Source organism: Gastrolobium bilobum, unplaced genomic scaffold, assembly GCF_033153095.1.
Source record: "Gastrolobium bilobum isolate Gb01-03AN ecotype WA unplaced genomic scaffold, APGP_CSIRO_Gbil_v1 utg2831, whole genome shotgun sequence".
NCBI classification, from domain to species: Eukaryota; Viridiplantae; Streptophyta; class Magnoliopsida; order Fabales; family Fabaceae; genus Gastrolobium; species Gastrolobium bilobum.
The window spans coordinates 463,759-535,847 of record NW_026899212.1 but is presented as its reverse complement, the minus strand read 5'-3'; the positions used below and the strand labels follow the sequence as shown (position 1 = coordinate 535,847).

At 31.3% G+C, this 72,089-nt stretch overlaps 5 protein-coding genes across 5 annotated transcripts; 2 read left to right on the top strand and 3 right to left on the bottom strand.

Annotated features, from left to right (window-relative positions):
* Positions 1–430: 430 nt before the first annotated feature.
* Positions 431–1,435, top strand: LOC133288337 (acidic endochitinase SE2-like). Its single transcript, XM_061486065.1, has one exon. It carries the CDS (start codon positions 431–433, stop codon positions 1,433–1,435), a length of 1,005 nt encoding a protein of 334 aa, XP_061342049.1.
* A 20,540-nt stretch (positions 1,436–21,975) lies between these two features.
* Positions 21,976–22,999, top strand: LOC133288333 (acidic endochitinase-like). The gene has a single exon (XM_061486063.1). It carries the CDS (start codon positions 21,976–21,978, stop codon positions 22,927–22,929), a length of 954 nt encoding a protein of 317 aa, XP_061342047.1. The 3' UTR covers positions 22,930–22,999.
* Positions 23,000–26,576: 3,577 nt separating this feature from the next.
* On the bottom strand, positions 26,577–27,688 carry LOC133288296 (acidic endochitinase-like). Its single transcript, XM_061486018.1, has one exon. It carries the CDS (start codon positions 27,661–27,663, stop codon positions 26,770–26,772), a length of 894 nt encoding a protein of 297 aa, XP_061342002.1. The 5' UTR covers positions 27,664–27,688; the 3' UTR covers positions 26,577–26,769.
* A 3,352-nt stretch (positions 27,689–31,040) lies between these two features.
* On the bottom strand, positions 31,041–34,581 carry LOC133288321 (uncharacterized). Its single transcript, XM_061486051.1, has 3 exons — positions 32,366–34,581; positions 32,063–32,254; positions 31,041–31,590 (listed from the first exon to the last, which is right to left on the bottom strand). Exons 1-3 carry the CDS (start codon positions 34,579–34,581, stop codon positions 31,041–31,043), a joined length of 2,958 nt encoding a protein of 985 aa, XP_061342035.1.
* Positions 34,582–35,622: 1,041 nt separating this feature from the next.
* On the bottom strand, positions 35,623–44,469 carry LOC133288307 (ABC transporter C family member 10-like). The gene is made up of 13 exons (XM_061486034.1): positions 44,200–44,469; positions 43,531–43,583; positions 40,878–42,952; positions 40,362–40,682; positions 39,516–39,602; positions 38,753–39,340; positions 38,499–38,663; positions 37,597–37,891; positions 37,276–37,490; positions 36,878–37,183; positions 36,707–36,770; positions 36,379–36,618; positions 35,623–36,049 (listed from the first exon to the last, which is right to left on the bottom strand). The coding sequence occupies exons 3-13, from the start codon at positions 42,921–42,923 to the stop codon at positions 35,937–35,939; spliced, it is 4,440 nt and encodes a 1,479-aa protein (XP_061342018.1). The 5' UTR covers positions 42,924–42,952; positions 43,531–43,583; positions 44,200–44,469; the 3' UTR covers positions 35,623–35,936.
* Between the last annotated feature and the right edge of the window lie 27,620 nt (positions 44,470–72,089).

The window sequence follows — 72,089 nt, the reverse complement described above, 5'->3', positions numbered from 1 at the left end:
AAAAGGTGGGACTCAACTCTTTATTTTTTTAGTACGACAGTACCTTTTTGTGTCTATCTTTATCTTTAAAGGACCTAAATTTGTGTTTTTTAAAATTACACGAACTTTTTATTTAGGGTTTTATAATTCTCATTCAACATGAGAATTTAAATTTTTTTACACACCCTTCGATTTTCGTGCTGACATGGGTCCTACATGTAATTTTTTTTAACATATGGGTCCCACATGTTTTTTGTCTCTACAACATAATATTTCAATTCTCATTCAACATGAAAATTATAAAACCATTTTATTTATTGGTTGCAAAAATGAAGGATAAGTACAAGTAATTAATCAGATGTGCAAAAATGCTTGCTCCCATTATAAATAGGTTGCTTCTCTTGCCCTTACTGTCATCAAGACAAAGAAAAACCCAACATACCTCACAAACATGGCTTCCGAAAGGCAAGCATTGATCCTTATTCTCTTGTCCCTCTTCACATTCTCCTTCATCATGTCTTCACAGGCATCCACCGGTGAAATTGCCATCTATTGGGGCCAAAACTATGGCGATGGCAACTTGACTGCCACATGTGACACTGGAAACTACGGGATTGTGATCCTCGCTTTCTTTACTACCTTCGGTTGTGGCAGAACCCCAGCGTGGAACTTCGATGGCCATTGTGGTCACTGGAGTCCTTGTACCAAACTAAAACACGAAATAGATCACTGCCAGGAAAAAGGTATCAAAGTGTTCCTTTCAATCGGAGGTGCAAGTGAAAACTACTCTCTTTGCTCACCCGAGGACGCAAAAGAAGTTGCCGAGTACCTCTATAATAAATTCCTCAGTGATTATATTGGGCGTGATGGTCCACTAGGACCTGTAACCTTGGACGGCATTGATTTTCACATTGAAGCTGGTTCAAATCTGTATTGGGATAACCTTGCAAGGGAACTTGATACTATCAGACAGAAAAAACATTTTTACTTGTCTGCAGCCCCAAAATGTCCTATACCAGATCACTACCTTGACACAGCTATCAAAACTGGCCTTTTTGATTATATATTTGTTCAGTTCTACAATAGTTTTCCTTGTCAATATTCTGACAGCAATCCTGCATTCCTTTTTGAGTCATGGGACGATTGGACCTCGTTAGTTCTACCCAATAATTCGGTATTCATGGGACTACCAGCGGCGCCTGATGCAGCTCCAAATGGGGGCTATATACCACCACAAGAAGTGTTGATTCCTTATGTACTCCCCTACATAAAGAAGGCTTCCAACTATGGAGGAATTATGCTTTGGAACAGATCTGCTGATGTTCAATCTCATTACAGCGATATAATAAAGCCGTATGTTCCAAAAGATGTGTTGCAATTTGTGACAGGAGTTTCGAAAGGAATATATGAGTGTGTGTCTGCAGCTCTGCCCCGTTTCCTACCAAAACCATATTAGAATATGGGCTTGGGCGTGGGCGTGCAGACTATATGCTTTGCAGCCTATGTGTATGTATGGAATAAACGACTGGTTAATTACCTTGTGGTATATATCCAGTCAAGCTTTGTTTCCTAGGTGTTATATATATGTATATATGTAACCAATCAAAGCATGTTTGATCTCATGTACTGGATTTCGCTTTGAATAAATTGTTCTCTTTCTCTCTACATATATAAGGGTTACTTAGTTTAGTAGATAGAATGCCATGATATATTTAAGGTTTTATATATAATTAACTCTTTTTTATCAATGCCGGGGCCAAAAATTTAATAAAGAGGGATGGAAATTATAAGTGTGTTTTCTTGTATCATGACGTTCACAATTAAAGATTTGGGAGCGATGATTATCTGTATGAAAAATTAAAAATTAAAATAGTAATAATTGAGCAGATTAAGAAAAGCACTATGCCTCTCTCATATTGATAGTATTTTATTAAGGTACAATATTATATGAAGAAATAATTATGAATCCTGAAGAAAATAAATTTGTTTCTAAAATTCAAACATTCTAAATAATAAAATATTTCTAGTATAATTGCCGTATTGCACTGCAATGAAAGTTTGGGAAAATAGAGAAAGCGAGGGAGAATTACTAGCTATTTAAACTGGAAAAAAAAGAAGGCGTTCTCTTAACTTAACGAGATCCCGGTTCAGAAATTCCCTTGAGAGAAAGAAAGGTTGAGTGAACAAAGATAGAGAGTGAGACTGTAGCAAAAGACGATCCAGAGAAGCCAAGACCATCGAATAAAAATGAGAGGAGCATCACCCAATGGGCGTGAATTTGATTGTCCTCCAAGGATGTTATTCCAGAGGTAGTTTGCAAGTTGTGAGGCTTCATCAGCTGAGTTAAGAGAGTAACTTCCAGCACCACCTCCAAGTGAGAGGAGCACTTTGATGCCTTTGCCTTGGCAACCCTTTATGTCACTACTTAATCCTGTGCACCCATTGGTGCTTGGATCACAATGGCCAGCAAGGTTTAGTTGTGGGTTTTGGTCATTCCCAAAAGTGGACAAGAAACCTATGTTCACAAATTGGTAGTTGCCAGTGTTGCAAGCATCTGCCAAGGACCCTTCATTGGTATATATATATATATATATATATATATATATATATATATATATAAACTTGATATTTCATCTGTGTGTCTATCTCATTCATTGGTAGCCTTCAAATAGGCGAACATACAATAAATGGTAACAACGTAACAGACTAAAACAAATAAATACTCTATCTAAACAGTCCTACGGTTACAAAGAATTCAAACAATATACGTTACAAATAATCTCCAACATATATATATATAGGGGTGTTCGCGGTCTGAATTGGATCGGTTTTGGAAGCAAAACTCATCCGATCAACCCTTTCGTTTTGATCATGTAATCATTCATTTGGTTTAGATTTTTTTTCAAATCCGATTCGATCCAATCCAATTTTTTTCGGTTTGGATTGGATCGGTTTTTGGTTTTTTGAATATCTTAAAATTAGTTTCATGACTATTGTGCAAATAACATCTTTCGTACATATTGGCTTTGTAAAAAAAAATTGAAATACAAAAATATCAGTAAACAATACTATAGTTGATGAGACGTGACTAAGTTTTTTCTTGGGTTTAGTTGATGAGTTAATGGGTCTTGATTTTAGAAATTTTTGGGCTATGATTGGGGAAAAAACAAATAGGTAGAGGATAATTAATATATTTGATCGGTTTGGATTGGATCGGTTTTCATTAACCCATTTGAAAACTGATCCAATCCAATTAAAATTTGCGTTTTTTTTTCGGTTTTCAATTTTTCGGTTTTCGGTTTATTCGGTTATCGGTTATCAGTTTTTCGGTTCGATTTTCGCGGTTTGAATCGGTTTGGATCGGTTGATGAACACCCCTATATATATATATTATATTACGGGTGGTACGTAGTTATAAATTCTTACAAAAAAATAATAATTATATAGTACTACGGGTAATATATAGTTATAATATTAAAGTATTTTTTACATACCCCCATATAGCTATGTATTTCCCGTAATATGTAACACCCCGTATATATCCGGTAATGTTATCATACTATCGTATTATGCTGCGCTTAATTAAAAATGCAGAATATCTTTTTCTTTTCAATTATAAAGTCATTATCATTACCAGCTTGCTTATTAATCAATTAATAAAACATCGCTTGTATGCAATTGCAATAAAACAGCTAACTGAATTATCTCATTAATTAAAATAACATAATGTATGTCTCTAGTCACGGGGCTACAACACGTAGGTCGGACCAACTAGCAGTTTATACAACTCAGACTAAAAGTACTAACAACATAGTGGCATGGATAACTCCCATGCTCACCCAAATAAGGCAACAAAGCCCAATAGAAAGTCTCAACACAAATCATAAAGAGCAGAAAACATAAACAACATCCAATCCAGTCATGTCAGCAATACAACATAGATATCATAATCAGCCAAGCTCTAGCCTCCTGCCGCCAGAGGCATCAGTCCTCATACTACCTGAACCTGAAATAAGCGTTCTCCAAACGTGAGGTGAGATCTCTAAACAAGAAATCTAAGTAAGGCAAGGGGTCCTCAAGGATCTTCCACCCCAAGCTCACTTACATGTGCAATATAAGTTCAAAAGCAGTTTATCATCATCAGTTCTAAAATAGTGCAATGCAGCAGATAATCATGTCATGTGTGTCAATACTATTCTACTGGCGAGAGAAATGCATGATTTATATACGTCTAATACCCACACATAGTGCAAGACGCCACTTGCATCCACCCCGGATCACCGTCTTGTATGACGCTACATACTCAGGCTTACCGTCAAGATGGAGCAACACATGAATATTAAAAGCCATTACACATAAAGCTCAACAACATTTCAAATATCAAAAGCATGTAACACAGCATGCATATAACCATACCCCCATGGGACATGGTGGAACCACAACATGGATAAATCGAAGACACGAAAACTTACCTTGCAAGCTAATACCCAAAGCCAAGAGTCCACAGCTCAAGTCCAACACACGGCAGATCACAATCTGATATGGACCAATAATATATCAATAAACATGCACCGCAAGCATACAATATTAAGACAACGCATTTCCATTGCGTTTTACGTCTTAAGGCTTCACACAAGCCATAAGCCCTTAGTCATATGATTCTGACTTACATTAGTTAATTACAGAAGTTCAACTTCCTCAAACTAGGGTCCACAAACTCATAGATCACCCCAAACAAGGAACTCAGCCCCAAAAATCCTCCCCAAACAGTACCTTAACTCAGTAAAACTGAACCTCACCCCCACAAGACACTCACTCAAGTGTTTACAAGGTGAAAGAGGAGAAGAAGCAAGTGAAAAGGTGACAACTTGGCCTCCAAATGGTGAAGAGAAGGCAAGGAAGCACCAAGTCAGCAAAGTGGCTCAATATTTAGAGGGAGACTCATGTGGAGGCAGCAATTAAAGACCTAGGATCATGTGCACTAAGCTTATATAGTCACTTAACCAATTAACACACAGTATTAAATTTAATTGCTACGCTTAACATTTTAATCTCAAACTCAGGATTCTTAACCTACTCAATTTTACAAGAATTATCATATTTTTCTTATATTTTTCGGAGTACCTTTTCGGTAGGCGCTTTTCATAGCCAGTACCAGTTTTTGGCACCAGTTCTCATTATTTTAACTTGAAACTCGTTTTACAAGTCCTACATGTTATTCTAGTAATTATCATGCACTTATAATAATTTTCTGGGATACTTTTTCGGTACGCATTTATACCGATTAGCAGAATCGGTATCTGCACTTTTTGTCAGAAAAGCGACTTTCAGCATTATTACTCAATTACTATAATTATAAGAGCCTCATAATAATTATTAGGGTTAATTATGAAATTATATCATTAAACTCATAATTAACTGATTAATTTCCTTAATTAACGGTGCAGATTCTTACATAATACATAATACATATTTTATTTTTTATTTTTTATTTTGCAGAAATTCCCGCAACATAAGAAAAAAGGGACACCCATATATAATATGCACTAAAATTCGAACCTATAATTTCATATAAATTAACTAAATCCCTCACTACTAATAGATTTAATTTTTTTTTATAGATACAAATCAATAATAAGTTTAATTTTTTTAGCACCGAATAGAACTTGGTTTATTGCAACGCCATATGATGTGCTATTGGAAATTTCTTTTTTACAAAATAAAAATAAAAATAAAGCGCCGAATCAATATTCTCACAGTGAATCTTTGATCTCATGATCTCTTATAAGTTCTAGTTAAACACTATTATGAGTTATTAACTAACACCTTATTTCCACTTTTTCTTTGAATGATTCACATGAGTCATTAAAGTCTACAGAAGATTTATGAGAATAAACTCTATCCAACTATCATTATTGGTGTCATTAAATATAATTAATCGCATCATATTACTATCTTACATTATTAATATCTTGAACTTTCAGTAAACTACTATATATCTCCCGGAAAGATAAGCCCTTTTATCTTTACGAAAATATATATGCCTGAATTAAAAAAAAAATTACGTTTTCATAAGATGAATATAAAAGATTATCGCTAAAAAAATGTATAGTTTAAGAGTTATATTAGTACTGAAAAAAAAAAGTTCAACTCATTGGAGAGTTTAGGGGGATTTTATTTTGTTGTCTAGCAAAGTGGGATGAGATTTAAAGGAGACCATGTTTGGTAGGGGTTTGGAAAAAATTTGCCTAGAAAATTTATTTGTACGAGAATATATTTTGTATGTAAAATTGAAGTAAAAATACCACATGACAATATCACTCAGAGGGTGATATTTTGATTTTGTCAGTAAAAATGTTAATTTGCCCACAATTTTTCTGGTAATATTTTATTTTATCAAACAATTTTTTTTAATTTTTTCAAAAAATTTATTTTGCCACTATATTTGCAATAATTATGATTCCTAAGTAAAAAAAAATAAAAAAACCTCTAACAAATGCTCCTTAGTACGTACATATTTCATTTTCCTAGTTTTATACAGTGGAGTGGAAAAGGAAATGTTCCATAGTGATTCAGTTTATGTCATAGGAAAGACTCCTTCAAAATCCGTGTTGTTAAACGTCGATTTTGGCGTGCTCTTCTTTAATGGTTACACATATAAAAATGGACAACAAAAGTAGAACATAAGAGAAAGGAAGATATCGAAAACCTCCAAAATGTTGAAAATCGTGTGAAGAGGTGACAAATGATTTTTTTAATGTGATCCAGGAGCAAACAATACATTTGATGGTCCTTTGCTAAAAAAAAAATCTTTTATTTATATTTTTTTTGTCTAAATTTTCTCCCAATTTTTTTTCTCTTTGAAAAAGGAGCACAAATTCCCGAGCATAATATAAATGAGCTCAATGACAAACGTGTTCACTGTAATATAAAAATTAATAATCTGGGACACTCGAATCAGCGGATGACAAGCACCGAAACTGATCTCCTGCCAAATGCCAGTTTAAAAGGTCTCTGACTGCACAGGGTAAGATTAATTATGAGCTCATTTTTTTTTTTGGTACATATTATGAGCTCATCTTTAGTACACCATTAGTATGTTTTATTTTCATTGAAAATTAAATACTTATCTTTAATACATTGTTTTTCTCTCTTTTTAAGTCATTAGTCAGTATAGGTGTTTAATTTTTATTAGAAAGATATATAGAAAATTGGGTAAGATAATAGTATTGTAAATTTTTTTGATTAATTATAGAGTATCCAACTTTTTATGCCATCAATTACAATTATGTACTGAGAATAATATATAATTGTTGTAATAAATTTATTTATTTTTCTTTTCAGATATTGTCAGTTGATGTGATAAAGAGAGAGAAAATAATTTTCTATTATAATTATATATTATCCTTAATATATAATTAAAATTGATTGCTACAAAAAAAAAAATTCTACAGTGAAAATAGAAGTACATTTTCCTTAATTAAAAGAATAAACTTTTAATCTAGTAGTTTCATTTATTCATTCTATACCATAAAAACCGCTGAATAAGACATGCCAGTGCTTTATTTTATTTACTTTCTCCTCCCCTCAACTAAGGCAAGAAGCACAAGAACTTTGAATTTAGATAAATATTTTACTGTAAATTTTGAATTTATTTGATTGTATTCTAGTTTTTTAGTTCTAAAAACTATTTGTAAAATAGTTATAGAAACAAGAGTTTTATGTGTTTTTTTTATTTTGAAAGTTAAAAGTTAAAATACAACACAAATAACTCAAATATGTTCTCAAAATTCGATTCTAAAAACAAAAAAATAGTTACAATTTTTTATTTTTTTTTACAAAACAGGTTTTATCAAATAATTTTTTTTGTTTTTGTTCCAAAAACTAAATAAAGTAAAGTTTTTTTTTTTTTTTTTTTTAATAAGAGAGTAGCCAAGGTTTTTTTGTTCTAAACCTTTGTGGTATATATCTAGTCAAGCTTTGATCTCCTAGGTGTTATGTGAATGTAGCAAATCAACGCGAATCAAAGCATGTTTCATCTCATGTACTGGATTTCGCTTTGAACAAAGGTTCTCTATTGATACCTGTACAAGGGTTCCATTGCTTGGTAGATCGAATGCCACGATATATGCAAGGTTCTATATAACTTCTTAGTTCTTTGTGATGGATGACAATAACCCCTAGCAATTCAAACTATGTCCTTACATGCATCCTCTAGAGTGGACGCTATCAAAGGCTACAAAGCAAAAAGTAGTTAAAACACTACCTATTAAACCCCAACTAGTGAGTATAGTAGTGAGGTATAAGCAGTCTTATCCTTGTACATTTGTAAAGATAATGTCTTACATATTCCAATATGTGACATGTGAACTTTGAGTCTCGAAAATTAATATGAATTAACTAAAAAGTGGAAAAATTAGTATGTGTCACTTATCAATGTTTCATTATGTGTTTAATGATACAAGAATGACATGTTTAATTTGACAGACAGATATGTTTCACATGTATTACTGCAGATTCGTTCGTTGAGTTGAGCTGGAGAACTGGGCTGCAACTAATAGATGTCCAGTGTTATAGCTCCAACAACTTCAAGATAACAAGAGAAGTTAGAAGAAAGGCATGACTTCTTCACAAAAGGACTTGAAAAGGTTAACATTATTTGTTTGCCAAGCAATGATGCCCTTTTCTCTTGGATGAATATGATAAGTGTACTAAAAGAACAAACATTTGAAGACTAGATGATGCTGTGGCGTGTGATTATCAATAAGGTGAAGCTCAATGTGTCGCCAGGCTCAGCATTCGAGTGCTCGGTGTCAGGTTGGTATAGGGTTTGCTTTACTAACATGGATGATGAAAATGTAGAAATTGCACTCAAAAGAATCCGAGTATTTGTTGGCAAAGGTGTCTAGGAATTTCAAAGTCCTCTACTATTATTACATATATGAAAGTGTTCCATAGCACTCAATATGTAGGAACAAAACCTACTTAACGTGTAAATGATTCCAAAGATATATATATAGCAGAAGACTACACAGAGAAGCCCAGACCATTCCTGCATGAGTTTTTCTGATTAGATTCAGTGGGCACTTGTAAAATCCCCATCCCCTTATGTTTTTCATGGATGTGCTGATAACCACTTTTTCCTCAATGTATGGTTGAATCTATTGATCTGTAATTGCACTTTGTGTTTTTTCTGTTAAAATATATATTACGAAAGTTTCGGTGATGGAATCGTGTGGGTATAATCAAATCTGGGGGTTGTTTCTTTATTTGATGATTTTAATCTCTTCCTGAATTTATTTTTATTTTTTTGGTTTTGCGAATTGGCAAGATGGGAATGACTAGACTATTCTGTTGCATTTGTGTCTTTATCTTGATATGTTGGGATGTTTTATAATGAATTTGGCATACCCTGCGATCATCCAGCAAACCTGCTCTTTCGTGATCTGTTGTGAGTTTTTCGCTACTTTTGAGTTCATTTGTATTTGGCTTACATGCTGTCGTTTGCTGTAGTTTATTTGGTTTCATATGGGTTTGATAAAATGCAGAGGGTGGAGGGTATATTTAGCACCAATTAAGTTTATTACTTCTTACCATCAAATCTTAACTGTTGATTTCTCTGTCAATCTGATGGTTTAATTTATTGAAAATTAATAATTAATTTATAAATATTATCTAATAAATTATAACCGTCAAATTGACGAAAATCAATGGTTAAGATTTGATGGTAAAAAATAATAAACTTAATTAATTAATGATAAATAGATCCCTCCCAATGCAGAGTTTATTTCACCAGAAATTTTCATGCATGTGCTGCCCATATGTGATGGACTATATTAGTGCTTTCCCTGTATGGCCAAGAGATGAGTATGTTTTGATCTATATCTTGATTTTGGGTCTTCCCAATGGTAGATTCTTGGGTTGGTTGTGAGAACATGGTCTTGGATCCGGTTTTGGACTGCACTCTGGATTTTGGTGCTGCTGACTTGATCCATAATTTTGGTAAATATACTTTGCTGGTTTGTTGCTTACTTGGGGTCTTTATTTGCAGATTTAGTACAGAAAATTTATGGGCTTTTGATATGGTCACTTGGAGTTTTGTCAATCTTTTCTTGACAAAGATATTTGGTGCCTGTGCTTATTTATGGGACATGGGCCTTGGGTGTTTATTTGCTTCTACATACCAACCAATTAGGGGGTTAATGATGTTTGTAAGCATTTGCTTGAAACTGGAAAGAGTTGGTGTACTGTTTATAAAGAGACATTGTTCTGAGGGGATAAAAATAAATATTTTATAGAGCCCATATGATACTTATTAGTAAGTTAACTTCAAACTAATTGAACACTGCCCTTAATAGCATTACCTCAAATTAAGCATGACTCCACCCTACTTGGAAGAACTCGATAGAAGGAAGAACATGAGAAGTTAGCACAACAGCAGAACAAAACCCAAGCCGCTGGTAGCCCCAAAAAGTATTTGGTTAGCTCACACTTAGGTTCACTGGTTTCATGCTCTAATGGGGTTGTTAAAAAACCTAATAGGATTGAAGGTGGAAAATTTATAAATTTACCACACCCAGAGCTCCTATAACGTAAGCTCAACAATCGAACTTTGGACCCTTAAATCTTAAATGTGTGATATCATATAAAAAATGAATTTAACTTAAAAAATTAGTCTATTAAATGAAGACAAATTTATTATTTTATATTATATTATTCTTTGAAAACCGCCATTGTTATTTCTTTTCAACCATTACTACCACCAACCTCACTCCCGTCACCGTTTAGATTAGATAGATAATTGATGCTGAACTTATTTTAAAAGATTAAGATGAATTTATACAAAAATTACCTTTTTATTTTAACATTTAAACTATTTTTTAAATTGCATCCAAATACGAAAATGCTTTACTTTAAAAAATAAAAAAATAAAAAAATAATGCATTATTTTATTTTATTTTTTAAGGTCCAACTAAACGCTATCATTGTCATTTGTACACGACTTTTGTTATGAATACTGTTTAGGAGCTTTGTCAGTGGAACACCCACGTTATTTACTCGCAAAATTGCAAAAGAAACTTATTGAAAACTTCCAAAATGTTGAAAGGGATTGCAGATGAAGCTAAACGTGGTCCAAGGATACCAAATCATCAAGCTGCCACTGTAAATCCTTGGCTCACAACCATGAAACTCTCCTGACAAAACACATGCTATAAAGAAAGGGTATATACCACCAGTGCTCAGTGGGAGAAAAGTAGAAAACCTTTGGTGAGGGTATATGCCACCAGTGAAAGAAAATCTTTGGTGGTATAGTATAATTTGTTTGTTAGCTCTTATAAATATAATTATTGAATTGTTATCTAACTTATTTATTAAAAAATAAAAGTCTGATTTAACCTGTTAACTTATTAAAAAAAATAAGATAACAAAAATTTATTCAAACAAAATATATCATCAACAACACTAATAATTTCATAAAAATTCATAAATTCAATATATATTCAAATAACATAATATAAAACAAAATCATTCAAAAAATCTATTTAACTAATAAAATGGGGTGAAATGTGTTGAGGAGATAAAGAATTATTATAAATAGTATAAAAAATATAAAATAAAAATAAAAGTTAGTATATTAGGTTATTCGGAGAGCCTCTGCGGTCAAACTTTTAAATTGAAGCCTGAGACATTTTTATTAAACAAGCTTTTATATAAGTTCAAGTCTAGTTCTAATAACCAATTTTAAACATGTGAGTGCAGACCTTTATGAGTCGGGCCAAAGGTCTCTCCGGTTCGTTTAGCACCCCTAATTGTAGTATATCCATATTAAAAGAGAAAAAAAATTGGGACATAAAATGAATTTACAAAAAAATATGGTTTAAAATTAAAAAGAAATTCTATTTTTAATAAAAGTCGGTACTCTCATAATTTGTGGGTAAAGTACTAACTCGATAAAGGCGTGAAAAGAAGAAATTCGAGTATGGGTTTAAGATATTTAATTGTGGATAAGATAAAATTATTTTATATCTACATCTAAATGTATAGAGTTCATATTTTTTCTTTCTCTCTCTTCTCCTTCTGTGACTTCACATGGGCGGATGGGTCTCAAATATTTTTATATATATGTAGGAGATAAAATTTATCTTCTATATCATGAGAAACATCAAACCCTTTAAATATACAAGTAAATAGCTCGTTGTTTGAAAAATAAAATAAAATCAATTTGTGCTGTATCAGATTCAAATATCCATTTATTCATTTGCCAGCAAATATTTTTGTCATATGAATATTTTACATTTAAGTAAATTATAAAATAATATTGAGAAAAATATTTAAGATAAAAATATTCAAAATTAATTCAAGAAAACCATAAATATTATAGATTATGAAAAAAAATCTAAATTCTTTAAAAAATGTATAATTAATTAAAATAAATAAAATATAAAAGTTTTAAAAATTAATGAAAACATATAATTTTAATTAAAATAAAATGAATTAATAAATTTAATCATTCTTGAAATATATTTTTATTTTAATACATAAAGTTGGATTTAGTATAACGAAACAAGCAAGAGATAATGTTTAAATTTGTAAACCTCGTAGAATGCTATTTTCTCAATCAATCAATTTTGATAACATTGGGGAAGGGTCCACTACGATAAGAATGAGTGAATGCCATAATGTCTACCAAAAAAAAAAAAGTGAATGACATAATGACATAATAACATAATGGAAGGGTTCACTAAGACAGGGACTAGGTAATAACTAATAAGACATGCTACTGTTTTATTTTAGAGTAAATATTTAAATTGGTCCTTGACAAAAAAGTTGAAATCTATTTTACTTCCTAACAAAAATAAATTAGTTGGATAGTTCTCAACAAAGACAAATAGATCTCACGTCAGTCCTTCTGTTAATCTCAAACATACGGCGTCATTGACAGAGCTGATGTGTCACGTTAATAGGCATGGTCACTGCCACGTTGGAGGTGGAACGACGTCGTCTGAAGCTCCATAATCCACGTTGCTCATAATCCTTTGAAGAAACCCAATTGAACGTTAAGTTGTCCTTCCCTCTCAATTTCTTTAAAGGAACGTCGTCGTATGGTTTAGGGTTCTTCTTAAACCAGAGAGAAGGGGATTGAATCGAAGATTGAACGTTTGAATTTGGGGATTGCTGATTTAGGGTTTATCCTTAATTTGGTGTTTTATTTGAAACTTAGTATTTAGGAGATGAATATTTCTTCTGGGAGGGGGAGCTCAAGCCCTTGTAGTTCATTTGAGTCCAGAAGTGAAAAAAGAAGAGCTGGTCCATTGTGTAAATGTGGGAGGCATAGTGTTGTTTACACCTCCAAAATCATTAGAAACCCAAATAGAGCATTTTTTGAGTGCCCCAATTTCAAGGTGAGGTATTTTTTCATGCATTAACTGTCTAATTTGAATGTGATTAACAGTTTGATTTAATTTGATGTTAGGAAAAGACTGGGACCAAATTAAAATGGATATCAAATTTTTTGCCTGGACCAATTTGAATATTTAGTCTTTATTTTATTTTTCCTTGTCTCTCGGCTCGGGTACGGCACCTAGGAACTTTGAATTTGGAATTGGGGTTAATTTCGATATTTTTTAAAAATATATATTATATTATTTTTTTATAAAAGTACAACTTTTATAAAATTATAACCTCTGTTATTTTCTATAAGAATAATTTTTATTAATTAATCAGTAATGTTAAACAAAATTTATAATTTAAAAAAAATCCCAAATAAACGCTTTATAGATATTTTTACCATTGCCCAAGCACGTGTCACCTGTATACATTATTGTACAAATAGAAACACCGACGAGACGGAATAAATTTTTGGTGCTACGCACCAAAGATTTAGTACATCTCACAAATGAGAGCATTATATATCGGCCAAAATTCTCTCTCCTCTGCTAAATTTTTTTTCTCTCCTCTGATGTGTAATACTTTTATTTGTGGGATGCACTGAATCTAAGTGCAACAGTAACACCGAAAATTTATTCGACGAGACGACTGAATTCATTACCTCAACGGCCAATTTGAATCCTCGCCCCTATAACTTTACTATTATCATTTATCCAATTATAGCCTTTTTAAAGGGTTTAGTTTACCATAATTAGGGCTGTAAATGGGCTAGGTTGGCCTACAGGGATCTACAGCTTAATCTATATTAGGTCAGATTTGACATATTATAAATATGTCAAATAGAATAGGCATGAGTTTTTAAAAAATCTTATTTAGAAAGCAGACTATTGACTTTTTTGTATATGTCGGACCTATATGCCGACCTATATCATATTATTTATTTTAAATAAAATAAATAAAATTATTATTTTAATAATTTTGAATAATAAAGTAATATTATTTTAGTTATTTTTTTAATTATTGAATAGTTAATAAACTTAAATAGGCTAATAAACTTATGTCATGACTTTTATTTTTTAAATATAGATCAGACCAGATTTGTAATTTGGAATCTACACGGGCTAACAAGTCAGGCCAGACATAAAGTCTTTTACATAGGTCTGACCTATTTAAGTCAAAGCCTAATTTAGTCTAATCTATTTATACTTCTAACCATAATGTCTGTAATTTAGTACGTGTTATGTACTTGATCCTTGAATTAAGTGATGAACATACGGACAATCGGAATTCTCTACTGTTAAAAAGTTAATAATATAATCATAATTACATAAAAGATGAATTAATTGTAATAAAAGAAGAGAGAAAATATATTAAAGTAGATAATTATAAAATCATAATAGTTTATTTATCTTTGTATGAGTGTAATTTTTTCACATAATCATATCATATTTGTTTTAAGAAGATCTATTTCCACGTACTCAACATCTACTTTCAAAGTGTACCTTCTTTGCAGTAAATAATTTGTCGTTAATAAGATAAAAAAAATCCATGCAAACTTAAAAAAAAATGCACCAAAATATTGTAAAATAACACGTAACTATAAAATAGGCAAAAAAAATTAAATATTATTTTTATAATAAATATTTACAAAATATAGTCATTTTAATTGTAAATACAAATATATAGCACTCAAACACGTCTCAAATAGGACATGACCGGTTGGAGTGAGACACTCTTCACAAACGCCGTGTTTTATGAGAGAGACACTTCCCACAAGGGGCGTGACGCACTAGGTGCTGACACATGGCAAAAAAAAAGTCAACAATTTGAATATAAAACTTTGAAAGTCCATCATTTTTTACTAATAAAGTAATATTATTTTAGTTATTTTTTTAATTATTGAATAGTTAATAAACTTAAATAGGCTAATAAACTTATGTCATGACTTTTATTTTTTAAATATAGATCAGACCAGATTTGTAATTTGGAATCTACACGGGCTAACAAGTCAGGCCAGACATAAAGTCTTTTACATAGGTCTGACCTATTTAAGTCAAAGCCTAATTTAGTCTAATCTATTTATACTTCTAACCATAATGTCTGTAATTTAGTACGTGTTATGTACTTGATCCTTGAATTAAGTGATGAACATACGGACAATCGGAATTCTCTACTGTTAAAAAGTTAATAATATAATCATAATTACATAAAAGATGAATTAATTGTAATAAAAGAAGAGAGAAAATATATTAAAGTAGATAATTATAAAATCATAATAGTTTATTTATCTTTGTATGAGTGTAATTTTTTCACATAATCATATCATATTTGTTTTAAGAAGATCTATTTCCACGTACTCAACATCTACTTTCAAAGTGTACCTTCTTTGCAGTAAATAATTTGTCGTTAATAAGATAAAAAAAATCCATGCAAACTTAAAAAAAAATGCACCAAAATATTGTAAAATAACACGTAACTATAAAATAGGCAAAAAAAATTAAATATTATTTTTATAATAAATATTTACAAAATATAGTCATTTTAATTGTAAATACAAATATATAGCACTCAAACACGTCTCAAATAGGACATGACCGGTTGGAGTGAGACACTCTTCACAAACGCCGTGTTTTATGAGAGAGACACTTCCCACAAGGGGCGTGACGCACTAGGTGCTGACACATGGCAAAAAAAAAGTCAACAATTTGAATATAAAACTTTGAAAGTCCATCATTTTTTACTCTAGTGTTTAAATTAGGTAAAAAAAAAATTTGATTTCACATAATTTTTTTGAGATCTACGCAATGACACCTCATTTGGCATATTTTGTCTTTCACAAAAAAATTCGAATTTACATTAATGATACTATAAGAACGTTTAAACCCAGATTAATAAAAAGAAAACCACTATCATGATTAGAAACATTCCTAATAAAGATCCTTATGATTATGGTATCATTGTTGCAAATTGAAATTATATTTATGGGAGACAAAACTTCAACTTAAATAACATCGTTCACACTCACAAATATAAAATATGCAAAATGGAGCACAAGGAAGCAATTTTTGAAGAAAAACAATTGACCAAGTCCCTTCTGGGACTTGCTAACACGCTTGTCTCAAAAAGTTGTGCGAAATAAAAAAAAACTCAATTTAGGCACCCGAGGCTAAAATTATCGCCTTCAGAAATTTTTTGGATAAAATATCAGGAATTTTGAATTTTTTTTACCAAATCCCCTTCAATGAGACTTCATTGCGTAGATCTCGAAAAATTGTGTAAAATTAATTCTTTTTACCTAATTCAGACACCTAAATTAAAAGTTATGAATTTCCAAAGTTTTAGGAGAGAGACATGCCCCACAAGGGGCGTGTCTAACTAGGTGTTGACACGCCCCAACAATTTGACTGTAAAACTTTGGAGGTCCATAACTTTTGACTTGGGTATCCGAATTAGGTAATTTTTTTATTCCACATAATTTTTCGAGATCTACGCAACGAAGTCTCATTGAAAGGGATTTGGTGAAAAGTTTTTCAAAATTTTGGATATTTTGTCGTAAAACTTCAGAAGGTCATAATTTTGGCCTCGGGTGCCTGAATTAGGTTTTTTTTTTATTCCGCATAACTTTTTGAGATGAATGTGTTGGCAAGTTCCGAAGGGGACTTGGTTAAAAAATATTTTCGAAAAATGCTTTTTTGTGCTCAGTTTTGTATATTCTATATCTGTGAGTGTGAATGATGTTGTTTAAGTTGAAGTTTCGTCTCCCATAAATATAATTTCAATTTGCAACAATTGTACCATACTCATAAGGATCTTTACTAGGAATGTTTATAATCATGATAGTGATTTTCTCTTTATTAATCTGGGTTTGAAAGTTTTTAAAGTATAATTGTTGTAAATTCAAAACTTTTTTTGTGAGAGAAAAAAAATGTCAAATGAGGTGTCATTGCGTAGATATCAAAAAGTTGCTTGGAATCAAATTTTTTTTACCTAATTCGAACACCCGACTCAAAAGTTATGGACTTCCAAAGTTTTACAGTCAAATTGTTGACTTTTTGTGCCACGTGTTAGCACCTGGTAAGTCACACTCTCTGTGGAGAGTGTCTCTTTCCAATCGGTCATGCCTTCTGTGAGGCGTGTTTGAGTGTTATAAATTTGTATTTACATTCAAAATGATTATATTTTCGTAAATATTTATTAAAAAAACAATACTTATTTTTTTCCCTACAAAATAACCAAAGATAAAGTAAATAATTTGTCTTTACCAAAAAAAATAAAATTGAAAAGAAATAATTAGAGAAAACACATATAAAAAAGAAAGGTAGAGGAATATCTTCTAATTTTGTATAATCATCTCTCAAGATCTGTATATCACCAACTCTCAACTATCATGTATGATAATAAGAGATAGGTTATTCTACTTACATTTTTTTTTACTTATCACTTTCCAACACCGTTAGATCATAATCTTAATTAATATTTATCTTTCTATCTCATCTTTAGGATCTAACGGTGTTAGAGAGTGGTAGGCAGAAAAAAAGTAGATAGAATAATCTATATTTTACAATAAAGTAAGTAACAAAATTAAATCCTCTTAATTATATATTATCAACCCATAAAAAATATAGAAGTTACACATTATTTGTGGATATTAATATAATTATATTGTTTATAATAAAAAATGTTTGTGGTCCTTAGGGATTACCAGTTATGACTAGGGGTGTAAATGAGCTGGGCTGGGCTTTGGCCTTCCTGGCCTAAGCCTACGTAAAAAAATATTCAGTCTATCTGGCATACTAAATGCTTTATTTATAGGCCAAGTCTGGCCTATTTTAAAAAATTAGAGAGCCTGATATGGCTTACAGGCCTTGTAGGCCCCCCTCGTGATATATTTTTAAAAAATTTGAAAAATATTTTTAACAATTTTTAAAATATTCACTTGACATCACAAGTCAATAACGTGTTCATAAATTACTGCTTATTTTTACATGAGATATAAATTTCACTAGTGAGCATTAAAATTTTTACAATAGTTAAAAAAATAACTAAAAAAATATACTGAACAAAGTTTCATTCATGCAAGCACTAGTACTTCTCATAAGAAATAAAAAATGACAAACAAGAGTCAACATAATACCCTAGCTCTATAATGTATATCAGAGAGGAATAGAGTCAAAGAAATGGAGAAAATAAAAAAATACAATTACTAGGTCAACCAAAGCTGAAATAAAGTCTACAAGAGAATATCCTTCATTGAAATATCTTTAAACTACTATCAAGATAAGGGTTGGTACTAATTGCCACCTAAAATAAATATATTATTTTATTTTATTTTTAAAAATTAAATAGGCTAGCCTACAAGGCTTTAGGTCAGGCTTGACAAAAGTAGCCTACGACCTATTTGTTAAAAAGCTTTCTTATAAGCCTAAGCATATTCAATTTTTAAACGGAGGACGGGCCAGGCCAGGCTCAATGTAGGCCGGGGTGTAGGCTAGGCCCAGCCAGCCTGACCCATTTACACCCTAGTTATGAAATTTAGCATGTAGTAATGTGTGGCTTCTGCTTAGGGGTGTAAATAGGCTAGGCTAGGCTAGGCTAGGCTTTTGGCTTAAATATGTCACGCCTGTGTAAAATATATTGGGTATGGATCTGGCCTATTAGCCTGTGCAGGCCCCAAATTATAAGTCTGGTCTGACCTATATTTAAAAAATAAAAGCTTTACCCAATGTCTGTTAGCCTGTTTAAGCCTATTAAACATTCAACAATTAAAAGAATAACTAAAATAATATTATTTTATTATTCAAAATTATTAAAGTAATAATTTTATTTATTATATTTTAAATAAATATTATGATATAGGCCAGCCTGTCGGCTTATGGGTCCGACATTATAAAAAATCTTATGACCTGTTTTCTAAATAGATTTTTTTTAAAAGTCTCGTCCTGTTCTATTTTACTATTTATAATAGATCAAGTCTGACCTAATATAAATTAAGTCATAAACACATATAGACCGACCTATCCCATTTACGCTCTTATTTTTGCTCCTCTCACTAAAAACGTGCCGTGGGTATATTTTTTAAAAATTCTGGCCACCGCTCTGCTGTGGGCCTGTGGCGTTCGACCTATTGTGCTTGAGCTTGATGAAAGCGTAATAACCCAAATACCATTTTTTTTTTTTTTTGAATATATGGGAAAGTAAAGAGCCTAACACCATTCTAGAAAAGATAAAATTGCTTGTTATAAAAAAAAAAATAAAAAAAAATTGCTTACGCGTTTTGGGATATTAATTTTTAATAAAAATACAATAATATATTATTGCACATAACTTATTTATAAAAAAAATAAAAAAGGAAGATGATATGTAATTAAAAATAATACACACATTCTTATTAAATCCAGAAGACGACAACCGCAAATTTTTAAATTTTTTTACCTAAATTATATCTTATATAAATCCATTAGAATCACTAGATCTTATCTTCTTTTTTTTTTTTTGGTAAGCAATCACTAGATCTTATCTTAATTCTTACAGCATCGAGCTATTGTGTGGAAATGCGGAGAAAGAAAGAGATCAAAAAATATTTATTTTATTTTATTTTTTTATCTATTCATTAAAAAAAACATTGTTTAAGGGTGCAGTGGTGCTGATGCCTCTTCCTGTGTGGACCCACGTACACTGCATTGCGACCGAGGCCCATGAAATGTAAGCTTCATGTTGTATTGCATGGTTTAATGTTTTGTTTTTTTTCAAAAAAAAAATTTATATCACATTCATATAAAAGTGATTGAGTCTACTTATAAAGAGATGAAAGACTTAAAAAAAAGAGATGGGAGAAAATATTAATGAAACTCACTCACTTTTATATAAATAGGACAGAAAAAATTTTGTTACGATAAAAATAAATATTTTTTCCTTATTATATTTGATAAAATTGGGTCATAAAAGTGTAAGGCTGCATAAAACCATCCTTCTTATAAATATATTACTTTATATTTATATGGTTTTTATTATTTATATAATTTAAAATACTACAAATTTAAACTCTAATTTTACAACCTAATCTAAATGAGCAAGTGTATCCTTAACTAGTTTGCGAGAAATTTTTAGAAAGTTAGGTAACGATGTATAAACCTTGTTAAAAATATGAGAGCATTCTATATTATCCGTACCCAAAGCTGTAGGTGGTCCAAGGATATCGTTCTGGCACTGAAAAAGTTGTTGACAAGCATGAAATTCTCCAGAGAACCCTGAAGGTCATGTCAGTAATAGTACTATACAAAGTAATAGAATAAACTTTGATTCCTTTATGAAAATTGAGTTATCAATAATTATATTTTTTTAAGATTTTTTAATAATTTACTTGAAGCATAGTTTGAATTGCTGATACAAACAAATACTTAAAAGCTCAGTTGTCAATTGAGTTATTCCTTACCCCAAGTTTTTATTTTTTTGAGTTGTTCTACAAATGAAAAAGATTCATGACTGATCACAAAAAAAGATACAACATTCATGCATACTCAAATAATGCGAAAATAAAGACTCTCTTTACCTAATCTAAACCCTAAATGTGAAAATAAAGTTTATCATTCTTCTTTTTGTATGTCATATAATAACTTTTATGCTGTCCATAATCGAAGTGGACATTCTAAATTATGATATAACATATTATTTATAAGATTTAAACTAAAAATACTGGCATGCCATATTTTACGGGGTTTAATTCGATAATTGATTTATCCTAATAATGTCGTTTATTTATTGCATAGTTATTTTTTTACATATATTTAATTTTTTAAAATTATATCACATAAAGATTAATTGTGTACTTTTTAGATTATTTTAAAATAAATATACTGTACCTCACACTAGTGCATGTGGTCCATATTTTGGGAGCGGGAAAAAATCGTTACGTAAAAATTTGTAGAGGACATTACTACTTAGGAGCTTTGTGACTTGTGAGTCGAAAAGCAACGTCCTTGACTCGCACAACTGCAATAGAACACGTGCTTAAGAGTTTGCGGTCCAAAGCCAAACATGGTCCAAGCATAACAAATTATTAGTCTGCCACGGGAAATCAGCGTCACGGACAAAACTCTTGTGGCTGAACACGTGCTTTATAAGGTCTATGCCAGCACTGGTTACCTTAATGCGACAAAAGCATTAAAAGAAGATTTTTTTTGGTCATATCTGAATATGAATGAAATTAAACGAGACAGCGTAGCATAAAATAAAAGAGAATAAAATTAATATAATTACTGTTTGAATATTTTAAGTAAGGGACATGTTATATTTACAAACTTCTTTGTTTACAAACTCTTACAAACTACCTTATGTTTTTCCGGAAGAACACTCGTTTCACTATGTTCTGTGTAATTTGTAAAAGAAATTCAGAAAAATTTGTAAACGGATCCTTCCTCTTTAAATAATAATGAAAAATATATCCATACCAATACGGATACTTATCCTCTCCAACTTTTATTTTTCAAATAAGTAAGTATAAGTACAAGTAATTATTCTGATGTGCAAAAATGATTTCTCCCTTTATAAATAGGTTGCTTCTCTTGCTCTCACACTCATCGAGCTGAACAAGAAAACATAAATCCATCCATGGCTTCCGAAAGGCAAGCATTGATCCTTATTCTCTTGTCCCTCTTGACATTCTTCTTCACCATCATGTCTTCAGAGGCATCCACTGGTGGTATCGCCATCTATTGGGGCCAAAACAATGGCGATGGCAACTTGACCACCACTTGTGACACTGGAAATTATGAGATTGTGAACCTCGCTTTCCTTACTACCTTTGGTTGTGACAGAACCCCAGCATGGAACTTCGCAGGCCATTGTGGCGACTGGAGTCTTTGTACCAAACTACAACCCGAAATAGAACACTGCCAGAATAAAGGTATCAAAGTGTTCCTTTCACTCGGAGGTGCAAGTGAAGACTACTCCCTCTGCTCAGCCGAAGATGCAAAGAATGTTGCCGAGTACCTCTATGAACACTTCCTCAGTGGAAAATTAGGTCCACTAGGAAGTGTCACCTTGGATGGAATTGATTTTGACATCGAAAGAACAGAGAATTATTGGGATGACCTTGCTAGGGAACTTGATACTCTCAGACAGCCCAAAAAATTCTACTTGTCTGCAGCCCCACAATGTCCTACTAACCCAATTTACTACCTTGGCAAAGCTATCAATACTGGCCTTTTCGATTATATATTTGTTCAGTTCTACAACAACGCTCAGTGTCAATATTCAGATGGCAATACTGCATTGCTTCTTGAGTCATGGGACGATTGGACCTCGTTAGTTCTACCCAATAATTCGGTATTCATGGGACTACCAGCAGCGCCTGATGCAGCTCCAAGTGGGGGTTATATAGAACCAGAAAAGCTAATTTCTGATGTACTTCCCTACATAAAGAAGGCTTCCAACTATGGAGGAATTATGCTTTGGGACAGATTCCATGATGTTCAATCTAACTACAGCGATAAGATAAAGCCGTATGTTCCAAAAGATGTGTTGCAATTTGTGACAGGAGTTTCGGACGCAATATATATATGAGTGTGTGTCTGCAACTCTGCGCCGCTTCCTACCAAAACCATATTAGAATATGGGCATGGCATAGGCGTGCAAACTATATGCTTTGCAGCCTATGTGTATGTATGGAATAAATGCTTGTTAATTTCCTTTGTGGTATATGTAATTACCGTGTGGGATCCAGTATATTAAATTAATTACGGTACTAAATGCAACTAGAATAATTAAGAAATCATTAATAAAATTGCTTACTTTGTCACTTATACTCGTGACTTAAACAATAATTGTCCTTTAGAAATGTGAGTTAACTTTTTCCCTTCTCAAATATGGCATCTAACTCTATCAAATACCATCACACTCCAAGTAGTTCATATATGCACTCAAACACTTCACATCTATAAGCCTTAAAACTTTAATAAACCATAAGTAAAAAGGTAACCACGTTGGGACTCTAAATCATAATAAGAGGGATTAAACTAACTCGCTTAGACTGTGATTGAGAGTTACTATTAAGAGGAAAAGGAAAAGAAAAGAAAGATTTTACTTATGCATTCTCTTTATTTTTCAGTTTAAAAAAATGGGGAAAGAAAATAGAGAATTTTGGTAAAACCCTCCAATATCTTTCTCACCGTTAAAATTAGAAAGGGGGATTTTTAACTCCCAAACAAGGGAAAATAAATACCTTTTATTTTTCTTTCCCTCCCTTCCCCTTAGATCTCTTTCTTTCTTTTCCCTTTCAAACTCCCAAACACATCATTAGGGTCCATAACCTTGAACAAGACAATGCTTGCTACCTAAACCATATTAGACTATCTGCTATGCAGTCTATGCATGTATGGAATAAGTCACTGGCAGAGCCATGTTGGTGCCGGCAAATACCTTGGCACTGACTAATTTAGCCACGTTTATTTAGCTACGCTTGAAACGTAGCAAATCATGTTTCAAGTTTTTAAAAATTAATCACGTTTTGGTCATAACTATATAGCAGTGGCACCAGCTGAATTTTTTGACACTAACTTAAATTTCTTTCTGGCTCCACCACTGAGTTACACGTTGCCTTTCTGGCTCCGCCATTTAGTTACATGTTACCTCTGTGGTACATATCTAGTCATCAAGCTTTGATTTCCTAGGTGTTATGTATATATAACCAACGCGAATCAAAGCATGTTTGATCTCATATTCTGGATTTCGCTTTGTGTAAAGCGTTCTCTCTCTCTACATATATAAGAGTTACTCAATTTAGTAGATCGAATGCCATGATATATTTAAGGTTTTATAAATAATTTTTTTTTAATCAAAGCCGGAGCCAAAAATTTAATAAAGAGGGAGGGAAATCATAAGTGTATTTTCTTGTATATATCATGATGTTCACAATTAAAGATTTGAGAGCGATGATTATCACTGTATGAAAAATTAAAAATTAAAATTAAAATAATTGAGCAAATTAAGAAAAGCACTATGCCTCTCTCATATTGATAGTATTTAAGGTACACTATTATATGAAGAAATTATTTTTAATCCTGAAGAAAATAAATTGGTTCCTAAAATTCAAATATTATAAATAATAAATATTCAGTATAATTCCCATATTGCACTGTAATAAAACTTTGGAAAATTATACGTCTGCGTAAGTGTTTTCTCATAAGATTCAGTGAGAACTTGTAAAATTCCCACCCCCTGAATCTAATTTTCATGGTTGTAACAACCACATTTTCCTTTAAGTACGGTTGAATATGTTTTGTAATTACAGTTTGTGTTTTTCTGTTCAAATATGGGTTATTTAGGTTTCGGTGCAGGAATCGTGTGGGTATAATTGTGTCTGTGACATGAGATAAAAAATTTTATGTAACTTGAGAAAAATATTTCTCAAAGTATATTTACCAAAATTATGGATAAAAAAAGTTATTATAACCTTGGCATTCAGCAAGAGACAGCAGTATTTACAAATGACGATCTAACCCCAACCACCTCAAATAACCACAAGTCACACTCAGATGGGCATTTTATCAAACACATACGAAACCAAATAAACAAATCAACCAGCAGCTATAAGCCACATAAGTATTAATTAAAAACAAGCCAAAAAATCATAAAAGATCACCCTTGATATACCAAATACATTATACATAGGAAAAAATGTTTGTCTTTTATAGGATAGTTAACGGCAAATAAAGAAACAACCCCCAGATTATGATTATACATCGCAATAGTATTTTTTTTTTCTTTTAATCGTGAGACCCACCCAATTATATCTCTACATGAGATAATACTATCTCATGTAACATGATAAAAACATTGCCGAGATACTTTCTACTTTGTTATTCAATTCGAGTCTTTAACAAGCAATTTTAATGCAGAAAATTTATGGTTTTTGGTATGGTCATTCGGAGTCCTGTCAATCTTTTCTTAAGAAAGATCTTGCGTATCTGTTCTTATGGGACATCCCTTGGGTGTTTAATTGCTACTGTTAATTCTATATGGTAGTGTAAATAATTAACTTAGTACTTCGTGGTCAGAATAAGTTATGTTTATTTTTTTACCAATTTTGGAGTTGTCATGTAAGTGCGATCGTTATGTTTAATTTTGTTTAGGCTTTTTTTAATTTGGTAAACCAATCTTTTCTTAAAAAAATATATACAAATGAAATGAAATAAAAAAAAAAAATACTAACAAAAAAATTATAGTATAAAAAGTAAAAGATTACAGTAAATTAATCTAATACACAGTTTAATCAAGGCACCTCTTATCATGTTGTTTTGAGGATCTTTATTTGCACATTATATATGTCTTGTGATCTTCTTTAGTCTTTTCGTTGGCAGATGGTTTCCTAATCCATAGCAATTTAAACTTACATCTCGCATGATTAGAAATAGGGAGATTTGGGTTAAATATGATTAACTATAGGTAATTGTGTTCATTGTTACTTAAAATAAAATATTTCTTGTTTTCCTTAAAATTAATTACCTTTTCAAGAGGGTAACGTGAATCAATGCTCAAAGTTTATGGAAACAAGAAAAGTCTTCACGAAAAGAAAAAAAGTCAAAAAAATAGATACGTGGCAACCGTAGGGACAACATAAGACTCAAAAGCATAGAATGAAGGTATATCTATCCTCTCTTTTGTTTTAATAACAGGATATTTTTTACATATAAAAAAAATTCGTATTTATCATTTTAGATGACATAAGTTATGTCATTTTAGGAGAGAGATAGACACAGAAAAATAGAAATTATGGGAGAGAGAAAGTGAGTGATTTTTTTTAATTTAAAATTTAAATTTTCTGTGTCTGTATATTTCTTAAAATGACATAACTTTCTGTCATTTAAAATGACACACTTTTCCCATAAAAAAAGGAAAAAATATGTATCATTTTAAAAGATGTAAAGTTGTGTCATTTTAAGAGAGAGAAAGAGATAGATAAAGGAAGAGAGAGAGAGTTGACAAAAAAAAATAAAGATTTGGGTCCTATTTCTTTGTGAGAGTGAAATGATATAAGTTGTGTCATTAAAAGGATAAACATTTTTCTCCAAAAAAAAAAAAACAATTTTTCCAGGTACTTATCATTATTTGTACAAGTGTATATATATCAGTATTATATGAGTATAATTAATTTGTTTTTCTTTCTTATAATATAAAATTATAACGATCTTTAAATAATATAAGAGAATACAAATCCGAATAAAAATGACATTTCATAAGGAGCTACATTTTCCTGAAAGTCTTATTATTTCAAGGTCATCTATTATTATTATTGTTACACGCATATAACTAAGTGATCACATAGCACTCAACATGTAGGTACAGAACCTACAGAACGTGCTACTTATTCCAAAGATACAGATCGATTATTCAACCTCGAACTAATTAAACACTGCCCTTAATAGCATTACTATATCCGTTTTGGACGTCATTGTATCTGTCCCAAATCATGACTCCACCGTACTTGGGTGAACCCTTGATAGCAGGAAGAACCTGCGAAGTTAGCACATCAGCAGGAATAAAACCACCGCTTGGAGCAGCAGCCTGAGACGCTGGTACCCCCAAAAATACTTGTTTAGCTTGGCTTGAGGTCCACTGGTTCCATGCACTAATGAGATTGTTAGTGTTTCCACTTGTGTATTGGCATTGAGCGTTGTTGTAGAACTGAACCCACACATAATCAAATAGGCCAGTTTTGATTGCTGAATCCAAGTGAGCATCAGGGAATGGACATTGTGGGGCTGCAGCTAAGTACACCTTCTTTTGTTGGCTGAAGCCATTGAGTGCACTGGCAAGTTCATCCCAATGTTGGTCTCCACCAGCTTCGATGTCAAAATCTATGCCATCCAAGACAGCATCACCCAATGGACGTGAATTTGATTGTCCTCCAAGGTAGTTATTCCAGAGGTAGTTTGCAAGTTGTGTGGCTTCATCAGCTGAGTTAAGAGAGTAGCTTCCAGCACCACCTCCAAGTGAGAGGAGCACTTTTATGCCTTTGCCTTGGCAACCCTTTATGTCACTACTTAATCCTGTGCACCCATTGCTGCTTGGATCACAATGGCCAGCAAGGTTTAGTTGTGGGTTTTGGCCATTTCCAAAAGTGGACAAGAAACCTATGTTCACAAATTGGTAGTTGCCAGTGTTGCAAGCATCTGCCAAGGACCCTTCGTTGGTGTTTTGACCCCAATAGACAGCAATACCAGCAGCTTGGGAGGACTTGAATAGGGAAATGAGCAACAGAGGCAATAATAAGAATGAAACTTGTTTGAGGGCTGCCATGTTTCTATGCCTCGAATCAGTTCTATTAGCTTCTTGGTTTGGTTCAGGGAATGTAGAGAGGGTACCATTTTATAGGTGTTGGAGGGCATGTACGTACAGAAGTTGGGGGAAGAAATTATGAGCACCGTGCCTTGTGGGTAAGAAATTGCTTGCAGTCAGCATTCCTCTTAGGGAGGAAAAGTAAGTAGCATGTCATTTCCCACATTCTCTAGTTTAAAGTCTTCTTGACTAATTAAAATAGCAATATCAAGTCAAGCTCGTAACGGACCGGCAAGATAAATATGTAGCATTTTAAAGGATATTCTCAATAGGGTAGAGGTGGGGCAGAGTTATTAAACCCAACCCGAAATGAATCCGATTGAGATACTGGTTCATTAGTTGAACAGGCGGGTCATTAACCGGACTGATTAATTTGGATATATATAAATACATATAAAATTATATACAAATATGAACACATAAATTTAATTATATTCTTCATATTTAAAATGAGTTAAATAAAATTCACTAAATAAGCAAATTGTTTCGCAATTTTTTCAAATTCATTTATGTTGAAATGACATATGTCACATTCTCTTAATTTATTGTTTCTCAAATTGTATTGGAAGCTGAAATTTGAGATCATTGTAGAAGACTATACTACTAGCAAACAAAATTACAAAAAAAATTAAAATGTGTTCTATATTTTTCTCTGACAAGATGAAATAATTTTGGTTTTTGACTTTTTTTTAATAAAAAATGCACGACCCAATCGAGTCACCGTTTATAACCAATTTTGGTTGGATTTTGATCGGATTGGACCGGATCTGATACTTGACTCGAACCAATTCAATGACCAATTCATCATGTTCTGAATCGACCCAGCCCAATCGGGCGGTTTCGTATCACTGATGTGGGGAATTAACGTTGCAAGCTGAAAATGGCAGGAGCCACCAATGTTGAAATATATGTCATAATTTTAGGCGTAATATGTGGGGGAACAGATTGAGTTGCCTAGTCATCCGTCGTGGATGGAAATTTGTATAGTCTCGGGCTTGTGCAGCCTGCTATAGTGATAGAGCACAAATTTTGGACGACTTTGAAGATTTGTAATTGTATTGGCCTTCTTTCTTCGAAATCAGCAGATAAGATCAATTCAACAAATTAACTTCATTTTTTTTTTGACATTACAGGGAATCGAACCGCACACCTAATACATACTAAACACACCCAACATCACTAGGTTATCCCTAGTGGTGCACAAACTTCATTTTTTTAACCGTATTCTACATTATTTTCTCTTGAATTATCTAGAATATTGTTCAGCGATTTAAGTTTTCTTTTCAGAACTAGTTTTTTTTAACCGTATTTAACATTATTTTCTCTTGAATTATCTAGAATGTTCAGCGATTTAAGTTTTCTTTTCAAAATGAGTTTGAAAATTAACTGGCTCTCAATTTAATGAGGCTTTCGTGTACTATTAATTTCATCATGTAGATCGTTGAAGATTTTTGTTAAAAATTTGTTCGCAGTCAATTACAATTTTGAGTTTTGATTAATTTGCACTCCACTGTTAAAAATAAAAATAAAAAGCATTTCACAAACAATTTTTTCATATACTATTATATAGAATACATTCTATACGAGTGGAGTTAATATATTATGTTACCAGGGGAAGGATATTGTGACAACTAAGTTGTGTTACTACCAAGTGACTACCAATCAATCTTACCGTGAGATCGATTATGTTGATCCAACGGTTATATTTATTTTCATCTTTGTATGGTCATGATTCCCCAAATTTAATATTTTATATTTATTTTCACCTTTGTATGGTTATGATTTTCAGATCGATTATGTTGATCCAACGGTTATATTTATTTTCATCTTTGTATGGTTATGATTCCCCAAATCTAATACTTTATATTTATTTTCACCTTTGTATGGTTATGATTACTTTATATTTAATACTTTATATAACCGTTGGATCAATATAATTGATCTAACAGTAAGATTGATTGGTAGTCACTTAGTAGTAACACAACTTGGTTGTCACAATATACTTCCCCTATTCCATGTCATTAATGTATAAATTTGTTTCTCTTCAAATTCATACTCTCAAAATGCATCTATATTATTAATTAGGGATAAAATATACTTACCACAAAAAATGTTTATCATCTTTACAACCAATCTAATCACCGTTAATATCCGTCAATCTAACGGTTATAATTTATTGAGAACTAATAATTAATTAATAAGTACAACCCAATAATTTCTAATAAAGTATAACCGTTAGATTGACGGAAATCAACGGTGTTTAAGTTGGTTGTAAGCGTAGTAAAATTTTTGGTGGTAAGTATATCATTCCCCTATTAGTTATCCTAATATTTTATATATTCTAATTTCAAAAATTTAAATTCAATTAAAATATTAGTTACAAATAATTTGATTTCATTCAAATGATAAAATGTGTCTTATCCAATATCTTTTATTTCATTTAACGTTAATTAGGTTGGTTGTAAATGTGATAAAAAAAAATTTATGGCAAGTATATCTTACCAATGATTGTATAATTTTCAAATTTTGATTGAAATTTCCTTATTCGTTTTTGATGATCATGTATAAAATGTTAGTTCCAAGTAAAAACAACTTTTTATATTAGCTAGTTTTTGACATAACAGATAGTAAGGTCATACTTAAAAACATTTCATATGTGTAGCTCAGTGTAGCTGGAAGGATACATGAGTTGGGCTACATTGTTTGACCTGACTTGAAACTGGCAAATTGTTTTATGTGGGTTTATAGTCTGGAAATACTTCACGTCTAAGTAGGCCGGATCCCTGGCCCATACAACAAGCCCCACACTATTCTACTCTCTAGCTATTTTGAGCTGTATGAGGGAATCCTCCTTTGGATATGCATCAACTGCTTATGTCTGATGTATTAGGAGTCTCTACTTCTAGTCCTGGGATTGTTAGGTTGATTCTGAAGAGTATCATGTATATCTCAGAGATACGGAGACAGGTTACTCCATACAAAATAAAATTTTAATAATATACTCCTATTTCCTTCAAAATGTTTTCATGCATGTAGCAGAATGCAGTAAAGCACAACTCTATCTCCAATGATTATTGTTATTAATTTTTGTTCTTATCAAATACATCGAATTGAACAAATGAACAAGTTACTCAGTTATATATCGCTATGTAGTGAATCAACTGATGGTGTTAGTATGCTAGTGTCGTGAACACTGGGAATGCAAATTTAACTCCGGAGCTCAGGCATGTTATCCACCATTTGTGGTTGAACACTGAAAGCACCCATCTTGAGCTAACTCTGCACTGCAAGGTTGCATATACAATTTCTGTGTGGAAGTCAGGTATAGTTTACTCACATCAATGATCATCCTGAAACAATGCCTTAGAAACTGAGCCACTTTTTTGACTCCCATCACTCCATCGGCTAGAACGCTTGTTTCCTGTCATAGTCATAGGTGTCTCACATACTGTGTCATCGTTTGCCCTTTGTCGCTCTTTCCTTTTTGGCAGCTTTCGGAAGGGATCTGTCTTGGATTTCATACCATTTTGTTTTGGAGCCCAAACTCTCTGCAAATCAGGCATCCAACTTGTAAAAGATGAAAATCTCCTTGCCCTCTCTCTCCTTTCCTTTGCTTCAACTAGCTTTTGATCATGATCCTCTTCTATAATCCTTTGGAATCTTCCACTGTCATTCGTCTGCAACTGAAAGGGTTCATTTTCTGCTGAAACAGGTTCATGACTGACATCGTTTTCACCCGTTTCATCTCTCTGTACTTTTTTGTTCAATGATTTGTTGCTGTCCTCACTGTTGAGTAAACTATTTGGGGCTTCATCCTCATCTGCAAACAGCAGCAGGTCCATTTTGTTGTAGATTTTATGAACCACGTCTTCAAGAGTGTGAGAATATCTGAATAGTCAGGGATTTCCCAATCATAAGTCTAAATGTTTTCTTTACTTTATACATTCATTAACTTAATTATATTGTTTCCATGGAAAAAGAAAAACACACGAAAAGAAACTCATAACAATATTTTCTGTGTTTAGTTTTAAATACTTCTGGTTTGGACAAATAAAAGTGGTGATAAGATGAAAGTTATTTTGCAATAACGCAGAACAAGTACACCTTGTCAGTTTCATACTGAAGTAATGTTTTAGGGAAACGCTACCCTTTCATTTTGTACTCCGTCTCTGGTACATAGTAGAAAGCATTCCGGCAACAAATATGCATATATATTGGCATAATTGCAGCAAATGAGAATAAACTCCAAGTAGAAGCTAGGAATTCCATAAAATTCCATAATTTGTATATATCATAACTTTTCAGAAGAATCATCAATCAACATCTAAAAAATCCCATTTCCGGTGTATAAATCTCGTACCTGTTTTTTATGATCTTTGCCACATAATTTTCAAGGTTCCAATCACCAAAGAAACCCCCTTCCATGTGGCACTGAATGTTCTCCAAAAGCAAGCATATTTGTTTGACAAACTTCTGTTTGCTGGAATCTTCAACTCCACTTCCAACCTCTGATTGTAAAATTTGCATCCGAAATAAAATCTGCAGTTCATATCTAATGCTCATTAAGGAAAAACATGGAACAAAAGTTCACAAATTTTACAACCGATTAGAATTATGAAACAAAAATTGCATCACATGCAGAAAATAATTCATCAAAGGATACTCTCTAACTACATGTTCTGTAATTAGTGTGGTAGGTCCTGGATCGGATGCCTGCGAGAATGAATTTCTGCTTTTATGCTTTGCAGCTAACTCCTTGGGCTCCCTTAATAGAAGTTTTATCAGTTCAGTTGCAAGCACGCTACCACAAGCATTATCACCTTTTAAAGGAGAATGACACTCAGAAATATTTTCCCTGTCAACCTTCTGACGTAGCCAGTATATAGATGAATTCACAAGACGCTCTGACAAAGCCCCCAGGTGTATGACTTCAGATGCAATTCCCTGGTGAATCTTGTTGGAAAGGTTACTGAAAAATGCTTCAGAAGTTTCTGACCTAAAATCTAGCACATCATTATCCTGTAATGTAGAAGCGTCAGCGTTAATTCCAGCTGAGGCAGGTGAGGAGATTGGCTGTTCACCGTTTTGAGGTAACTCAGTCAATTTATCTTTAACCTCTTCTGCAATTATCTGATTTGGCTTTGGTTTTTCTGATAAAGTTGGATTACAGCAGGCAGATTGCTTCATCTGTTTCATCCAGCATTTCAAAAACTTCAACTTTTTTGACTTGTTACATTCCATGACATAATAAACGTCATGCAAATCTATCTCAAATTGATCATGTACTAAATTACAAAAGGAGCTCCATGTGAGGTTTTGAAGTGTATTCAGATCCATCATTTTCTTTTTCTGATGCCCTTCAATCCCTATAGCACTCTTCTTAGCCTGAGAGTCCAACAAATCCTTGTTCTTCTTAACTTTGCGCTCAGATTTGCAAATCTCAGCATCCACTGTTTTAACATATTGAACCATATTTGCTCCCCCAGAATCACAAGCCATTTGTGGATCCCCTAATATAGATAAAAGGGCAGAAGAAACGGTAAAAGGCCTTAGAATACCCATACAAGAACGACCATTGCCATTGGTAACAGATACCAAAGCCCAGCAACCTTCTTTATAGAGAAAACTTAAGAGGATCTCCCAAATGGGTACCGATTTTCTCTGCCACTGGCAACCAAAATCAGTTGCAACAATTTCAAGAACCCTATCTGCAAAAGACTCATTCGAACTTCCCTTGTGCTTTTTCGTAGATTCTCTGAAAACCTCACGCACGAGAACAGAATGAGAGAAGCAGTCCCTTAAGTTAACAAAAGCATCACTCTTCCGCACAACCTTAAGTTCCAATTTCGTGATTCCATCCAAGCACAGTTTCCACAAATTTTCCTTTCTTTCACAACCTCCAGCTTGCAAATTCGTCAACTCCGGATTAAGCCGTACATCCTCACATCTACCTAAAATTTTCAAATCAACCAACTCAAGATCACAACAGTTGAGCTCAATGGGATTCCCATTTACATCCAAGATCTGAAGACTCAATTGCACTTGAACTTTCCTAGAAGAACAATGATTTACCCGAACAGATTCCCAAGAAATCCCAATCTTGGGATAAATCAAGCCAAAAGGGACAAGAACTGAACCAAGCACAATTGAATCAACAGAGCAAAAACCCCAACCCAATTTCCCAGCACCAGTCTCAAACAACCCACGAATGTTTCTAACCTCATCATTCTCAAATCCAAAACTATCACTAACACTAACCCAACTGAAATGAATACCCCTGGAATCAAACAAACGACTCACACTCCCAAAGAACCCAGAAAGCCTCTCACAAAAAGAAATCACATTTCGCAACGACTCATCACCAGCGTTGACGTCAAGAAACGCAGATAAACCCTGGAAAGATTCAAACATGGGCGAGAACAAAAGGACCAAATTGTGGGGAACAACAACCGAATTATAAGTGTCGGCGGGTACCGGATCGGGGTCCCAGGCGTAGTCGTGGAGGAGCTGGCGCATGGAGGCGGCGAGGTGGGAAGCTTTGGGGTGGTGCGACGGTGGAGGAGTGGGGAATTGAGGGAGGGAAGAGAGGGTGTGGGAGAGAAGGTGGAGAGTGGAGGAGGAGTGGTCGAAGGAGAGAGAGAGGGATGGTTTAGGGAGGAAAGGGTGGAGCTTGGAGGAGGAGAGAAGAGGAGAGAGAGAAGAGAAGAAGAGTTTGAAGGCGAAGAGAGAGGAAGAGAGGGGAGGGAAAGAGAGAAGGGTTTTGGCGGAGGAGAGTACGGTGGTTGTGTAATGGTTATGGTTGTGGTTGTGGAGGAGTGGGTCCAGATCTATCAGGAGAACGATGCGGTGGGTGCGGGAGTACTGTGTTATTGGATCCATTTCGTGGCGGCTGAGAATGGCTGCCGGCACGGCGGAGAGAGAGAGAAAGAGATAGAGCGTTTCAAAAGAAGGGAATGAGAAAAGAGAAACGGCGGCGTTTCGGAAAGTGATTTGGAGAGAGATGTGTGCGTCGGCGGGAAATAGAAAATTGGCTCCAAAGGTTCAAAATATCATTTTTTTTTTTTAAAGAGTATTACAACATTGTTGTAGTAGTAAATAGTAATTGATGCTATTTATTTTGAATTTTGAGAGAATTGATAGTTTGATACTATTTTAATGTTAGCAAAATAGATTTCATGAATGAATGATTTATATGCAGGGAAATAATTATCTCATATTGAAAACAGAGACAAAATAGTGGGGTTCACAAATCTTTATTTTTATTTTGAAAAAGTAGTGGATTCCACAATCTTATCTTTGTTCCATAAGATAATTATCTCATGCAACATGAGATTAATAGATCCCTTATATATTAAGCTATATTGATGGGTTTATGAAGAAGATAAGTTCTTGTAATAAATTTATTTATTATCTTCTGTTTGTATTTTATTGAAGGTTAGAATTTCTTTGATACTAAAGCCATATGTTTCTTATACTAAAAAAAAAGCCATATGTTTATTGGGTTAATTTTTTAAAGAAAAACTTAGTGGTGAAATCGAACATAGTTATTAACTATTGTGATTTGGTGATGCAGATTGCAGACTCTAGACTGATCTGGATGGCATTATCAAATCAGATATGCAAAACAACCAATTGAATCTGAAAAAAAATCATAGGTATTTACTGTTCGGAAGCTTGTTGACACACTGACATGGACAAGTTTTGAAAACGAAATCTTACTTATACTTCTTCAGCGAGTTTACGTATAAAAATATTCATATCAAAACAAATAAAATTTTTGGACTGGAGCATTTGCAATTACAACATGAAAATGAAATTGTGTGCTAGGGAAACCCAATATTATGTCGTTTCGCTGGGATCATTCAATAAATAGTTACCAAGCATATCAAATTCGAGTTGTTTGGGTCCTTTTGTGGGGTTAATAGAGCAGAAAACAACGACTGCCACATTATATAATGCAAAATGTCACTTCAAAATGTTGTGCAATTACAAACCCTCATTGGTAAATAATGCAGCTTTCCGGTGCGAAACAGATCATACGTCATCCTAGAAATGGTACATTTCCCTTTGCACTATTTTTTTTATGTCCCTCTAATTCCTTTCCCACTTCTCAGGCATTTAGACTATTTCCAAACATAATACATTATACATCCTACTTCTAATTACACTTTCTTGGCTACTTGCCAATCCCACAGAAAGAAACAGAAGGGCTACATCATAAAACATTTTCAGCTTCACTGAGATTCTGCAGACTGAAAATGAGACCAGTATTCCTTGACAAGCCGCCCAAACAGCGATCCTTCTTTCTTCATCAAGTTCATTGGCTCATCATACTCTACCAGTTTTCCTGAAAAATACAATCACACATTTTATTTTCTAAGAAGAAAATAACTAAAGGACCAAATGCCTTCTCCGCAACATGTGACACATGTTAAAATGTGTGATCAAAGTACCTCATATTTTACGTGTTCATAATTTTGTATGATCAAAAGCCAAAAATGCTAAATGACTAAACATACTAACAAGACCCTGTGCTCAAGAGACACAGATGAACAACCTTATTTGTCCTCTTGCCTTGTTAACTGATTAGCAAATGACTGTTTGGTTTGCGGATCAGTTTGTAAAAACGTGTTCAATGAGAATGATGAGGCAGAGGGTAGTTAATATGCAACTTACCATCACTGATGGCAAGAACCTTAGTGCAATCCATTACAGTTGGTATCCTGTGAGCTACAGTGATTACAGTACAATCTTCAAACTCAGTCCTAATTGTCTTCTGCAGAATCAAATCAGTTGCATTATCAATTGATGCAGTTGCTTCATCAAGCACCAATACCCGACTTCTTCTCAAAAGAGCACGCCCCAAACAGAATAACTGTCGTTGTCCCATGCTCCAGTTTTCCCCAGCTTCAACAACTGTATAACAGTTTTGTTACTACTCCATAGTTAATTAGACTAGAATATATCCCTGCAAAGTTGTAATAGCAAGACTTGAAAAGTGTACCTGAGGAGTCTAAACCCTCTTCTTTCTCTTGCACAGCTTCTTGCAACTGACACTTCCCAAGAACCTTCATATCACATAAGCTAAAATTAGTCCATATTTGCTATGGAGAGTAGAGATAAGCAAACAAGAAAGACTCAACAACATGCTGAAAAATAACGTAGGAGTTATTACCTCCCATATCTCTTGATCAGAGTGTTGAGATAATGGGTCCAAATTGAATCTTACTGTGCCATTAAAAAGAGTAGGATCCTGAGGTATAATACCAAAACGGGACCTCAAATCATGAAGTCCAATGGAACAAATGTCAATGCCATCAACAATGATTTTTCCACCAGTTGGCTCCACCAAACGGAATAAAGCACCAATAAGAGTGGACTTTCCACTGCCTGTCCTGCCAACAATACCAATTTTGTGACCTCCTTCAAATGTGCATGTGATCCCACGTAGTACTAGTGGTGCATCAGGCCTGTATCGTATCTGTTTTGATATCAAAAAGAAAATTATTTATTTCAATTCAACTCCCACTTATTAGGACATTATGCAACAAGTTTTAAAATAGTAACAAGTACCTTCAAATCATTTATTTCTACTTTACCAGCAACCGGCCAATTCACAGGAGGACGATTTCCTTCTATTACTTCTGGGGCCTCACTTGGTATATGCATATATTGATTCAGTCTCTCCACTGATATTATATAGTTTGCTATATTGCATTGATTTTGAATTGAAAATACTAAGGAAGCGTTAAGTGAAAGGCCATAGGAGAGAGCCATGCCAATAAATCCTGGAATAACATCACATGTTTAAATTAAAATACTTGCATAAGTCAGAGCATATATTAAAAGACACCAAAAGTGGCATTTCAAAGGCAATAATAACAGAAGTTTCACCAGAGCTGAAAGTCCCAGGTGGAAGTACAACCATGCAAAGTGCTGCAGATGCAAGAACAACTGCACTGACTGTTTCTAACCGTTGAATCAACCACTCATTTGCTGCAAAATTATGGAAGAAAGGAGTAGCATTGACATCAATTAGATTAAGATTCTTCGCAAAAAAACGATCTTCCTCCTCAAAAGCCCTTATTGTCACAGCTCCAGCAACAGATTCAACAAGATGGTTAGCTACAAATGACTTTGTTGTGCCATTCATCCGCATCAGTTCTTTTGCAGAGGCAAAGTAATATTTCTATATAAAAGAAATACTCAGATTAGTACGTTTACTCTCTAACAAGCATATTTTAAATCTATGAAAAATGATTACAAAGTTACCAAAAGAAAAATGACAAGAGCTTCCGTGTTAAATAATGAATTAGTGCCCCTGCCCCAACACTCTACCTTTAAAGGTGATGATGATACCTTGCTACTAACATGCAATTCATAATAAAAAATAAAGCGATAAACTCAAAATAAATTGGAATCAAACATAATTAAAATTTAAATATACATTTGGGTTAAACATTAAAAAAAAGAAAATATGTAGCATGCTTTCTGTTGATTCCATTACTTTAGGCAAATTACAACTTACAAGTATGAAAAACAACATATGTGCAAATACTGATTTTCTGTATTCCACTTTTATTTCTCTAGTGACCCGACTTTCAGAAACCATATTGTGAATTTTCTTTTTATGACTATTTTCTGGTGACAAAACCTCAAATACAGTTATCAAATCTACTTTATATCATGTATTCATCTGCTCTCAATCAATAACATTGCGTGGTTAAATATTATGACATTCTCAAATTAATTAAAAAACTGACACCAAATCATTACTGCAATAATTTGTTCATTACCTGCAAGCGAATTGCAAAAAAAATCATTGGTATGGAGACAAATAAGACTTGCCAAGTAACAACTGCTAAAACTGTAAGATTAGCATAACAATTCGTAGTAGCTCCCATAGCAAAAAGAAGGCCAAGTGGGACATCAAGATCAACAATGCTGAGATCTGAGGAGACCTAAACAAGGAAATAACAGTCAAAACATTAGTAATTTCAGTCATTGCATTTCACTGCACGGGAAAAAAAAAACAGTTTAATATGCTTACCCTACTAAGTATCCGTCCCAAGGGTGTGGAGTCATAAAATGACACGGGCGCACGAAAAAGGGAGTTTAGTAGTTGTGAAAATAAAGACTTTGATGATTGAAGGCCCAAAGCAACTATAAATAGACTTCTACTCAACAAGAATACTAATGAAGTAACTCCAATCAATAAGTAAACTAGAATCAACCGCAAAGTGGTGACTTGAGGATTGTCAACATTAACAGCCATCCATGAGTTTTGCAATATCTGGCCAATCACAAATATAAGGTGAGAAAGACAAGCCAAAGAGAAATATATATATCCTCTGTTCTGATTCAGATACTGTATGTAAGGCTTGAATCCTTGGTCTCCCTTTTCTCTCTCTTCTTGCTTAATTAATTGATCGCTTTTTGATGTTTCAAACTGCTTCTCCACAGGTGTTTTCCTAATCTCTCTAGCACCATTTGAATGTTTCTGTGAAGAAGTAACATCCATAAGCCGGTCAGAACCAGCAGTCTCTTTGTGAGCATTCACAAGGTCCTGAAATTCTTTATTTGAGTTCAACAGATGATGATAAGGAGCAGCTTGTAGAATTTCACCATCTGACATCAACTGTAGTAAAAAAATAAAAAATAAATAATAATTCTGTTCATTCATTATTTTCAATTAGCCAAAGATGACAAAAAAATAAAAAATATATAACATCATAACTTTGAACTCATTATAAGTTTACAACCACTGACAATGACATACATAACCAAAGCTTTAATAAGATGAATGAAATTACCAAAACAGAATCAAATGCTGGAAGGAAGTCAACTTGATGAGTCACCAGCAAGACTGTCTTCCCAACAAGTCCTTCCACAATGTATTCCTGTCCAGTTAAAAAGCCATCCATCAGTAAATAACCTTTTGCATCCCCTAACATTGAGGTGAAATTCAGGGGTGGATTTTTCATTAAACTCAACTTTTTATCAAGTTAAAAGCATTAATTTTTTAATTGATTTTGACGGCAGTGTAAAACTTTCTCAACTTCTCCTAAAGTTTTGTTTTTTATAGAAAGTTTGATTATAAAAGATAAACTTTAAAGAAATTGTTAAAAAATAGAGAGATAATGTGGGAAACAATAATTACTGTTAAATAATACAAAAAAGACTTGAGAAGAGTTAATTGAAAAACTGCAAAATTACATTGGGGTAATGTATATTTTAGCCTAAATATTTCGCCTCTATTTTTAAGGTGTTAACTATGATAGTGTTATACCTATGACACTAGTATGAGTAATCAAACATTTATTGGTTATTGCTTATGACAATAAATGTTGGGGAATATTTTTCTCCTTTAACAGTAGAGAAGAGTTGTCTCCTACTGAGACAAAAAAGTGGGACCAGCAATTTAAAAAAAAAAGTAAAAACAAAAACAAAAGCTTGGCACGAAAATCGATGTATGTGTAGGAATAAAATCTTGTCTCATGTGAAAGGAGAAAAGCATTTCCCATAAATGTTTAGTGTCTTTTATGTATGGTCAATAAATGATTGAAAATTAATGGTACCAGGCTGTCCCTTTACAGGGGGACAGCAAATTGACCTTTACGATACAAATGTAGTAGGTGAAGAAAGGAAGTTGTCATTACAGTAAACAAATTTGTGGCAGTTTGAGCATCAACAGCACTGAATGGATCATCCAAGAGATATATATCAGCATCCTGATACAGAGCACGAGCAAGTTGAATTCGCTGCTTCTGACCTCCACTCAGGTTGACCCCTCTTTCCCCTATTTCAGTGAGATCACCATGGGGAAACAACTCAAGGTCCTTCACTAGTGAAGACCTATGAAGCGTGTTTTGATATTTTTCATCATCCATGTCTGATCCAAACAATATATTTTCCCTTATTGTACCTGTCTGTATCCATGCTGTTTGAGAAACATAGGCAAACTTCCCATAAACTTCAATCTGTAATTCAGAAAAGAGAATCAGATACCATTTTAATATTATTACTCAAATGAATGACAAAAATGCATCTTTTGTTCTAAGTGATATTATAACACTGCTGGCAGAAAGTGGAAATGTCATCCCAGTTATAACCAATTAAAGTATCACAAAGTTTACGAGTGCTTATATAATTAAAAATAAAAAGATAAAACTTACAGTCCCCTGAGTATTAGGAACTTCTCTGAGAATTGCAGCTAAGAGAGTTGATTTGCCTGAGCCAACCTCTCCACAAATAGCCACCTTTTGACCAGGTCTAACCTCCAAATTTATGTTTCTCAGTGTTGGCTTTGATGCATTATCTTCCCATGAAAAGTCTGCAGAATTGATTAAAATTGAGCCCCTCATATTCTCACTAACACACCTCTTCCTGACATTTTCACTCTGCAGTTCAGGTGCCTCCAGGAATTTTATAATCCGGGCATATGCAACTTTTGCCTGAATGACCACCCCAATAACATCAGGGATGGTTCTAATTGGATCTTGAACAAGGCGTAAAGTTGCCACAAAAGTGAAAACATTGTTTGCATGCAAGGGAACATTAAGAAAGTAACAGGCCCCAAAGGAAGCAGCAGATACCAAAACAGGTGAGGACCAAAAGAGAAAGGAGTTGTATGCCTTGCGCAATTGCACTGCAGACAACCATTTGAGCTCCACATTCCTCAATCCTTCTATAACATTTTTAAAATTGTTTTCCCACGCATACAACTTCAACACCTTCATATTCACAAGAGCCTCAGAACTAGCCTTCAATCTCTCATCTTGTGCAACCATAAGTTTGCTCTGAAACTTGTGCTGTAACTTTGCAAGTGGAGTATTGCAAAGCACTGTGATAACTATCACCACCAAGGAGGCAATAGTAGCTAGCCCAACAGCATTGAAAAGTACTACTAATGAGATACATAGTTGGAAGCTAGTTGTCCAAGTCTGGTGAAACCAATAGGGAAATTCTCCAATTCTATAAGCATCCACAGTCACATAATTCATTATTTCACCACCAGAATGCATCAATCTAGCAGAATTGGATAACCTAAATTGCTTTTTATAAATTGCTGCAGTTAGCAGTGACCTAACTTTCACACCAATAAGTCTGGAGCGGAAGTACCATTGCCTCTGTGATAGGGATTCTACGATTTTTGTAAAGAAAAGTGATATGGCCAATGCAAAACCTTCATATTTGAAACTCTCATGACCCTCAGCAACCAATATAAAGGAATTAAGAAGCAGAGGTCCAGAGGACAGAGCAAGTACCTTGATCAATGCAAAGAATCCTGATATCAAAATTTCTCTCCAGTGGCATAAAATTATTGTCCTCAAAAGTGATGGTTGCGAGGTTGGATTCTTTTGTTTCTGCATGTTCAAATGGTCTAGAAACAGCAAATAACAACTTTCTGCTCGATCTTCCTCACGCAACATTGGGATATCTTTATCCTGAAGTGTTTTCTGCTTACCCCTTTTCATCAATGGATTCAACCACCAAAATGACATCCTGCTGAAGAATCCAGCTTTGGCAAATAGTGTTACATGGCTAATAGAATCATTTTTATTGGACTCACCATTTAGAGGGGTATAAAGGCTTTCATCAATTTCTCTGTCAGTGTCCCTATGCTTAGATTCCTTATAAGTGCATAATAGCAGTAATATTGTCCCTGGGAAAGATAGAACATCTAAAGCTACCTTAGGGGACAGTTCTCTGCTACTAATTGCATAAAACAAGGATGAAGCACAAAAAATAGCAGAAACCAAGAAGATCAGAATAGAAAAAATCCTTAACCATGTTCTTGGAAGTTGTCTCAACTTAAGACTTATTGTTAAACCAACAAAAAACCATGTTATTCCCTGAACGAGTTCTAGCAACCACCAATTAAGAGGCAACGCAGTTTGGTTTTTCCTCAACTTCTCCACTAAAACCCAAATGCCTAAGCACAGGTGCACCAACCCAAGAGCACCATTGGCTATGGCAGATACTAGCTGCAAATTTGAATATCTTTGCACACGTGTTAGACCCTGAAATGGTTTTAATGATGACTTGTGGATCAAAATAAATAAGAGCATGATAAGCAGGAACACATCAATGCAAGAAATCAACAAGTGGTTGATACATGCTGAAGGATCAATCAAAAACTTAAAACCATAACCACAAGGCTTTGTTCCAGTCTCTGAACAACCAGATTCCCCACAAAACACGCTCCAAAAGTCCGCCATGTTGTTTGTTTTCCCTTAGCTGCTCAAATCTGTTAAAAAAAAACAAGGGAAGCAAAATTATGCCTTCGTTGAGAAATCCTTTGAAAACATCCCTAAGTTGATTTTTAAGAGTAAAAAAATATATGCAAAACACAGACAATAAAAAAAAAAACTAGTTTGGAATAAAGGTGTCGTTTACGTTGATGTTTAGGGAGAATAGTAAAAAAAATATTAACACTACATGCGAGAATAAGAATAATTTTCTCTTACAAGTTACAATCAAGACTCTAACACGAACTAGTCACTACAAGGAGTAGTAGATATGATCATGGGAAAGCACAATGGGCAACACCGCGTGCTTGTGTGAAGTAACTTACTTCTCAGTGACCTTTCAGTATCATGAATTCATGCAAAGCCACAGAGGAACTGGTTTCAGCATTGTGTGATTGGTCATTCAGATACTCAACACTTATTAAGGCCAAGACATGTCGGTGTGAGAAAACCTTTGGTGCAACAGGTATATGTATATTCACACTAAAAGGGAAAAAAAAATTCGAACTTAAAAGGAAATTATATAAAAAAAATATACGTTAAAATGGAAAAAAAAAATTCCATAAAAAAGAAGTACCGCGTAGTACTGAAGAAATTTCCATCGGTGTGAGTGACACCCAAAAACTTTCACTGTAGACAGAAGAAGGAAATGAATAGGCTCATATTAAAATTTCACCTAAACCTCATCATTAATTACGTGACTCCTATTCACATAAAATTTTAAAAGTAGAGAATCCATCCCAGACAAAAGACACACTTTGAGAGAGAATCAATAAAGAATCATAGGAATAACACAAAACACTTTAAAAAATGGGTTATGTTTATCTCATTTTACATGAGATAAACATCTCTCCTACACACACAAAAAAGGTTGGGTCCCACCACTTTTTTTTTTCTCTCTCCTCTTACATGTGGGTCCCACTTATACTTTTATTTCTACAACATGAGGTAGTTCTTTTCCTACAACATAAGAAAAATATATCCCTTAAAAAATTAAGACCACACACATGAAAGGTACTGTTGATGGATCCTATGACATTAAAATTTTAGATGATGTGGTCATGTAAATTTTATTTATTTATCTCACTCTTCATATACATTAAATAAATAAAATTCAATTATTAAAAAAAAAAAAGAGATAGATACAAATTTTTTTTTACCATAATATGGAATTTTAACATTTTGAGTTTGACTAAAGAGTTATACATAAAATAGAATAAAAACAAAGAATGGTGAATGAACAAACCAGTATCACACGAAGTCTGAAATGATCGGTGGCTAAAACCGAGATGACAACGTATTTGGCATTTGAACGCGTAACGGATAAGTTTTTCCTATGTTTAAAAAAAAAACAGAAGTTGGATGTATAATTCTTTCTTCTGTTTATTTAGTATTGTGAGAGTGTTGTTTCTCGAAGACAACGTACGTGTATGATGTTTTGTTTAGGGATTGGGACAAGGGTCATGGGAGGACGTGGAAACAAAGCGATGAAGTGCAGAGAGTGAGGAGAAAAAGAAGAAAGGTAAGGTTCATTGCAAAGAAGAAACGAAGTGCATAACGGCAAATATATGGAAACTCAGACTATCAGAGGATGGCACGATGTCGTCATGGCTCACGTCTCTTGTCATGTCCTTTTGTTGCTGTGTAGCTCACTCCGTTCCCAATTAGCATATTTTTGGTTAAAATATTATTTTCATTTTTTTATATAAATGAGCTATTAATTAATTTAGTCACAAACTCACATTTATATACTTAATGTTGCTTTTTGCCATTATTAGAAATGGTTGTACTTATTAGCTGTTCCCAAGCGCCAAGTACCAAATCCAAAACTATCGTTATCTTATAAAAATTACATTAAAAATATGTGGAAATAAATTTTTTTTTTAATACATTCACAGGAATAGAACACATAATCTAATACAAATTACTCAAACTCTTCATCACAAGATCAACCCTGATGGCTTAAAATAAAAACTGTCAGCATTTAAATTATTTTGAATGTAATATTAATGTATTTTCAATGTTATATACAAAAAAAAAAATGTATTTTCAATGACAAAAATATGTATATTATCATTTATTAATATATTACTACATTGTTTAATAAATATATATTTTTATAATTATAACGCAGTTAAACTTATTAAATCATATGTTAATATAAAATCAAATAAAAAAATCGCTAACAAAATGGATCAAAATTAAAAATTCAATTTTTTTTTCATGTATGACAATAACTTGGACACTGACAATTTTGATTGACCTAGAGAAGTCGTTGTTCTGGTGAAGTATGCATTGTGATTAATTAAGTATAAAGTTAGTTATACAATTATTGATTAAATATGATAACTTAAGTGAAATATTTATTGATTTTAAATAGGTTATTTAATAAATCAATTGAAAAAAATTAATTACTATTTGAACTAAGACAAAAAAAAATAATATAAACTCGTTAATAGTTTATTGTAAGTGTATTTTTTATATTATCATGTATTCATATATATCAAATTATAAGAAAAATTAAATATGATAATTTCTTTTTAAGAAATCTTAGCTTTTAAAAAATAAAAATGAAAAAGGAGATTTTTCAGTGTGAAACATTAATTATCTTTTAACCTAGAGTTTTATTTATTATTATATAAGACCTGATCATAAAAATTCTTCTAATATTTGACAAAGAAAGTATCAAATTAAAAAATACTTTTAATATATTAAAAATATAAAATTCGTTTAGTACTTTCTTAAAAGAATTACTGCTTTCTTTACTCTGTTTTGAAAAAAAAAAATTATGCTAAAGTTGAAATATTTAGAATTAATTAAGAATATTTTAAATTTTTTCTTTAAGGGGCTAGTGTGACTCCGGTCGATGAAGATGACTTGTTTCAGTGAGTTCAAAATGACATTATTTTGGGTTGAGAAAAATATATTTTTATAATTTTAATTTATTTCAGAATTATATTATTCTTTATCTTTATAATTTTTTAACTCAAAACAATATTACTTTAAACTTATTAAAAATAATTTTATCTCCGATCATCAAAGAAATGCTTTTTCTTTCTTTAATAATATTATAATTATTCAATCTAGCGGCCTAATGCCAAAAAGTAATAACAACTGTTATTAGTCATGAAATAGCTCAATTACAAGAGTTGTATTTTTTTACCTATCTTGTAACAGCCTAAAAGAAATATCTTTTATATCTTGCTTATTTTAAAGGTATTTTTTATACAAGTTAAAATTATTTATATTTAAAAAAAATATTTAGTTTTTAAAAAAGTATTTATTTTTTAACTTTTTTTTAGAAACTAAATTTTTTATCTTTCAAAAAAAGCAAATTTTTGACGTTTTTTTGTGACTTCTGCTTTTTATAAAATAGATATTCAAACAAACTTATAATGAGAAGTGATTTTTTTTCTTAAAAAAAGAAACTTTTTGAAGAAAAAAAAAACTCATCCAAACAGACCTTAAAGGTGTTTGGTAGGAGAGCTTTAATTTTTTGCCTGAAAAAGTTCACATGGGATTTAAAGAAAACCATATTTGTTAAAAGTTTGTAAAAAATTTGCAAAGGCTCCTCATTTGCATAGGAATATGATGTAATGTGTAAAATTGCAATTATTTGTCCACTTCAGAATATCACCCGATTTTGCCTGGAAAATCAAAAAGTGGCAATGAAATTTTTTTAATTTACACCAATTTTTTCAGTAATATTTCGGTCTATCAAACAATTTTTTGTTAGTTTTCCTATCAAAGTACTCATTTTCTCACTATATTCCCAGTAATTGAGTTTTTCAGGTAAAAAAAAAATAAAAAAATTCCTCTACTAAACGCCTCCTAAGTCACTCCTTGAAAAAAATAAAATTTACAGCATAAAAATTATTTTCGGAGATAACCAATCAAAACTAGATATGCACTAACTTTTTTAGGATGCTCATATTTATTCTCTCTCAAGTGAAAGGAAATTTTTAATATGCTCTGGGACCACCGTGGTCCTTCCACTAAAAAATTGACACATGTATTAAATTTATTTATTTTTCTTTTCTCTCTCCTCTCTCCTCAACTTTTTCTCTCTTTCTCACACCTCAGTCCCACCTAATTTTTTTAAGGTCCCGATCCACAGTAAGTTTACTCAAATTTGGAGCTGTTTTCCTGGTCAATATGTTTACTGGTGTTTGATCACGACGTGGATCGTAATTGTTATGGGATCAGTGAACTATTGGTATTTATGAAGAAAATAGTCGTAAATTATTAGGCACAAACAATAAATAAAGAGTCAAAGACAGTATACACAATGACAATTAAAAGAATTGAGATTTCAAGAGAGCAAAGATTAATCTTTTATTTCTAAATAAATATATCTAAAGATGGATAACATCCATTTTCCAAGGCTGAAAGAGCCCGTTGAGTTTTAGCGATAGCAAGTTAGCAATTTATCATGATAAATTTTGACATGTTATTTAAAATTTTAGATATTCCTATTAACTTTATGATAATCTTTATCGAATATTTTATTGTTTATTATATCATTTAAAGAAGTTTTTGTCACATTTTTACATGTGGGAATGGAAATTTTCTTACACATGATAAGCTCGTATGAACGTAAAAAAATTCTTTTGGAAAAGCTAATTTTATAATGACGTGGATATTGTTGGAATTAATTTTTAAATTAATTATTTTTATGAATAAAAAAATTAATTTAAAAAAATATGTCGCTTGCTCGTCAAACAGATGCGTTGTTTCATTTTTGAACGGATGTGTTATTATAAATTACTTATATGTGTTTTAGCCATGGATTATGAACAAATGAAATGCTATAGGAAATATTTGATGAATTGATGCCTTGATCTTCGTGAAGGGCATTACATATACATGCATGGTTATTGAAAATTCGGTATATGAGCATTTGGCTTTACATGCATGTATCAATACATTGAATTGACATCATGATGTTCGATGTTATTTACTATATGACTTTGGAAACTTGCTTTCAATTTGGTTTAGTTGTGCATTTGAGATGACATGGAAATTTTTTGTCTTAATGCAAAATGTAATGGATTTGGTGATAAACTGTCCATATGATGTGTCTATATGCAATATGTGAATGGAAGTATGTGTTTTGATTGATATAAAAGTTTTATATGTAGTGAAATATTTGATGTTATGAGAACTTGAAAGGGCTATTTTAATTGTGGCATATTAAAGTTAAGTTGTGTTCATAGAAACATATTTTGTTGTGTTGGTGGGATTAAGATTTAACTAGTAAATTATCCCGTGCGATGTCCGCAGAAAAAAGAATAAAATTGTTGCCGCCGTCATTGGTTAATCATCGCACCGGTAAATCTAACATGAAGGAACATGTATAGAATAAAAAAGAACAAAAAATGAACCTTCTTGCTATCAAGCTCTGAACGGTACTATGGTAGAGGTATAAACATGAAGGAACAAAAAATAAAAAAGCAAACCTATTATTTGAGAATTATCTGAAATAAAAAAGAATTGTCTTACTATTTTTGAACTTTAAAAGGCTACAACATTTACACAGAACTTTGTAAATATCAACCACAAATAAAATTTTGCAATTCTGAGGCATTGATTATTATGCAAATCAAATATAGTTATTTACTCAATAATTCAATCTTCAAATATAACTACCAATCTGCTTTGCATTATTATTCAATATGATCCCGTCTTATTGATTCAACCGTACACAAAATTTGCTACAAAATAAAATTAATTAATATACATGAAGAAAAAAAATTAAATGTTGTGTTGATTGTTCATTTTATTTAGATGAGCTTTTATTTATCACAATATGATTGTTCATTTTATTTAAATATTTGTTTCTAAAATATTTATAGCAATAAATCTAATTATCTTAACCATACAAAGACCAGTTTGTTAGACAGTAGATATAAGGGGGGAAATATGTTCGCGGGCCGAGCTCATTTTGCCACCTCTAATTATCAACGTTTTATATCATCATATAAAAGAAGAAGGATGAAATTTTAATTTAATTATAAAAATGTGTTGGTGGGCAGGCCCTCCGGGCCGAGCCCAGTTTGCTACCTCTAACTATTAGCATTTAATAGGTTTTTATATTTATCCACACAAAAAGGCTCTTATAGTTGCGTCTAGGTTTTTATATTTTATCTCAGAGATGAACTTTCATTTATTACAATTAGATTTACAAAATAATAATAAATAAATATTTTTTTGCAATGATTTATGTCGTTAGTATTTGAAATTTTATAAAATTGTATTTACAAAAATTGAAATCTGAATTAGAAATTTAATTATAAAAGACGAATAGTGGAATTTTAAATTAATTATAAAAATATGTTGGCAGACGGGGCGGGCAGGCCTTCTGGGCCAATCCCAGTTTGCAACCTTTAACTATCAGCATTTTATGTAAATAATTATTTTTTTGCAAGGATTTGTGTAATTAGTATTTTGAATTTTACAAATTTGTATTTAAAAAAATTAAAATCAGATTTAAGAATTTTATTATAAAAGAAGAAGGATAAAATTTTAATTTAATTATAAAAAAGTATTGGTGGGCCGGCCTTCCGGGCCGAGCCCAGTTTGCCACCTCTAACTATCAACATGCAAAGCATATTAATTTTTGGAAAATTTTACCGAAATAAGTTTTGAATATTATTTAATTTTGCCGGAGAAAAAAAAGAAAATGAAAAGGATAAACAAAAGATACATCATAAAAGTCATACAAAAAATAAAGAAAATTCATTATTTTTTTGGATATACAAAAGATATTAGTAATGATGTTCGGTGAAGAGAAAATAAATAAATAAATAAATAAGTGAAAGGATATATAATAATATATCATATATCCTTTTGGTTATTATAAAGTCACAGTTGCATCGTGCACATACAAATAAAAGGAAAATAAATGGGAAGCTGCAAAATCGAAAAACCAAAAGAGGGTAACCCATATCTTCATCCTCCACCTAATGTACGCAGAAACTGTTCTTCTTCTTCTTAACCCTAATTTCATTGATGATATTGGTTTCATGGTAGATTGCTTGCTTTCACCGTTATAAAGCCTCGATATTTTTCTTTTCCACCATTATGCATTTGTTGCATTTTTCTCACTGATACCCCTGAAACATAAGCATTAATAGAGAAAGAACTATAAAAAAATCCCTGAAATCATTTTTCCATATTTTGAGGAGACTGATTATATGCTAAGAAACTTTGTACTTGGTATACACATCGCTCCCACAAAGCACACTCAGGGCTTGTGACCCATAAATTCTAAATTTTGTGTGCAAGGTTAACCTTTAGATTGTTTCTTATAAATTCTTGCAAGATGATAATCGCTAGCCACCTACAACCAATCTATTACGTGAACCATTAAAGGTAGCTCTTTTAGGACTAACAAAACAACAGGTCAATGAAAATGGATGAAGAAAAGAAGCAAGGAAAGCAAGCCATGTAAAGGGAAATTAAAAATGAGATAGATGTAGTAATAAATGAAGAAGAGGGACCTTTGTTCTCAAAGGATGTTGCTGGAGTTGTTTCAAGTAATTTTTCAGTTCGATCCCTTCTTCGCTAAAGATCTCATCTTGCTTCCTCTTTGACTGGAAAGAGGTAACTGGGTTTGTGACTAATGTTCAAGAAAATGAGAAATAGTATGAGAGTGGATGAGGGGAAAGGAAAGGATGAGTTTGGGTGAAGAATCAGAGCTGAGAAAGGCGCTATGAGGAAAAAATAAAGATGCCATTTTGGAATTTGGTATTTATAAGAATAATTGAGAGAGGGGAGGAACTGAAAAGTTTTGTTTAGGTAGTATAATTTCCAATATCATTAATAAACTTTTCATTTTTCAATAATTTTCAATTAAAAACCTTACAATTCCAATGTAGAAATGATAGTGGGGCATTAATTAGATGTCTCCCACTAATTCCTTAATTTCGAATTTTGATTTATTTTATTATTATTTATTTAATATTAATTTTCGATTAAAAAAAATTACCAAAAGAAGAAAGTTTTCAAACATTTCTCAAGTGTGAACATATTGGTGAGATTAAAGGAGGGAGTGACACATCATCAAACTTTCCAATGTTGTTTATTCCCTTAGTATATATAATGATGTGAAATCTTAAATCCTAAAGTTGTTTGCATCTTGGAATTAAAGTATGGTAAATCTATTGATAACCAAAGTGGTCAAATTCTTGAGTTGATTTAATTCCAAATTGTATGTTTAGTTCAATTGTCCATGATTTTGATGTCTTAAATAATGTGACAATTGTGTATCATTTTATGGTTAAAATATAGTTTATTATTTGGTATATGTATAGATAAATAATGTTAAGGCATTAAGGAGAGATCAAGGGAGAGATTATCATGACCCTTTAAGGAGTTTTGTTTGGATTGTTGTATTATACAACAAACGATTGTTCTTTATACACTACAATCTAATAGGATTTCAGAGAGTAAGAACCAAACATCAAAAGAAATGATGAATGTCATGCTATTGATGTTTGGTTTACCATTATAATTGTGGGGAAAGTCATTCTAACGGCTAACTATATTATCAATAAGTACCCCAAAAGAAAACAATGAACATCCCCTATAAAATATGAATTGGTAGAAAATCTGTCTTGAGTTATTTGAAAGTGTGAGAGTGTTTGGCAAAGGTCGCAATTCTGAAACCAAAAAAGGTTAAGATAGTGGATTCAGTGTTCATTGGATATACACTTAATAGTAGTGCTTATCGACCATGCTTTGCATTACTCAAATTATCATGTGGTACTAGAAGGATATTTTGATGCAAATTGAATCACTGAGTTTAGTAACACTAAGTCCACAAATGGGTATGTGTATACACTTGGTGGGGTGTTGTGTCTTGGAAATCATCCAAGCAAACATATATTACAAGGTCGACCATGAAGTAGAATTTATGGCCTATAATAGAGTCGGTGAGGTAGCCGAATGGCTGTGTAACTTCCTTGGGGGTATTTCGAATTGATTGAAATCAATGTTTGCTATGTGCATCCATTATGATAGTAAAGTAGCTGTCAGAATTGTAACGAGTGTTGTATATAATGGTAAGTCTTGATATATATAAAAATTAATAAAGACATGATACCATGAGGCAATTACTCTCTAATGGTATTATTATGGATTCGTTAACTAAATGTTTGACTAGAGAGTTAAAGCAAAATTTGTCAAAAGGAATGGGTCAAGGCCATTCAAATGTTGACCATTGCGGACACTCTACCTAGAAGAATGGAGATCCCATGAACTAGGTTCAAAGAGAAAACTAAGTGATGATTGAAGGATAAACATTGTGGAGTTTTTTCAAACTCATGCTCGTTCCTAGACAAGACAGTACATAAGTATAAGGTAAGCAAGTAAGCTTTTAATTATTTATGATTATGCTATGTTCAAACAGTGTATGTTGGGATGCACTGCCAGAAATCACCTATGTGGGTGTGAAGTGAGGACCGCTTGTATGAGAATATTGTAAGGCCGTATTCTCTAATGCACTCGCAGAACCAGGAGGTGTCCACAACCAAAATGGACACAAATAGAGGACCAACCATGTCTAAGGAACAATTGTGTGTTTTTTATTATCTTGGTTTACACACAAGTTCACGGTTACAAGGCATCGTGTCCACCTATTGACCGAGTAAATCTAATAGGTCTCATTAGGTATGATTACAAGGCATTGCGTTCACCGCTCTCGATGCAGTTGTCTTTCATTGATTATCGCACATTGCATTTGAGTCTTATATGCATATGGTCTCGATAGTTGAACTTCTTATTCATGTAAGGTATTGTTGGAATTAATTTTTAAATTAATTACTTTTACAAATAAGAAGCTTGATTTGAAAATATGTGTCGTTTCATCACCGAACAAATGTGTTGTTTCATCCTTGAATGGGTATCTCTTCAATCGTGGCCCTACGTTTTCTATAAATAAATAGAGAATCAGGATTATGAAGAAGAGTTTTTCTCTATTAGTTTCTGCACATTCTTTGAATTTGCATTCCTATACTTTAGTGCGATTAGTCAGATATAAGTTGAGTTCAATGGGGTTATTCAACGTGAAAGTGTTGTCACAAGAATAGAGATAATCCATTTTATCTTGAGAGACAATTGTCCACGAATCTTGGGCATTACAAAGAGCGCAAAATTGTCTTAAGGACATAGTGTCTAACACCTGACACGAATTTTTCTTTGTCACATTCATATATTTTTGTACGGTACATTTTAACTTTGTGTTATTACATGTTTCAGTTTCTTATGTGTATTTCATGGAACGGTGAATATTGTTGAAGCGATTTCTCTAACACATGTTATCTACTCTCAATGATTTTAACGTTATTTTTTCTAACAAATATTTCAGACTTGAACATGATTATCTCCCATAAAAAATACCTATAATTCATAAAAAAATTAAAAATTAAAATTATTGACTCGTAAAAATTAGCAAATCATACAAGATAGATGCTATATTTTTCTATTAAGAACAATTTTCCTATGTTTCTGCTTTCTTCCTTCATAAATACAATCACCCTTAAAAAATTGTATAGAATCCAAAAAAAATAATAATAATGCAAAAGACGAAAATCTAATTGTTGACATGTTATGCTTATGGAGGCAAAAAAATTCCTTGGACATCGTGTAAATACTTCTCCTATTTTAAAGAACTGAACCTTAGGTCCTCACTTACAGTACAACTAGAATATTACTCGTGCGATGCATGGGAAAGAAATTAATTTGTTTGTCTCGTAAAAGTTAGCGCAAATCATAAAAGTATATTGCTACATTTTATTTAAATCAACAATATGTGATGCCTAACTCCATCTTTTTGTACATATAGAGTTGGCAAATATTTCAGTTAGTAAATGTCATTGTATTAGCTTGTCTTGTAGTCATTCATAAATTACGTAGTTTTACTCGGCTTCTTTCAGTATTTTTCAAAGATGGACTTTCATTTATCACAATATGGTTGTTCATTTTGTTTAGATACTTATTTCTAAAATATTTTCATCATTAAATCCAATAATCGGGCAGGGTGGGCCGGCCCTCCGGACCTAGCTCATTTTTCCTTCTCTAACAATCAGTATTTTATATTAGCAGTAAATTCAGTGATCTTAGTCACACAAAGACAGAGTTGTTAGACAATAAATGTAAGGGAAAAAAAAGCGTTTGCGCACGGGGTGGGCCGGCCCTTCGGGCCGAGTCCATTTTGCCACATCTAACTATCAACATTTTATATCAGCAGTAAATCCAATGATTTTAGCCACGCAAAGACAAATTGGTTAGACAGTAAATATAAGTAAAAAAATGTGTTAATAGGATAACCTGCCCGTTTGGCGGGCGAGGGCCAAGCCCATTATGTCATCTCTAACTATCAATCTTTTATATCAACAGTAAATCCAATGATCTTAGCCACACAAAGACGGATTTGTTAGGCAATAAATATTAGGAAAAAAAGAGTGTTAGTAGTTGGGGTGGGTCGGCCCTCCGCGCCGAACCCATTTTGCCATCTCTAACTGTCAGCATTTTACATTAGCATATACCTTCAATTAAAAAATTGTACTTTTATATTAAAACTTTTTATTCTCCCAAAATCTTAAATATTTTTTTACTTATATTTTTGTATTTAAAATAAAAATAAAAATATACATATAATACATGATATATTTGCTAGTATACAGAACTTGCATTTAGTATTTTTACTTGAATAATTTTTTTATAAGAATAGCATAATTTTATAAATTAACTTGAACTGAAATACATATAGTTAAAAGTATTGATAACAAAATCATTTTGGTGATATTAAAATAAAGATATTTAAGTCACTTTTACGCTTACTTTACTTTCTATTGTTAGTATATCAAAGTAAACTGCTAGATGTATATGTTTTTAAAAGAACGATTCTTCATGCTAGAGTTATTTATTATATATGAATCTGTTTATTTTTTAAAAAAGGAATTTTATAAATTTTAAAAAATTAACTATGAATCTTTTTATGTATTTTGTAGTATTTATCGTATATTAGAAGTAAACAAACAACAAATGTCATAATTTCATTAGACTCATGAAATATGTCACGCAACAATATATATGCAATTGGGATCTAATACAAAAGGCATTAATGTATTCGTTGATACTCCTATCAGTTGTGTGGATGTGAGTATGACATTCCTGTTTTTTTAAAATATTTTAATAAGGGATTTCTTCATCAACACACGATTTATTTATTCAAATCTCTATTAAGTACACGTGATTTAATAAATATGATAAAAAACTTGATTTAATATTTTTCGTATTTAAATACTATTGCAATTTTAATTTGTAAAATAGTGGTATTATTAATCCTAATAATCATTGGTTCATTTGTAGACCCAAATTTTTTTTAACTAAATCCAAATAGATATAATAATAAATATTATTAATAGACTTAACAATTTTTATGTAGAAAATAGTTGTATTATTAATAGGCTTAATAATTTTCGATGCAGAAAATAGTGGTGTTATTAATAGGCTTAACAATTACTTATGTAGAAAGTAGTGGTATATTAATACAGTTGTTTCCCACCAAAGAATGTTGAACTTTTTTCCAACCTATCAAGTTTAAATATGGAATTTTAAAAGTTACTAAAAGATGAAACATTTCAAAGTGGTTTCAAGTGTGAACAAAAAGTGGATATTGAAAGAAAGAACGATGTTAAAATTTTATATATAGATAAGATAAGATTTCTTAATATCAAATTGAGAAATGTTAAGGGGCAACTTGTGTATACAACTAAGACGACTTTGTTAGAAATTTTTATAATAATTGTGGGCTTCAATCAATAGTAGTTTTTCTTGTTTTAATAAAAATGAGCTAAGTCATGATCCATATGGGGGTGCAGTATAAAGCCCAGTTAATTAGTGATCATTTTGATTTGGGCTTGGATATCTGTAAACTGATTAGTGTGGGTAACAGTGTAGGCCTAACCCATAGGCCCATGATGGGAAGGGGACTAGGGTTAATAAGTTTGACTAGATCCCCTCTGCATTCACAATGTGTTAAAAAACCGTTACTCCACAACCTGCCCCATCGACAGTTGTAATCAGGGAGTGATGTGAATTGCAGAGGAAGATCCTGGTCTTTCCATTGCAGGATCATCAGAGGAAACAAGAAGCGTTCAAGAAATCAAGAATCATGTCTTCAACAAGTAAGCCTGAATCTTTTGGTGTTCTAAAATCATATAATCCTATTTGGAAATTTCTTACATTTGGTATCAGAGCCTATATTATATGATTTAGGACCCAAATTGAATATGATTAAAATTAAGAAATTGAATTCGTTGCTTTTTCTTAATTATTATATATTTTTAAGAAATCAAAGCCAATTATTTTAGAATTTTTTGAAAACGAGTTTTGAGGTTTCGATTCATAACCTCTGCGCGTACCTGTATAGAAAGAAAAGCATGATATTTGAATCAAATATATAACAAAGATAATGTCTTTGTTATATCATTATTATATATTTTTTTAAAATAACCATAACGAAATTGTGAATTGAATGACGATCAGGTCTTCAACAATTGTGAAACTTATTTTTGTTTCTATTGATCTCTATGAATAGAGATGGTGAATGCATGTCCGTGAAAAGAGTTTTCTTTTTATTAAATTTTACTTTTAAACCTAGGGTCTTCAAAATTATTTGAATTTTGTGAATGAAATTTTACCATTTTAATCATGGAACATATTTTTATTTTTCATGTTACCATTGATGGAAGTATAGTATAGTAACCCGTTAGGAATTTTGGTTTAAATCCTCTTTTTAAAAGTAATGAATCCATAAAGGATTGAATGAGTTTTGGCTTGGTTTTATTGAGCTTTGATTTTGAGAAGAAGTTGGGCCTAAAATTGATGCACAATGCAATTAAAAAATAAAAAATAAAAAAATTCAGCATCTGCAGCGAGAATTCTAGAATGGAATTGGAAAGGAATACTTCCTTTATAGAATAGCAATTTTACTAATTTGCCATCAGTAATTGTGTTATTATTTTTATTATGAAAAATTTGCCATCAATAATTGTGTTATTATTTTTATTATGAAAAATTCAGTATTTTTCAATGATACATGGTTAATTGTACCAATGTCAGTGTGTAGTAGGTGGCTTAGGAAAGTAATATACCATATTTATGCACACAACATTGATTTTGGAGAGTGTTAGTTCGTATTTAATATGATTGCGAACAAATTGTAGTATTTATAAAACAAAAAAAAAATTGGAAAATTGATTCATTGTATTTGGGATCAGAAGATGATGTGATTTGGATGTGGTTATGATGGAGTGTTGATTACTTTGAGCTTCTAATGCTTTCTCTGATATTTTTATCTTATTAAAGTGCATGCTTCCGCTTGAATTGATTAAATGCGAAACTTGTATGGGAATGCTATTGTTTGAATTCATGATCGGCAGGTGTGTTTCACCTTCTTATAGATTATATCATGATTTTGGCGAAGATAAAATTGATTTCTGTGCAAAAGTTCTCATGAATTACTATAGGTAATTACCATCAAAGTGAGATTGTTTATATTGGTATGTGAAAATTTCTTTGTAAAATTTGAGAAATGATTTTGGTTATTTCATACAATTACCTGCCCAAAGGGGGTAATTGTGTGCTATAACTGTGAATTTGTTTGGGACGAAGTTAATGGAGGTACATTGGTCTAAGTGATTTGTCTGCCCAAAGGGGACAAATCTCTGAAGCTAGTGTATGCTCATTGAGCAATTTTTTTTGAGGTTGTAGATAAAGTTATTGGAGGCTCATTGGGCTAGAGGTCTATCTGTCCAAAGGGGATAGATTTTCAAACTCAGTGTTGTGCTCATTGATTAACTCATCCGAGGTTCTGACCTTGGTTGGTGCATTCTGCCAAAAGGGGAATGTACTATTATATTGGCCTTGTTATGAGAACATGTTGTACTAAATGATTAACTCATCCCGAGCAAATTTTTCTTGAGGTTATAGATGAAGTTATTGGAGGCTCATTGATCTATGAATCTATCTGCCCAAAGGGGATAGATTTCCAAACCCAGTGTTGTGCTCATTGATTAACTCATCTGAGGTTCTGACCTTGGTTTATACCTTGGTTGGTGCATTCTGTCCAAAGGGGAATGTACTATTATGTTGGCCTTGTTATGATAACCTGTTGTACTAAATGATTAACTCATCCAGAGCAACTTTTTCTTGAGGTTATAAATGAAGTTATTGGAGGCTCATTGGTCTAGGAATCTATCTGCCCAAAGGGGATAGATTTTCAAACCCAGTGTTGTGCTCATTGATTAACTCATCTGAGGTTCTGGCCTTGGTTTAACCTTGGTTAGTGCATTCTGCCCAAAGGAGAATGTACTATTATGTTGGCCTCATTATAGTATTTTCATTAAATTGAATGTGTATATTATCCTTTAGTTAATTCTAATGCATACATGTTTTGCCTTAATAATGAATTTATATGTTAGTTCCTTTAAATAAATTTGAAAACATGTTTGATTCATTTTGAAATTAATATTTTGGAATATTTATTTTAAATTTTTTATATACATAGATATTTATTTGGAATTATTTGCTCTCGTTCATACTTAATTTTATGAGCTCTTATTCATGTTTGATTCTGTGAAAAATATTTATGATTTTTTTAATTTTGATTATTGAAAATTATTATAGATTATGGTGATTATAATGTTAATATTTACTCTCCCAATTTTAGCGTAGATTTTATGTACTTTGTCAATTAAGTTTGACTAGTAAGCTAAGATATATAAGTGTTGATATTGGGAATTAAAATTTGTGACAGAAATTGCAGTTTAGTAAATGCAATATGAATTTGGAAAATATATGCTATAAGATTTTTCATATTATTTAGGTATGATTGTTGAGAATGTTATTTGTGAATCGTTGAATTCTTTGTTAAATACAAATTATTGTTTGCAATTATCTGCCCAAAGGAAGTTATTGTATGCATTAATTTTGAAGTTTGTATTGAGTTAAAATTTCAAATAATGTCGGGTAATTGTATATTATATACTCTGCTCAAAGGAATGTTTATAATATGTTAATTGTTTTGTTAAAATTCTTTGATTGCCCATAATTAATACAATTGCATTTAATGGAATAAATGTACTTTTGATATGAACGATAACAATGCCATAATGAAATTATTGATTGGATCGAATTATGAATAATGAAGATGAGATCTAGATTTTTATTTTATTTTTTTATGAATTTTGATCTTGGTAGGGCATTGTATGTTAGCCTATAATTAATGTAGAGAACATACTTGACGTTTTTTTTTAGTGGAGAGATATGATTGATTTTGTGTGATCTTGAAGTTATTGTCAAGTCAGTGGGAGATAATTGCTTAGTTTTTAATGTCAAGGTATGGATTTATTTTGAAATGAATTTTCTATAAGGCCTCTTTGAGAAGGATTTTGAATTCTATATCCTTTTTAAATCAACATGGATTTTATTTTACATTAATGGTAATCTGACGAGGCAGTGACTTTCTCGAGCTATTAATGGTGATTTGATGAGTTAGTGGGAGAAAAATTCCTTTTCTTGTATTGTATGTAAATCACTTAGTTCTTGAGAATATTGACTGATTCTATAAGAATTTAGGCCAATGATAAATACATGTGAATAATATGGGCATTATGAATTCCTTGATTTAGTTGATTAGTGGGAGTTTGAATCATTTATTATTTCTTTTCATGTTGAACAATTTATTTTAGATATAATTGATGTTTATTTAAGAGATAAATTTTATTTTGCACAATTGATAAGGATTTGAGATTTATTGTTGCATATATTGAACATGTGTATTTATATTTATCCATTGTGATATATATTGGAACTCAGTGTCATTGGGACCACCATGCCTGTGGTTGACACTATATTGGAGTTTGAGGCATGATAATAATATTTTGGAACTCAATGTCGTTGGGACCACCATGCCTGTGGTTGACGCTATATTGGAGTTTGAGGCATGATTTTGGAACTCAGTGTCATTGGAACCATCATGTCTGTGGTTGACACTAAATGAGAGTTTGAGACATAATGATGTTGTTAGGACTACAGGGCCTGTAGTCAACACCATATTTGATTATATGATGGTTTTTGATAAACCATGGAATTTCTCTGGCTTTAAGACATTTGAGAGAAATTTGAGGACTGACAGAGAAAATAACATGTTGGATCACATTGGAAAGTCTTATATCTATAAGGGTATAATCACCGCCTGATTCAATGTTATTTGATTTTAGTTGGATGGAGTCATATTCAGATATCGCACCTTGGATCATGTGATGCCTTATAATGTGGCCACATTATAAGAATTAGTCCTTATCCCGAGAGTCGTTTTCAAATAATTTGTTTTTTTTTTAAATTAAAATTTTACAATTGATTTTGCCCAAGTGGGAGAATGTTAGGAATTTTTATAATAATTGTGGGCTTCAATCAATAGTAGTTTTTCTTGTTTTAATAAAAACGGGCTAAGTTATGATCCATATGGGGGTGCAGTATAAAGCCCAGTTAATTAGTGATCCTTTTTATTTGAGCTTGGATATCTGTAAACTGATTAGTGTGGATAACAGTGTAGGCCTGACCCATAGGCCCATGATGGAAAGGGGACTAGGGTTAATAAGTTTGGCTAGGTCCCCTCTGCATTCACAATGTGTTAAAAAACCGTTACTCCACAACCTGCCCCATCGACGGTTGTAATCAGGGAGTGGTGTGAATTGCAGAGGAATATCCTGGTTTTTCCATTGCAGGATCATCAGAGGAAACAAGAAGCGTTCAAGAAATTAAGAATCATGTCTTCAACAAGTAAGCCTGAACTTTTGGTGTTCTAAAATCATATAATCCTATTTGGAAATTTCTTACATTGTCACAGTAACCCTCCTTTTCCAAACACAAATTTTGCATACATTCTGACAATGAAATCACTATTTTAACTCTCACAAATATACACGGTAATCAACGAACATGCATAAAAGTTTGCCCACATTCTCCAAGTAATATTATTATCCTTGTGACTTTTCATTTTCACCAATTTGTGGTCCTCAAAACCTTTTGATATTCCCCAAAATCAATTAATAAAATAATTTGTTTGTTATAACCAAAAGGAAATTAAATGTTTGTTTGTAATTTAAAAATCCCCATTCTTCCAAAAAATAAATAATTAAAAATGTCTTATCCTTTGGTAATGCAATTTTTTTCACCATCTTCCAATTTTTTTTTTGTTAAATTACTTTGAAAATATTCATAAAATTTTGATCTTTGATGGTTTATTTGAAATGGTAAAAATGAAAGTAACTCAACTCATTCCATATATTATCTTATTCGACACCTAAAACAGATTTAATTATAAAACCAAATAAATAATAGTTATTCGAAATACAAAAAAATATTTCTACATTTTTCAAAAGTAAAAAATTAATCAAACAGCAAAAAAATGTGAAATCCACACACAATATAGTTACGCAAGATGATACATGCACAAGATATATTTTAAGCTAAATTTATCCAGCAAAATATTATTAAATGTTTGAGAAAATCAATAATGTAGTCTCACCCAACAACTTAAGCTTTTTAGTTGAATCTCTTTCTCTAAATTGACATCTTAAGGCTCATTCCAATGTGTGTATTCCATATTTTTTAGAGCTAATGAGAGTCCTGCGCGCATCAATTACTATTTTATTCTCCTCTGATACACGCAAACACAGATCTTTCCTTCGTTGCTCATTTGGATAATCTTCTTGGAGAAATAGAAACTCATTTAAGGGTGAGATAAAAGAAAGTTTTGTTTTTTGATATGTTGAAGACTGAAGACTCATAACGCTAAAATAATAATTAACAACAAAAATTGATAGTAATGAAACACAAATTATATATTTAAAGTATCTGGGACGAAGTCGAGTAGTAACAAATCATTATTTATCCAAAATTATATAACCACATCTCTCCAAAATAATGGAACAAAACGGAGAGAGGGACTTTGAATAAAAATTTAGATTATAAGTTCTTAGGGGAAAATGAATTAAGGACCATGAAAAACCGCTGGAAAAATTAGGCACCTTAGGACCCCCAAAAAACAACTATGAGGTGCATGACTCTTTGAAGAAATAAGCAACTACTACTGCCTGCACTCTGCAGGATGCTCCCCCTGCTGCTAAACACAACCAACTTATGCTTTTCCATTATTCTTAAATGACCATAGCCATTCAAAATAAAGACAATATTAATTATAAAGCATCAAAATTATGGAAGTTGAAAATATTTGACACCAAAGGGTAGGTGAAAAACAAAAGCATTAATTCGGGTTTAAATCTCAAATAGTAAATAAATAGACCGGAACTAAACCTTATTTTTAGTCTTACTGTCTTCCTTATCATCATCCTCCTCCTCAACTTCTGTCCCAACATCTCATACTTATTTCTTCCAAAGATTTTTCACATTACAACATCTTTATCACAGATTTTCTTTGTCCAACAAGGTGTCTCCCACTTCAGCATCAAAATTAAATCACAAAAAATAGCTCATGTGTTAGTATACTATATTAATAATATAGAATATATAAATAATATAAACAATTCATCCAATGTAAAAAACAATGAACATGGAAGATCAACAAACATGAAATAGAAAACTATAAACACACATATAATGAGTAAGATTATGCAAAAGAACAGCTTGAGAAGATGAAGAAGATAAACAGACAGAAATAGAAGAAATATGTGTACAAAAGGTGATTATAAATGAAAAATATACAGCAACACATATCCTATTTATACATGTACTAAATACTAAATTCATTTTTTAAACAATTTTTTTTATTAAAACTTATTTTTTAAAGCTTCTAAGAATTAATAAGCTTAACAATTATTCATGCAGGAAGTAATGGGAAAAATTACTAGTCTTAACAACTACCCATGTAAAAATTAGTGGAAACAATTAATAAGCTTAACAATTATCCATGCAGAAATTAGTGGGAACAATTCCATATTTTTTAACTCAATTTTATGTTTTACGATTTAAAATAAAAATAAAAATAAAAATACTAATTCTAAATGTTTATAACAATTACCGATGCAGAAAGTAGTAGGAGTTTAATACAACTGGACCCCACCAAGAGAATGCTCCTTTTCTCTCCCCACTATGAATTTTTAATTTTCAATTTTAAAAAATTACTAAAAAAAGAAACTTTTCAAAAAAATTTCAAGTGTGAACATAATGATAAAATTGAAAGAGAGAATGACACATCATCAAAGTTTTCAAGGTTGTTTGTTCCTTTAGTATATTAATAGACAATTATGCCCCATCAGACAAATGCCAGTGATACCTTATCCACTGTGACATCTCATAATTGGACTTTGGTAACAGCTAGCTTATTAAACGTTGTATATATCTGGCGTCACATTTCACATGCAAAAGCAAGAGATACGAAACAGGAAAAAGAATCTAAAAAATTATTGTTGTTTTTCAAGATTATCATTATTATTTAATTAAACCTAAATATGAAAAGAAAATATTAAGGGAGTGTATTGGATTGAGATTTAAAAAGATTTTAATGGATTGTTTTTGGATAAAAAAATCCATTAGTATTCAATTAGGATGTTAAAGGATTGAAAAAAGTCATGTGATATTCGATTAGGATTTTAAAAGATTATTTTAGAGTTCATCGAAGTCCATTGGTATTGAATCAGGATTTTAAACAAAGGAAAAACAATCTTGTGGTATTCAAAAATCTTACGATTTTAATGGATTTTTTATTGGTGTGAATTTCTTGAGACTTTTTGTGAGAAATATAAATAAGATGTCTCTCTCACAATCTCACTCTAACCCCAAGGATATTTTGAGATTTCTCTATTGCAGTGTCTTCTTCTTCTTTTGGTGGGTCGACCCTCTCGAAACCGAGTTTCGCCATTGGAGCTTCGTCAAAGCTCAAAAATAACATATTTTTAAGCGATTTTCATCACAAAACAACGCAGAAACAACAACCCAACAAGATTTTAATCTAAAATTCATCTCAATAAGCAGCAGATTTTGGAGTAATTGTTGAAAGTTTAAAAATGATTTTTCAAATTATTGGTCATGATTTTTCTTGGTACAAAAATGTGTGATTTATGTATTAAAAATTACATAAAACAGTGGGGAAACAATAGCAAAACAAAAACCCCCAAACCAATTTTCATTTTATATCAACGGAACAAGATCGATTTAAAGAAAAATTAAAACTTTCATAATATGAACCCTATGTTTCATAATAATACATTCATGAACAAAATTCCTTCGCTATAGGAAATGATTTCAAATAATTTTTGTGTCAATAGATCACTAAAAACTTATTCTTCAAAACCCCAAAAACAATTTAAGATTTCAATGTATCGATTGAAAATAATTTGAGAAATTTTCTAAACTTTCATGTATAAAATCAAGAAATTCAGATTCGAAATTTTCTTGGAATACTCAATGAAAATATGCATATGAGATATGGTTAGAAAACTCTCATCAATTAGAACAAATATCCCAAAGTTTACAAGATCAATTGCAAAAAATATTTCAAACTAAAATTTATCATGAAATTTACTAATTGAAAAAATTATATTATGTTTTACTTTTTTATTAATATCATTGTATTTCTTTGTTAATTTTTTTTATTGACTCTTGTAATTTTGAATGTTTGTTAAAAATTCAAATAATTTTTTAAAATCATATAAGTCCATATTGTCCTTTCAAATCTTATAAATTTTATTAAAATTAAAATCCAATCTTATGAAATATTGATTGTAAAAAAAATCTTTAAAGTCTCTCCAATTCTGAATAGTCTTTTAAAATCTATATGATTTTTTATCTCAAAAAAATCTTTTAAAATCCTAATCCAACACACCCTCTAAGACATTAGCAAATATAAATCTTTTTTATTTTGTAATTGTAGTGCATTCAAGCACTTCTTAACTTTGACATTATAATTATATTTTTTTTTTGTAAAATTTCATAAGTATAATAAACTATTTATTATTACTTATTAGTCTTGTTTTTCATCTTTTCAAACTTAAAAATAACTCCAAATTTAACTAATTTAGGAGGGTAGTGATGAGTAAATTATTATAGGCAAGCTTATTCTTGTATTTTTTTTTTTCAAAAGAAAAATTATTTTATGGATTTAAATATGTTTCACTTCTACCGTTGCTTCAGACTCTACTTTGTTATACTTTTTAATTTTAATTGAAAAAAATGTATATTCTCATAGGAACGCTAGCAACAATTAATATAAAAGAAATTATCAAGACTTTCTATTAAACTCTGTAAATGTATTTTTTAAGTTAAATTATTTATTTGTAAAAATAATTGATTTAATTTTTTATGTTATTCAAGACTAAATTTATTTTAAGCGATTTTAAGAACACATATATCCTTCGTATCAATTTATGTATTTAAAAAATTAATTCTTTTAAATGTTCATGTAGAAAAAAACTTTGGTGAACTATTTCGATAATTTCTAAGTCTCGAAAAAAAAAAACACTCATTTTAACTACTAGGACACGTACGAGGTATGATAATATTGTTTTCGCTTAAGCAGAATTTTGATGAAAGTGCATTGATGTTAGAATGATAGTATATTATACAATAAAACTAAGTATCGTCTTTTTATGTATGTATGTAAGGGACCAAACTCTAATGAAAAAAAAGTTTAATTATTATTCTTGTTGAGGAGAAAACTACCGGTGTGCAAAAAAAACTGGTGCACTTGCTCTGTCCTTGATCTGATCCAAAAATACTTATTTTTTTGACCTGGTTTAAATACTGACTCACTTTTATTTGGGTCAGATTTAGACCTGACTTGTTTTAATATTGATCCATTGACCCAAAACGTGACCCATACTCATTATGTGAAAAAAAAAAGAAAAAAAAATCACAATTACATTAAAAGAAAAGTTTTAACGTAAAACAATTACGTTAAAATTTTTTACGAAAAATATTTTCATCAAAATTTGTGACTAAAAATATTTCTGTAAAGACAGGAAAAAAATTGCCAAAATATCTCACAAAAAAATATATTCAACAAAATTTCGACGAAACACATTTCCATCGAAATTTTTTGACGGAAAAAAATTTCATCAAAATTCTTTACAGATTTTAAATTTCGGCGAAAATTTTCGACGGAAACATTTTCGTTAAACTTTTGGACAAAAAAAAAAAATTGTCGAAATTTTTAGCGAAACACATTTCCATAGAAAATTTTCGACTAAATATTTTCGTCTTGTTTTTTGATAAAAAATATTTCCATCAAAATTTTCAACGGAACACATTTCTGTTAAAAAATTTCGTAAAAATATTTCGATAAAAAATTTTGACGGAAAAAATATTTTGTCAAAATTATTTAGAAAATCTAAATTTCGTCGGAAGTTTCGAATGAAACATTTCCATCGAAAATTTTGACGAAACACATTTCTATCAAAAAAATTTGACGGAAAAAAATTTCATCAAAATTCTTTACAAATTTTAAATTTCGGTGGAAGTTTTTGACAGAAACATTTACGTTAAACTTTTTGACAAAAAAAAATTTCGTCAAAATTTTTAGCGAAACACATTTCCATCAAAAAATTTCGACTAAATATTTTTGTCAAGTTTTTTGATAAAAAAATATTTCCATCAAAATTTTCAACAGAACACATTTATGTAAAAAAAATTCGTAAAAATTTTTGACAAAAAATATTTCGATAAAAAATTTTGTTAAAAAAATATTATGTCAAAATTCTTTAGAGAATCTAAATTTCGTCGAAAGTTTCGAATGAAACATTTCCTTCAAAACAATTTCCGTCAAAATTTTCGTCAGAACACATTCCCATCGAAATTTTGAACTAAAAACATTTGATGGAGGAAATCATTTTCGTCAAAACTTTTGACGGAAACTAAATTTCTATAAAAAATTTATTTTTGTAAAAATTTTCATTAGAGAAAAAATTTCGTCGCTTTTCGACAAAAAGTATTCCGACGAAAAAATAATTTTGGGACGAAATTTTCGTCGTTTGCAACGTAGAAATTTTGTGACGAAACCAAGTCAAAAACGGGTCAGGTCAGATTTGACCTACTTCAGAAATCAAGTAAGACTCACTTCAAAAATCAAGTCAGGTTAGATCCGACCCAGTTCTGAACTAGTTCAACAAAATCCTAACCAAGTCAAACCTGACTTGAATCAAATTAAAGTGGGTCGGGTCAAAATACCTGACCTATAAAAACCAAGTTGTGTCGAGTCGGACAAAACCTAACCTGACCTGACCCATGCACACCCCTAGAGAAAAACAACATGTCTAACCCATGCAACGTGTCATAAAATATAATTAATTTAAGGGTTTGTTTTTTTTTACTTTTACTCCAGATAAGTTATCTGCAGTAAGCTCAATACGACGTCGTGTTAGGGCAGACATCATGATGTTTTTATAATTTTAATTTATTTCAGAATTATTATAGTCTTTTTAATTATAATTTTATAATCTTTCAATCTCAAAACGACGTCGTTTTAAGAATAAATGCAGATAATTTATCTGCATTAACTGTAGAAATATTTTTCTGTTAAGTTAATTGCATAATTTTTACAAGACAATACTTATTTAAATATTATAATTATAAAATTGAGTTAATTATATGTTATTTTATTTAGGATACGACTTATGGTACCACAATATTACCCTACGAGAAATGCGTGAATTTTAACCCAAATTATTACACAAATGTTTCTCATACAAAAATCAGACAAATCTTTGGGGTCAGAGGATAAGTCAAAAATTTTCAGTTGGGGGATTAGTCTCGTCCTTTATCCAGTTGTGAAGCTTAGTGCACCCACTGTTACAATGAGGGGCTAGCCCAAACGGACCGTACCCCGAGGGCATGGTGCCCGAAGAAGGTTGAATGAGAATACCTCCTGACAATGTAAAAAAAAAAAAAAACAGACAAATCTTATAACGCGTGAGGCTATAAAACTTTAACCATTACTTTTTTATTCTTTTCAGCCACACGTGGTTGAATTGTGGAAAATTTCTTCTATACATTAAATGTATCTAGGTAAATTTTCTTTCCAAAAATAAAAATTTCCCATTTAATTTATATCTTTTCATCAAATTCCAATTTTTTTTGGGACAAATGCATGTATCTGATTGACCAAAGAAACACTCTAAATTGTGAGGTTGATGTAGGTCAAAAGTCTATGTATTTTATCCTTTCTTTTCGCAAGACTACAAACTCCAGTGGAAATAATAAGGTACACCAGATACTCCTTTCTCAATCTTTAATTAAGACAAATATCTGTTTTTTTTTTTTGTCAGAATGATAGAAGGAAAAGGACCGATTAACTGAACTTTTACCATAGCAAGTAATCTTGTGGAAATAAAATAGTTTAGGACAGTATCTTAGCTAGGTAGAAGTTGTCAAGTCCTCAATTATTAAACATCTAATCATTTTTTCTGCAACCGGAGATATTATATTGCATACACAATAATTTTGAAGCCCCATCACTTAGAAAAAAGAAAAAGCTGTCATGTTTTTTTATAGTGTTTTAGGAGATTAAATGACATTATTTAATAAAGAATTATTATTTTACGTCTTTTTTTAATTTATATATTGATATATTTATGTTTCAAAATATATATCAATTACTTCTATTTGATCAAAATTTAACCTACATAAACTCAAGTAAATAAGTTATTTATTTCAGTAAATGACTTACCAAGAACTGAAATTTGATCAAACTTTGATCAAATAGGAATAAATTGCTCTATAATTTGAAAAGTGTGATAGATTGATATATAATTTTTAAAAATAAAAAATTAATTTTAAAAGAGGAATAAAAATGATGAATTAGATTACATATTTACTTGCGAAGGAGCACAATGACTTATCAAAAAGTCAAGACACAAACCCAAATTACCGTCAACGACACAGTTCTTAATTTCTTGTACCTGCAAGGCGTTCCTCTTTTTTTTTTGATAAACCAAGGCGTTCCTCTTTAAATTGCTTTGTAAGAAACGTTTCCGAAAATATTTTTATCCTTATTTTTAATCTAGAGAATAAAAATAATTAAAAATTATGTTTCATAAAATCGATTTATTATTCTGTTTCATGCAATAATCTGGTAGTCCGAGAAAGTTTTTTTTTATTTTTTGGGTGTGCATAAAAAAAAACTGAAACAAGAATCTAGCACATGTATTTGAACAATATAAATTACTAGATATTCAACATATATGGAAGACTTATCATATTTTTGATAAAATATAATATTAATTATATATTTTAAATTTCATATATGAAAAATAATTTCTTCATATAACATAAGAAGAATTATCTTATCTAACAGAGAAAATATCACAAGCTGAACCCACAAACAAAAGGAGAGAAAAATAAAATAGAGATGTGACGTATCTTTGTTTTGTGTATAACATTCTCTTGTGTGAAATAAAGAGAAACATAACTCTTCATATATATTTAATGGGTTCACTTTCTTTATAGTCAATGTAGATAACTTATCTATATTGAGCCTAAAATGACGTTGTTTTGAGACGGAAATCAAGATATTTTTGTAATTATAATTTATTTCAAGGTTATAATAATTTTTTTTATTATAATTTTTTAATTTTTCAACTCAAAACGACGTCATTTTGAGAACTAATGTAGATAATTTACCTACATTCAATGTAAAAACATTAAAGTCATATTTAATCTTATATAACAATCTCGAGCACAATTTTTTTTTTGAATTTACCAAATTCTAATTACTTTTTTAAGGTGAGTTAGTTCCCTCACAGTGGCGGACCTAGAAATTAATATGAGGAGGAGGTGAAAATAAAAAATATTATATTATAAATAAAAATACTTACAATACAATTTAAACCGAATATGATTTCTAATTATATTTTGAATGAAGTTAGCTGAAATGTATTATAAAATCTATCATGATTTTTTGCCATAATATGTATTATATTTTTGTCAATCCATATTCGGCTTCATATCACATGATCTAAATGGTTTTATTTTTTAATAATACAAAATGGTTTTAATTTTAATTTTTTGTCTTATTTTACACAGTTAAGTTTTTTAATTGAACCGCTCAACCAATTTATGTCGAAGTGTTTTTGCTTCTATATCTTATTTAATTATTTATTAATTATTGTTTTATTTGTTTGGTTTACGTTTCCAATAATCCATGTGGCTTCTCATCTGCCTTGCACAGAAACACCATGGACTTCTCTTATTGCCACTCTCCATACACTTGTTAGCAATCTATATAATCCAACTTTTTTTTTTTTTTTTGGGGTAAATGTATAATCCACCTTTTACTTATTCACCCCCCAGTTTTAAGGGAGGCGAGGCCAACCCTAGCTCCATATAGGTTTGTCATTGTTTCTTTGGTATTTTAAACTCCTCTTAAATGTGATATATGGATCAAATTAAGACTTTTTCTTTTCACTTACTCAACTCCCTTGTTACCAACTAAACTACCACAATTTAATTATTTTCGAACACATTTAACATGACTTGTGTAGTAAAATTAATTTGATATAATAAAAAATGAGCTGACTCAAATAATATACGTGTAGGCATTTATTTATCAATTTTTTTACTATTAAGATCGTAATATAATATTATAAAATATATTATATTTTTAATCTTTCCATAAAATAAATTCTTATACTTATTTTACATAATTATTATTTATGAAATATGGAATTTTAATATTTTTGTTATAATCTATTATTATTTAGTCGTTTTATAAGACAAATCTATAATTATTTTAAAAGTAAAGAAATAAATTTATATTATATTTTAAAATGTAATCATATTTTTAGGAATAAAAAAATATAATATAAAACGTAATTTTATACTGAGCAATTTTTCCTAGAAACAAAAATAAGAAAATGATTTGTGAAAAGAAAAAAAAAAACTGTCACGTACAATGTTAATGACGCAGAAGCAGCTTTTGTGACTGCCGTTCCTTTTTTAATGATACTAGTCGCACTAGTACCGTTGCTTCGACATCAGCCAGAGCATGTGTAGGGCTATATAACGCACAATAGTCAAAAAAATAAAATAAAAAAAATTTCTACTTACGATAGTGATTGATATGCAAGTGAAAGCAACTTTTTTAAGTGCATGTACCTTTTGCAGCCAGAAGAGAGTTAGTGACAAGACAATCAAACCAACCAGTTTGTACAATTATTACTTCATTCGGTTGAGTAGTGGATACATATAATATATTATCATTTATTATAGGGTTTATCATCTATCATTTAACATGATCACAAAAATTTTTCTACACACACAACATTTTGTGGGACCCGCAGCAAAAAAAAAAAAAAAATTCGGCACGCAAAGCGAATCTCTATAACATAACACAATCACTTTTCCTACAACATAACTCTTATAAAACCCTTTATTATATATATATATATATATATATATATCTTATCATATTCACATAAAAAATAAATGAATTTTATTGTAAAAAAAAGATAAATTAAATATTAATGAGACCCATTCATTTTATGTAGCTAGTATGCAAGAGAAAAAAATTTTACAGTAAAAGAAGAAATATTAAATATATATATAATCATTTTATTAATATATTATCACAATTTTTAATAAATTTAATTTTTTATATAATAGTAACATAGTCAAATTCATTAAATCATATGTCAATATAAAATCGAATAAACAATTCACTAACAAAATGCATTAAAATTAAAAATACTATTATTATTTTCACTAATAATAGTAAGTTAGACACTGACTATTTTGTGTGACCAAGGGAAGTCGGATTCTGGTGAAGCATGTATCGTGATTAGTCAAGTATAAGTTAGTTATAAAATATTATTAATTAAAAATGATAAATTAAGTGAATTATTTATTGATTTTAAAAATTTTATTTGATAAATCAATTGAAAAAAATTAATTACTATTTGAACTAAGATAAAAAAATTTATATAAAGTCGTTAATAGTTTATTGTTAGTGTATTTTTTTAATAGTATCATATAATTCATATATGAAATTATAAGAAAAATAATTTTTATAAATTACTATTTAAGAAATCTTAGATTTTATAAAAAAAAACTGAA

What these genes read in the sequence shown, in the direction of transcription:
- LOC133288337 (XM_061486065.1), top strand. Translation starts at nt 431, where the DNA reads ATGGCTTCCGAAAGGCAAGCATTGATCCTTATTCTCTTGTCCCTCTTC.
- LOC133288333 (XM_061486063.1), top strand. Translation starts at nt 21,976, where the DNA reads ATGGCTTCCGAAAGGCAAGCATTGATCCTTATTCTCTTGTCCCTCTTG.
- LOC133288296 (XM_061486018.1), bottom strand. Translation starts at nt 27,663, where the DNA reads ATGGCAGCCCTCAAACAAGTTTCATTCTTATTATTGCCTCTGTTGCTC.
- LOC133288321 (XM_061486051.1), bottom strand. Translation starts at nt 34,581, where the DNA reads ATGGATCCAATAACACAGTACTCCCGCACCCACCGCATCGTTCTCCTG. An exon ending in ACAGAACATGTAGTTAGAGA is followed by an intron (nt 32,255 to 32,365) that starts GTATCCTTTGAT and finishes AATGAGCATTAG; the next exon opens with ATATGAACTGCAGATTTTAT. An exon ending in GCAAAGATCATAAAAAACAG is followed by an intron (nt 31,591 to 32,062) that starts GTACGAGATTTA and finishes CTGACTATTCAG; the next exon opens with ATATTCTCACACTCTTGAAG.
- LOC133288307 (XM_061486034.1), bottom strand. Translation starts at nt 42,923, where the DNA reads ATGGCGGACTTTTGGAGCGTGTTTTGTGGGGAATCTGGTTGTTCAGAG. An exon ending in TGGGACGGATACTTAGTAGG is followed by an intron (nt 38,664 to 38,752) that starts GTAAGCATATTA and finishes TTCCTTGTTTAG; the next exon opens with GTCTCCTCAGATCTCAGCAT. An exon ending in AGAGGGTTTAGACTCCTCAG is followed by an intron (nt 36,619 to 36,706) that starts GTACACTTTTCA and finishes ACTGTTATACAG; the next exon opens with TTGTTGAAGCTGGGGAAAAC.